Source organism: Mustela erminea, chromosome 16 (assembly GCF_009829155.1).
Source record: "Mustela erminea isolate mMusErm1 chromosome 16, mMusErm1.Pri, whole genome shotgun sequence".
Taxonomy (NCBI): domain Eukaryota; kingdom Metazoa; phylum Chordata; class Mammalia; order Carnivora; family Mustelidae; genus Mustela; species Mustela erminea.
In genome coordinates, this window is record NC_045629.1 from 44,835,889 (window position 1) to 44,907,977 (window position 72,089).

Genomic DNA, 72,089 nt, shown 5'->3' on the forward strand with positions numbered 1-72,089 from the left:
CCCCACACATCACACATGTGTGTACATGTACACTGTGGAAAGGACACTGTCATCATGGCCCCAGCTTGCACTCTTTTTCTGGAACCTCAAAATGCTCTGTTCATGTCAGGTTTGCAGTCAACTAAACCCTATTCTCTTTATGGGAATGGATGTTAATCCAGCAACCCTCCCCCTCCCACTTTCCTTAACCCTTTTATTGAATCCAAAGTATTAATCCTGGACTTTAAATACATCTTGTTAGTTTGCCTTGATTATCTAGGCTGTCAGAGTCTTCTGGAATCTTTATTTTGCTCTTTCAAATATTATGTCTCCCTTTTAGCTCTGTCAGCTAAAAGTATGATAACAAGTCCTATTCATCTTCAAGCCATTGATAAAATATTGAAAAGAACTGGTCAGAATTTTGGAACACAGAGACTTGCTGTTGGGGTTCTGCTTCATGTCAGTGTGGCTCCATTGATCAACTACCTTTGTATTGACTATTTAGCCACCTTACCAAGCTAAGGTTCACAATTCCTGAAATGAAATATTAAATGAAATTAAATTTAAAACTCTCTCTTCAACAAAATACTAGCATATCGTATCTAATAGTACATGAAAAAGATTATACACCATGACTAAGTGAGATTTATTCCAGGAAAGCAATGACGGTTCAACATTAAAAAAAAAAAAAACCCATGTAGTAACATTACATTAGTAGAACAAAGGAAAAAAACTCACATGGTCTTCTCAATTGATGCAGAAAAGCATTTTAAAAATTCAGTACATTCCCATGATAATAACTGTCAGAAAACTCAAAATAGAAGAAAACATCCTTAAAAAAAATCAAAAAACAAAAACAAAACAAAACAAAACAAAAAACAAACACAGGAAACATCCTAAACATTATACAGGGAATTTATGAAAAATCCACAACTAACATCATATTGAATAGTGACAGACTGAAAGCTTTTTAAGATCAGGATGCCTGCTTTTACCACTATTATTTGACATTGTACTGGAAGTTCTAGCCAGAGCCAGAAGAGATAAAGGCATCTAAATTGGATAGAAAGAAGTAAAATGATGTCTATTTGTAGACTAAATGATTATATATATATAAACTTTGAAGAATCCATAAGAAAGCTATTAGAGCTAATAAATGAATTCACAAAGTTTCAGGGTACAAGATCAACACATAAAAAAATTGTGTTTTGGTACATCAAAAATGAATAATCTGAAAAGAACATTAAGAAAATAATTCCATTATGATAGCACTGAAAATAATAAAATATTGGGGAATAAATTTAGCCGAGGTGATAAAGGACTTAACACTGAAAGTTGTAAAATATCAATGAAAGAAGACCCAAATAAATGCAAAGACATGCCATCTTCATGAACAGAAAGACTTAATATCATTAATATTAAGTTTGGAATATTATCCAAAATGCTCTTTAGATTCAATGCAATCTTTATCAGAATTCCCAGAGGTTTTGTTGTTGTTATCACAGAAATTGAAAAGCTGATATTCAGCTTCCTATGGAATTGCAAGAGGCTCCAAATAACCAAAACAATCTTTGGAAAGAAGAAAAAGATGGAAAATTCATATTTCTCAATTTCAAAACCTAGGACAAGGTTATAGTAAAACAGAACAAAACAAACAAAAAAAAGAAACCAGTGTGATACTGGCATAAGGATGATATTTAGACCAATGGAATGGAATTTGAAATCCAGAAATAAACCCATCTACAGCCAGTTGGGTTTTGACAAGAGTACCAAATACTCATTGCCACTCAGTAGTGAAAGAATAGTCTCTTTAACAGGTGGTGCTGGGACAGTAAGATTTCTACATGCAAAAGAATGAAGTGGGACCCTACTTTGCAATATATACAAAAATTAACTCAAACTGGGATCAATAATAAAAATATAATATCTGAAACCATAGAACTCTTAAAAGAAAAAACATAAGGGTAAATATTCATAATCATGACCTTAGATTTGGCAATAGATACTTAGATATTACATAAAAATCATGAGCAACAAGAAAAAAATAGATACGTTGGACTTCATCAGAATTTTAAAATTTTGTGCATCAGAGGGTATGATGAAGAATGGGAATAGACAGCATACAGAATGGATGAAAATATTTTTAAATCACATATATGACAATCAGATACTCTAGTATCCAGAATATATAAAGAATTCTTACAACTCAACAACAAAAGACAACTCAATTTTAAAAATAATGAATACTGTTATGCTGAAAATAAATTAAAAAAAAAATTTTAAATGGGCAAAAAATGCAAATAGACATTTCCTAAAAGAAGATATGTAAATGGCCAATAAGCATTAGTCATTAGGAAAATAAAGACCACAATGAGATTCCACTTTATACCTGCTAAGATGCCAATAGCAATCACAACAAAGTAACTAGTATTGGTGAGGAGGTAGAGAAATAAGAACCCTCATACGTTTGCTGTCAAGAAATAAATAATGGTTCAGTCATTGTGGAAAAGATTGACAGGTCTGCAAAAATATAGAATTCCATAAAAACACAGAGTTAATTTAAAAAGCTAGACTTGAAATTACCATATGGTTCAGCAATTCTACTCCTAGATATTTACCCCAGGAGTTGAAAAGAGGTGTTTGAAAAATACTTGTACAAAGATATTCATAACAGCATTATTTATGCTAGCCAAAATGTGGAAAACCCAAATGTCCATCAATGGGTTTGCCCATAAACAAAATGTAATATGTACATAATGAAGTTCTGACACAGGCTACAACATGGAAGAACATTGCAAACATTATGCTAAGTGAAGTTAGACAAACAGATACTAAAGGACATTTGTATGGTCTCAGAGTGTGTGACTCTTGATCTCAGTGTCATGAGTTTGAGCCCCATATTTGGTATAGAGATTACTTAAATAAATGATTAAATAAAAACTTTTAAAAACCTATGGAAAATTTTTTTTTAATTTGCAGCTGATTTATTTGGGAACAAAATATGATGTGAAATGACATGTGGTTATGAATAGTTTTTTTTAAAGTTATTAATAGTAAAGAATATTTTTTTCCCAGAAATATTAACACATTTGATTCAGGATGTCAATCTAGACCCTGCTGGGGAGTGTTATACAATATATATGTCTATTTTTTTTTTTTTCATTTGAAGAATTCTGATTTCTCAAAACATCTAACCCCATGGCTTTCAAATAAAGGATTAGGGATTTATTCCAGCTATCATACATATCTTGATGTCTACAAGGATGAAAGGAAAATCCTTGGGCAAATGCTTATCGGAGACCTCGAGGAAGCTATAGAGCACCATAACAATTAGAGTTATAATTCCATTCCAAGGTCTTACTCAGAGGAATGAAAACATATGTCCACAAAAATATTCATACAAGAAAGTTCAGATCAGCTTTATTCATAATAACCCCAAACTAGAACCAACCCAAACGTTCATCAACAAGAGCTCGGTAACTAATTGTGGTATATCCATATAATGACCTACTGTTCAGTAATAAAAGGAAAGAACTCCTGATACAAGTAACAACCTGGAAGAATCTCAAAGGCGAGTGAAAGGAGCCAGACAAGAAACTGTACATACTGTATAATTCCATATTTTTGAAGGTCAAGAGTAGGCAAAAGTAAGCAACAGCATAAGAAATCAAAAGAATTATTGTTTTTGGAGGGGGAAGAGGATAGGCTGGTGAGAACAGGAAGGAGCTTCCTAAAGTGTTGGCAATGCTCTTTTTTTTTTTTTTTTTTTAATTTCATGGGTGTGTCCTCTTATCCAGATTCAGTGACCTATGTACTCAAGATTGGTACATTTGAATGTATGCAGTAATGTCTCAAAATATACAAGATATACATGGATGAGATACAAAAGAAAAAAAAGGACCCATTTCAGAGGGCTGTTGAAAATAATGGGAAAAATATATATATAAAGGTCTTAACAAGTGTCTGTCTAGCACACATAAAGTACTCAAAAACTGTTGATTTTAATATTAGGCTGAGGATCTCCCCCTAATTTGTAGTTCGGTTATCCAGGCACAGGGTTTTTTAGATACTCACTTGTAAATGTGCACATTTTGTTTTGACTCCATTTTTTTCTCCATTTTAATTTCTCACACATTAATGTGTCAATTTTAATATTCCAAAGCAGAGGCCTAGGAAGGGCACCAGTGACTGGCAGACATAAGGACCACACATAATTGGCAGGGGGGAAAAAAGAGATTTTCTTTAGGCTCGTTTAAGAGATCTTAATGCTAAAAGGAGAAAGAGAACAACATTTTGGGGGGCTCAGTAAAATTCACATCTCCTACAATTGTAAGAAAAGTTGCAAAGATTTATAGATCCCTGTATGTTTTACAGAACTAAAAGGAAGCTAACTCTCAGAGAAGTTAAGTGGTTTGCCTAATACCACACAGCAAGAAGAGGGGGAGAAATTTGACCTCAAGTCCACGTTGTTTTCATTATCTTGTGAACATTTAACCAGGGCTCCATTAACCCCAGGTGAACTCCCTGAAATTTGGATTTCTGGGTGGAGGGAGGTCCATAGCTTTCAGCATATTTTCAGATGTCTCCATAACTTAAAAAAACAAAAAAAACAAAAAACACGCCTTTGTAAAATAGGATCATTGAAATCTAAATATGCAGAACCTTTAATTACCAGGAATTTTTGGTCTTCAATTTTAGAAGAAAGGGCAAATACCAGGCAAATAAACTCATAGTGGGTTTTTATTCCAAAAAGTGACACACTCAACTCTGCCCCCCGCACCTTGTATGCCAACATCAACAGCAGGGACTGTAACAAAACATACTCCATCATCAGCTGGAGCATCCTGGATTCCCTCAAGTGTTTCAGGTAATTGAGGTTTTACTATCTAATATTTAAGAAAATTATACTTCTTTTTTAAAAGAATAAGTGAAGCCAATATGAATACTGGTTGCTAAGTCTCCTCTGCAAGAAGTAATTGGATACTTATCAATTTCATACTTCTGGGAGTCGTGGGGGATAGGAGCTGAAGAAAGCTACACTCAAAGGAATGTAGACCTTCATTTTCAAGGGAAAATAGGATTTACACAGCTTTTGGCTCTACACATCTCCATTTCAATGTATTTGAATATGGAATATTCCCAAGTTTCTCATGCTGATGAAATAAATGTACTAGAAGCCTGTTGTATCTTCATTGCTTGTCATGAGCTGTTGAGTCTCTGGATCTACTAGATACCTGTGTAGTGAAAGAAATACTCAGGGGGTCCCCACAGATTAGTCCCAAGCTCTGTAATGCTATGCTTTTCAAAAAGCCCTCTTGAGCATAGCTGAGTACATAAAATAGCTTTTTCTGTCCTATTGACTATAATCAGGAGGCTATGGGAATTTTGCATAGCAGTTAGTTATAGCTTATACAAGGCCAAAATAGGAACAAAACCTCAAGTTCAATTTTAATGTCACGCATGATAACAATGAAAACATCTCATGACCCTCTTGCTCCCAAGAAAAAGTAGTCAAACTAAATGTGGCATACTTATTGGAGTGTTACTGGCATTGAAAGAAGTAGGACTGTTACAGATCTGGTTCTCCATAGAGTCTTGTCTAAACTTTATTAAGAAATAACTATGATTATGAGATTGTCCAGTGAATTTTAAGGAATTTTTTTTTTTACTCTTGTAAAGTGCTTTTAATTTTGCTCATCTGTGACCTTTTGTATGACCTAATTATAAGAGGTCAGAAAACAAAAAAGGTCATTTTTCTTCATAAGCCAAAGATGCAGGCTTTAGTTTTCAGGGTGAAATGTTAGTAAATGAAAAGTCTTCCTTGGAATCATAGGCTTGGTTTCTATCAGTGGCCATCAACAGTGCTTTCTTGCCTCTTGTAGGTGCCTCAATACCTCATCAACAGGCAGCACTGCTGGGCTTTGATTAGCCAATAATAATTTAGTAGCTAAAGTAGGCAGACTTATTAGGGATTGTCAGAAACTAGAATAATGGCCACACACAAATCCAAACCATCTGGCCTATTATAGAGTATGTCCTTCTATAGGTTATATCTTGCTTTTGCAGTAATAAATTATTCTATCACATTCCCAATAAGAAGCTGGAGAGGGGAGGTCAGGTGACCCTGAAATATCTGATTTAATTCGAGATTCAGTCTCTGCAGCTCCATATTCTATCACTATCTCCAAAGCAGAGGGGTATTCTTTTCTTTTTCCTGCTGCCCTGACAACCAGGAATGTTACCAGCTGAGTTATAGGGACAGTGGAAGCATTAGTTAAGCCCTGTTCATATGAACAGGTGGCAGGAAAAACAAGAAGTGTAGAAAATCTATGAGAGTGGTTCCAAAACCCATTAGAATCACCTGAAGAACTTTTTTAAATCACAGGCTTCTGCGGTTCTGAGTGTGGATTTCAGTGGGCTTGGAGTGGATCCTAGTATACTGGTCAGTTTTCACAAAGGTAACAAATCACCTCAGCATCTCAGTAGCTCACAAGAACATTTGTGCTCACGTTTAATGAGAGCTATGGGTCTGCTCTCTTGGGCATGCCTGGGCTTGACCTAGAAGCCTGTGTATTCTCATCCCGGAACCCAGACTGAAGTAGTATCCACTAACTAAGGCATGCCGTTCTCATAACTGAGGCTGGCACTCAAAGGGGCTCCAAACCAAATCATGCCAACACATCTAAGGTTTCTACATTGGCGTGGCATGTATCACACCCACTTATAACTCATTGACTAAGGCAAATCTATGGCCATGCCCAATATTCACGGGGTGAGGATTAAACATCACCTACAGGAAAGCATGGCATATGGGGTAGGCTGAGTGAGGTTGGCAAAGGAGATATGATTGTGAACAAGCAATACAGCTTACCATACCTAAGAATATACAATTTTTAAAAGTCCCTCAAGCAATATTAATGAGCCCCCAATCACTGGTATTTCATGGGAAAGGCATCACCCTTTAAATGCCTGCTATGACTACTGAGCATCCATTAGTAGCTTCTTCAGGAGAGTGCTTGAACTATGTAACATGTTACCAACCACTCATTTCATCAATAGAGAGGTGTACCTGACATATAATGAGATGCTTATTTAAGCCTTAGCAGCTTTTACAAAGTACATTTCTATTATTCTTTTCATGTAATCTTCATACCTCTTTCCTTAGGTGACTACTGTTACTACCATTTTGCCAGCATCAAAAACCTCACTGGGGGAGATTATATGCGTGATAGCACACATCTAGAAAAGAATGAACCTGGACATACCCCATGCCTAAGTCCAGTTCTCTTTCTTCTACAATGGATGTCCTGAGTGCCAAGCCCTGTCATTGCTATCACTTCCTCTTCAAGATATGATTGTACAGGTATTGGGATCCAGGATGTACATTTTAATTGTCGTTCCTTTGAAATATTTATTAAGAAGTTAACACAATTCAGGAACCATTCTAGGCATTGAGGAAACAACATGAACAAAATGGACAAAAAAAAAATCCTGCTTACAGCTTAGCTAGGACGGACCGGTGTTAAACAATTAAGCACATAAACTTATGTCACGTGATGACAGTTGGAACATAGGTCAGGTAAGGACAAATGCCAGGAGGAAAAGTAACAGGTGTTTGGCATGGTCAAAGTCAGTCATAGTGAGATATAATAGGAAGTTAAGTTATTTTTAAGAAATTAAGAAAGATTATTAAACAGTTTTGATCCTCAGATTTCATCAGAAGGCAAAATATTTCCAGAACTTCCTCAAATCACTTTTGTGCTTCAAATACAAACAATAAACTCACATTGATTTTTATGGCATAACCTTGTTTCTTTTGACAGGTCCATTACTGAAATTTGGTTCTCATTAAAATGATCCACTTGACCATTCCAAAACTTTTAGTGAGGAGGAATAGTAAAAGTAAATAAAAATGAGAACATTTTTTTATTACAAACTTCTTACAAGCTGAAAGGACATCAAAATTATTGCCCTGCATCTATACTCAGAATAAAGAATATCTATTATAATGATAAGACAGGTACCTTGAAGCATCTTTTGTTTTAATAAATTGAATTCCCCTAGATGGCATATTCACTACCTGCTTATTTCTATTAGGACCTCTGTTTCCTTGAGAAAAATGAAGGAAAGACATCACCTTTAGATTCTCCTTTCATTCATTCATTCAACAGATATAAATTGAGCACCTGCTATATGCCAGATATCTACATGCTGGACATAGACAAAACAGACCAAGTGCCTTGCCCTTTGGAGCTAATATTCCAACTAAATGGAGACAGACAATTAATAAAATTGTTTGCTTGTTTGATGGAGGCACATGGGGTCTTAGGAAGAAAAGTCCAGACGTGCAATTGCTCTAAAGCCCTGAGGTCATTCGCAGGCAGGAAGCCGCTGAGTGTTTCAGCACTTAGGCTTTCTTACCACTGACACAGTTGTTAGGTGTGGGCCCCATGCATGTCCCACACTGGCAAGTGGGTTGGGAGATGTTGAGCTTTAAGCCTTCTGGCCCCAGTGTGGATCATCTGTCAGGCAGTATTTCTGTCTAACTCTCAAATATGGTTATGGGCCATCTAAAGGGAGCAGGACATGATCAATTTGTTTGAAGAGACATCATGGGGCCACAGCTGGAAATGAACACATTAAGAGTGACAGAATCTTGGCAGTCACAGAGGCTGAGACTTGGAGTTTTGCTTTTCAACCAAACCAAGTGGGATGGCTGGGCATTCATTAGGAAGAAACAGCCTTCCTCACACTGTGGCTCTCACATTGCGTCACCTCCCATCCCCACAAGGACTGAAGAGGGCAACTCCAAGTTTCCAGTTTATCAATGTATCAAAAGTGGGGTTAGTCAGCTTTCACTATAGAAATGGAACTTGAGAGTCTGAAAAATGTATCATACAATCATTAATAATACTAATTTGTTTATTTTTTATAAGATTTTTACTTTTAAGTAATCTCTATACCCAACTTGAACTTACAACCCAGAGATCAAGAGTCCCATACTCTACTGACTGAACCAGCCAGGTGCCCCTAGTGTGTTTACTTTATTATGAGTAGCTTTAATCATTCAGTAAGGAACACATAAACAGAAGAAAATTCTGTAGACCACTTATGTTAAAAATTAACAGATTTTAACCAAGAACTCATTTTGTAAAGTGTATGCTTAAAGTCTAGCCATTAACTCAGTGAGAAAAAATAATGTTGGGGAATTGTCTCTGCAGCTGGTAATTTACATGGCAGGCAGAAGGATCCTAATAGCTGGAACATCTGTAATATTCAATTGGATGCTGTTATTAAATACCTGCTTTGTGCCATGCACCTTACTAAGAAATTTACATACAACACATTTAAGCTTCTCCGAGCTTTATGAATTAGTGCTTTCATCGCCTGTTTAACACCTAGGAAGGTGAGATTCAGAGAATTTAAATCATTTGCCCAAGATCAAAGCTGAGATTCAGCCCAGGTCTGTCTGGCTCCCAAACTGATGTGTTCTTTTCACTATTTCAAACTGAATAAAGTCCTATTTTATCTTGCAGTGGCAGAGACCACTCTAGCCAGCTCGACCTCTCTAGCCAGCTCTTTATTAAAGACCAAGGGCTAATGGCAATCTTCTGAGGGTAGGATTTCAAGGCAGTTTCACTTTGTTTCTTTCCTGTATTATATTTGTAATCAGAAGAATGTAAGTTGTACTTTCGAAGTTATACAACAAAATTCAATGCCCTGAAATCTTTCCTGTCCTTTGTCCCCTTTCCCATGCTATTGGATCTGGGTCCAGGAAAACCAATGTACTGTTGACCAGAGGACTCATGGTTTAATCACTAAGTAGCCAGGGACCTAAAGAAAGCTTGGATTGCGAATCTTCAGGAGACTGTTGCTGAAATGGGCCATACTGTTGCTGAAATGAGAGGTTATAAGGCTTCTCTCCCCAATGGCTTTGGAGGAAAGGAGAAACAACTATCCTGGTAACTCAGGAATTCTTGCAAGGGCAGGACTGAATGCTCCCTTATCTGTAAAATGGAGATAACATCTTGCCCTAAAATTGTGGTGGGGCTAAATGGAGTAAGATATACAGAATAATTACCATAGCTCCATACATGTATTAGGAGCTCAGCTAATGCCACTTTTGTTCTGTCACTGACCAACGGATTAGTCATTTCTAAGGAGAGAGATCTATTTCCTGCAAAGCTCTCCATCCTCATACCCTGTCATGGCTCAAAATTGCTTCATACTGAACTTGATTTTAACGTTAACTTTTATGAGTGAAAAGTTTGCACAAATGAATAAAAGGCCAAGGAAATAACAGATCAAGGGCATTTAATTATCTCCTTGTCACTGTCCTGCAGATGGGCCCTGAAACTGTTTGGCCTCAATCCCCTTTTTATTTTCTAAGACTTTGTCACTTTACTAAACATTCAGATGCTTCACTGGAGCAGGTTTATTTTGTGACTGAAAACCCTCAAAGCAAACACAGTTCATATTACTGTATAGAGACCCCACTATTAGTCAAAACAACACTCTGGATCATTCCAATTAGTTATTTACTTAAAGTTCCCCATCTTCTTTCTATGACTATAGATAGTCTCTGGGGAGCATGACTTGTTTTTTCCTTATGGCCGTTATTATATTAAGTTTCTCAAGTTAACGTACTGCATCAGGAATGTTCCACTTGCTAAACTTTTTGAGGGTTTCTTCAATTCACTAACATATTCATCAGCTAAATGCGAACTACTCTAAAGAGCTTTTATTGTTCCCTTGCATACTTCTCCCTGGACTCCGAAGTGAAAATACATGCTCAATTAATAATACCATTGTAAGGTTCTTCAGAGGGATCTATAACTGTCAGAAAGGTGCTTCCTGAAGGCTTGGAGAGTTCAGCTTGATTTCTTCTAAATGTCCAGAAAGCACACAAAGGCACTATTCTGATTCAGTTTGCCCATCTGTGTGCTTTTCTCTTCAGAGAGGAAAAGTAAAGGTCACGAGATGAAAGAAAAAGAGGAAGAGGGGAAGAATTAAGAGAGAATAGAGAGGGCTCGGAGGCAATGAGGGAAGAGACAGAAACAGGACAGACCCAGCCACGGGTGCATCCCTAGCCCCTGGAAATGCTTCTGGCATGATGTTGAATGGAATCCGTTTCCGTGTACCTGGCAAACCATGTCCTTCCTGAGCTCCGTGACTAAGCTGCTAAGGATCAAAATTGCCTGTGAATAACAGAGTCCCCAAATTACCCACATGGCACTTCAGATATGGGAAGAAAATTCGCTGCTTTATTTCTTCATACCTGGTTTGACTTTTTTCTTGAGCCCTTCACCAGCTTGAGTAGCAAGAAAACAACTTTGTTTAGTCTAATGTAGTTGTAAAGTTAGTTCCATCCAATCATTTATAAAGAATCTTTAGATCCACTAGTTTTTCTGCTCAGTTCTTTGGAGCTCTTGTTTCCCTGTCTCTTGTTCCCCTCTCTGAGTCCCATGGCCCATGGCAGTGGGGGAAGGGAGTTCTTGGATTTACACTTGTGCTTGGGTGTGAGGTGCCTGTGTCTGCTGAGGAATGCTTGGCACCGCCCTATGCCTGGCGTTCACAGCTGGCACCCGCAGCTGACATCTGCGGCTGATGTTCTTGTGGTCTATTTCTGCTTGACTTGCTCAGAGTCCAGGGCCCCTCCCTGAAGACTTACCCCCACTCCCTATCCCGCTACTGTTGACGAAGAACCCCCTTTGAGTCTCTGCCTTATCTTCAACCTCTGGCCCGAGCTGTCAACCTTGGTACTAACGTTTCAGGCTTATCTCAGCCTCCAGCCCAGCAACCTGTGGCAGGTCTGTGGCTTCACAAATGAGCCTCCATGCCATATGAAAACAGGGGAAGTTCAGGCCTACACACCAGTCCCTTTTCCAACCTGAACATCCCACTCCACACTCTAAATTATGTAGGGCCCCCTCATACAGTTTCAGGCTCTGTGCTCCCAACCTATTCACTGCTGCTGCTCACCCAATGGGGTTCTGAAGACCTAAAGAAGAGACATTAAAGTAGCTATATTCTTCTTTACCTCCCTTCTCTCATTGTCCTATCATCCTCTCTGCGCAATCCCTTAGGCCTAGGGGGGCAAACTTTTCTTTGAGATCTCCTTCTTCTCTCCATAACTTAAAATTATATAATGTGTTTCACCAGGACTAGCCTCGATAATGTTAAGTGAGCACTAGAATAATTTAGAAAATTCTGGGTCCACAATGCCGGATTTCAACACTATATTTTCTTTCTGTAAAATTGTGTTTTGAACATCAAAAACCCAATAATAAATTTCCCTTTATTTTAACTTCATGACAATCTCACTTTTTGTTGACAAGGAAGGTGGAAATAAGTACATAAAAAAGAGAGAGAAAGAATATTAATACCATTTAAATATCATACTCACAAATGTATTTTGAGGAAGAGCCTGAACACAGGGAGTGGGACCACTTGAAGAGTAGAGAGGTCCTTCCAGGGCTCCTTCCTCCATGGATTGTGCCTCAGAAGCCAAGGCTTCTGGTTACTGTTGGGGTTTTCAGGGTAACAGTCCCCACTGTATCCCCAAGAAATTGTCCGTCACTGACTATCACTCTCTATCTGGGCTCTAGACTGTGGGGCTTCCTTCCCTGGGGACAACACCATAATCCTGCAGCTGAAAATAAAATCTCTTAGATCTTCCATTCATTCATCAAACATTTCTTAAACTTCCATTATTTTGATATATACTGGATCAAATGCTATAAGACACAGAAACAAGAAAATGGAATAAACCAAATCTGTCAGAAGAATATTGTAGCTAAGAGTTTAAGCCTCCCTCCCAGTACCCTCTATCCAAAGCAGCTCAAAAGTGGTGAAATTACTTGATTTCAGTTTTTTCTACCTGGCTTTCTGAAGATCAGGAAGTTTTTAAACCTCATTCATTTATTTCATTTGTTCATCCTTTTAAGAAACCCTTAGCTGATTTTCTTTTATAAGCCAGGTACTTTTTAGGTTTTGGGGGAGGCTAAGATGATTAAGATACAGTGTCTTCCTCTAAGTGTTCTAATTCTAGGAATTCTATGTTCTAGAAATATAAGCATTTCAGTGGCAAAAATAATGCAGTGCTAACAGGTATTCCCAGTACTTCCTGTTGTGAACTCTATGCAGGGTTCCTTAAACCATCTGCAGTGAGTGTCAGGAAAGGCATGGCCAGGCTGATTTTTGGTTGAGGGAGAAGGTGACCAAGGAGGAGACATGAAGAATGTGATGGCCTAACCAGAACTTCAGATCTTCAGTTAGTTTATTTTCTTATAAGTAAGGAGAGGTCTCTGGGCAGAGGGAGTTTCAAGACCAGAGGCCTGAAGGTGATCAGCAGCATGAAGTGTCCAGGGAGCTATAAGCAGATAGAATGAATATGGAAGGAACCTATGGAACAAAAAGATGTACAGGCTGCCTCCTTATGCACCTGCCAACCAGTGGGAAGTGGATCTATTTCTGGGTGGAATCTTTACTGGTTCTTTTTACATCATACCTCATAGACATACCATAAGCTTCTAAAGTCAGCCACAATAAATGCTTCAGAGGAAGGCCACATGCAAGGGCTACAGGTCAGGAAGAGCTGGTACTTCCATAGTGGATAATTAGGCCTCAGACAGTCTCAACAAATTTGACTGTGGCACCAGTTTCTTTGGTCATGCCACTTATTCTATATCCCCAGCCCCTGGAAACTTCAACAAAACCATTTCCCTAGAGTGAAAGACAAAAATTTGCAGTACTATGAAAATCCCCTCAATCACTTATTATCAATTGAATCATAGTGACTTTTATGCTACATACACAGTTTTTGCTTTCCACTTTAAATCTGTTTTATATTTGGTCCTCATAAGCTGCTAGTGCCTACACATAGAGGTCCTCCCTAAATGCCTTCTTCTTTCACAACTAGACAAGATAGATGCAGAAAATATGAAGTTTTCTGTTTTTATAGATATGACATGAGCAAGCAGAGGCAAAGACTAGTTAAGGAAGAGTAATAGCTAGTTATTATATATGCTGATAATATTCTCTAACATCATGCAAATTAACTCTTCAAATCCTCACAACAGCTTTTCCAGGTAGGTACTGAAGAAGCCTATTTTAAAGGTGAGGAAACTGAGTTATAGTGAGTTTAAGTGACTCTTCCAAGGTAACCCAGCCATTCGGTGACAGAGTAGACAATTGAATATTGGCAGCCTCCTATAGATTCTAGACTCTTTTTTTTTTTTTTTTAGATTTTAAAAAATTTATTTGAGAGATAGTGGCAGAGATAACGCAAGTGGGAGGAGAGGGAGTAGCAGACTACCCACTGAGCAGGGAGCTCAACATGGGGCTCCATCCCAGGACCTTGAAATCATGACCTGAGCTGAAGGCAGATGCTTAACCGACTGAGCCACCCAGGTGCCCCCAGAATCTAAACTCTTATTGACCACTCCCTCTTAGACAAATGAGATGTCCATAAGTAAGAGCTGGTAGTGACAGAGCAGAAAAACCCTAGATTAACTTATATATTAGGTCTGGGACAAAATAACTCATCAAAAATATTATGAACAAAGAGGGAATTTGAATTAACATTTGTTAAGTGCCTTCCTGGAAATGAGGACTGTTCTAGGTGTCTTAGAGAAGCTTCTACACTGAATGCTCTTAGCATCCTGAATTGTCATGAGAAGGAGAGGTCACTAGGCAAGGTCATATATGCCCACCTCAGGAAGACTGCCCCACTCCCACCACTGCCTGTGGAATTCAGGGAAATGCAACAATTCTGCAGAGTCCCTATCAGATTTTACGGAAACAGGGGAGAAAAGAATGAAAAAAGGAAGATTCCCTCTGAAATAATTTTGGTTTATAATGGATGGGATCCAACCAGATGCCAAGTCCCAGCTCTGTATTTCTTTATTTTTGTGGGGTTGAATAAGCCCTAGGCAGGCTGCCAGGTCCCTGTCCTCTTCAAGCTCAACTTGCTTCAGAGGAAATACCACACATGGAAGAAAGGTTTGAGGAGTGCTGGGGAATGACAATTTGGTTACGTATGCCTGGGGGACAATATAAAGTAACCACTGAAAGATGTGGTGCTCTGTGATTTGGGTAAGCCAACCCTCTCACCCTGCCTCACTTTCACTGGGACTGTCCTGAAGAATTGAGAAAGGCAGAAGCTGTTTTTGCAGCTAATTTTTACAGAGTCCAGACATACGTAAATGTCTATTTCTGTCACTTGAACGTGACCTGCATCTGTATAAAGCAAGTGGGAACAATTTGATCCCCAGCCTCTTTTCCTCATTATTCAAAATAGGCATGAGTAGTGGGATATCAGCAACAAAGAGAATCAAGGCCTAAAAGTCTCTGACCTTAGGCATATTACCTACATGTGCCCAAGAGTCTCCACCTCTGTATGCAGGAGGTAAATGAGATCAATCCCAGAGTGCTTTGAGAAATGACTCTGGGTCAGTAAGAGGGAACAAAAGACAATGAGGAAATTGGACCTATTTGAATCTCAGCATTACACTTACAAATCACTTATAACCCATAAGTCTCAGAGTCCTCATCTACAGTATCCACTTCATAGGGCTGTTGTCAAGTTCAAGTGAGCTGCCATATAAAAAAGCCTGAGCCCAGTTCCATGCTAGAATTAAGAGATCCAGTAATATTCACTGTTTTCAGTTAAATAAACCATCTTTAGTCTTCATATCAGCAAATAATTTTTGTTTAGGAAACAGGACAAAGGAAAATATACAGGTCAGATTAACAGGATACTTGGAATTAATAACACACACATACACACACACACACACACATCTGAAAACAAAGCCAAATGCTTTTATAGGCTTTTGAAATGGTCATCATATTAAAAAAAATTCCCAAACTAGGTGATTCCCCCAAAGGATCTCTATAATGAAGTTTAAGGGACAATGGAACAAACAACAATGGTTTTGGTGTGTAGTTAAGGAATGCTGCTCAGGGGCAGAGAGTGAAGGGAGGTCTATTGAGAGTAGAAAGGATTGGGACCCACAGGATGTTGAAGGTACATCAGCTACTTGAAAGCCTTTGATTAGGGTTTGGTTTACCAGCCAGCCCTGAACTTTAACCAAGTGCCTTCTGTTTTCAAGTCAAAAAATATTTACTGAAAATCGTTCTGTGCCCCTCCCCCTTCAAAAAACAATCTCAAGAATTCATATGAAATTGATACACAACTAACTCAACCATAAAGGATGCTATGAAAACTCCTTTGCAAAGAGGTAGACAGATATCCTGGAGTACAATAGAGAGAGTGGAGTTGGGGACTGACAGGGACGGAGAGGACAACAGATAAGTTTCTGGCCTCCAGGTGTTTACATCTGGCTAGAGAAACAAGACAAAAGGGTTAGAAAAAGTCTGACAGCTTAAAGACAAGTTCTAACTAAAAAAGTCCAAACTATCTCAAAGTACAAATTTAACTCCTTCTTCAGTTACTCTCTAATTTGTTTGCCGGCATGTTTGTGCATACGATTTTGCATTGATTAAAAAAGCTATCTCATACATGAGTTACTGGATCAGAAGAAAATATTTTGCTTATCCAATGCAATAGAGAACTCATATTTCCCGGACTTGGAGAAATCATTTTTTTCAGTTAGCGAATATTTGAGAACCCACTTTGAGTGTCATACCTTGCTATTTTAGATCTATTTTTAAAAAGTCGGATCAGGACAAAGCTTACCTACATATAGAGGTGCTAGGTCTCTACACAACTACTTTATGCTGGTTATAGCATGGGCTCTGGAGTGAAGCTTGCTGTGGGTAGACATGATGCTCCTACTGAGTCTGTAACTCTGAGCAAGTCACTTATCCCACACATAGCAATGGAACTTGCTTTATAAAATTGTTATGAGGATTAAATTAGGCAGTGCACTTAAAGCTTTTATTGATGGCTAGCACATAGCAAGTGTTTGATAAAAGCACAAATATGATTATAGCACAATACTACATCGCTTATATTCTGTCTCTCTTTTATATACCCACATAAAACCTAGACAATTTTTATACTACTGTAGAACCAATGGAACCATGGCTGCTTGGAATATTCTGCTTGCCCTCCACTTAACGTGACGATCTCTGATTGGTCCTTTAGGAGTCTTCCTAGACCCCCTCAAAACCAATTTGAGTGGCTTTCTATGTGTCCCTATGGTACTATGTACTTAATCTTACGATAGCAATGTGGGTTTTGGAATGTGTTATGGAATGTGATATTTTTTGTCCATGTGTCTGTCTCTCTTCCTCACTACCACCACTCCTTCATCAAGAGGGGCAATTCCTTGAAGGAAAGGACTGCATCTTGTTTTTCATTATATCTCCAGGACCTAACATGATGCCTGACATAATATTGAATACATATGTACTAAAATAGAAGGAAAGAGGGACTGAAGGAAGCGAGAAAGGAGAGAGGGAGGGAGGGAAGGAGGAGGAAGGAAAGGGAAAAGAAGGCAGAAAGGGTGGGTAGAGGTGCTCTGGTCCTGGCAGTGTGACATTTGTCTGAATCTGCACACCCTCTTCCCTCTCCCTCCCCCTGTCCCTGGTGCCCTATAAAGTGGAGGGAAGTTTGAGCAAGGAGAATGTTTTACTTACCCCAAATCACCACTGGAGAAATCCATTGCATTACTGAGCACTGGTAATGGGTTGGCCCTGTTTCAGAATATAGGGTTTTGCTGCCCCTGCCAAGCAGGCTTATCCATGTGGAGCTTAGATGGTGCCTTTGCCCACACCTGTCTGGCTCAGAGAGCTTGCTGCGCTGTCAAAGGGAGTGCTGGGCATTGAGAAAGTCTGATGGGCTTTGAGGAAAAAGAGAACCGGGCACACAGGTCTCATTTATAATCCATTCCAGCTGCTCCTCTGCTGGGGGAAACTGGCATTCTGTTTTGTTGGCCCCTTTTCCATCAGGACAGCTGTGAAACCCTACTCAGTGAAGTAATCGCAATAACAACCACCACTTTGCATGTTGATGCCTTTCTTCCAAGGAACTCAAAGTTCTTTGGAGACATAACCTCATTAATCCATCCTGCATGAAGTGGTGGCTGATGGGGAGGGGGTAGGAATTCTCCCTCATATTTCCAGGGCTGGGGGATTTAGAAGAGGAGAGTAAAAAAGGAAGAGAAAGAGGTTTCAGAGCTAGGAAAGATAAGGGACGATATCTTTTTCCCTCTGAATCCCACAAGATAACATTTTGTAGGACAATACTCAGTTAAATGTGTAAGTAAAAGACATACACTGAAGTCTCACCATCCCCCCAAAAGGAAGAGGATTCCAGATAGGGAGTTAGGAAATCTGTTTTCTAGCCCTGATATTGTCACTAAATAGCTGTGTGACCGTGAGTCATCCCCATCCTTGGAGGAGTAGTTCCATATTGGAGCATGCGATCTCATGCTGTGTTAACAGAGCACAAACCCAAGAATTAGGAGACTGATGCCTGCCTGTACAACAGCACGGTTTTAGGTAGCCTTCTTTATCTCCCAAGTACCAGCGTTCTCATCTGTGAAATAAGGAAATCAGACTGGGTTATCTCTACAGTTTTTTTTTAAATTCCAATGAAAACAATGATTCTAGAATAGGTGGGCTGGGAAATGTCAGATCTGATTGGGACTTGGGCTTCAGGAAAACCAATAACTATCCATGTCAGTTTTCCATTACTGCTACCCCAAAACTTGGTAGATCCTATGAAATACTAAGTTATGATTTCTCACTATTTTATGACTTGTTTGGGCAGTTCTGTGACTTTGTCTGACTTCACTTATGTGACTGAATTCAGCTTGAGGGTTGGCTGGGCTCAGCTGGGACAATGTGATATCTGGGCTTCCCTTGCCCTGTGGTCCTTTCCTCCTCAAGAAGGCTACACTGGGCTTCCTCCCAGAGTTGTGGCAGTACTCCAAAAAGGCCAACCTCAGTGTTCAAGGGTTCTTCACACCTCTTCTGTGTCAAGTTTTTTCCTATCATGCGGCCTGAACCAAGTCTATGTGGTCCAGAATCGATGAGGGAGGGGACTACACAAGAACATCTTTATGAGCTGAATTGTATCCCACAAAAAGATAAGTTGGAATCATAACAACGAGTACTACAGAATGTGCCCTTATTTGGAAACAGAGTCTTCACAGATATAATCAAATTAAAATGAGGTTGTATTGGAGTAGGGTGGGCTCCTAAACCAATATGACCATTGTTCGTCTAAGAAGAGGATGAGTCATACAGACTTGGAGGAAGACAGCCATGTGAAGACTGAGCTTGAGTGGAGTGGTGCTGTCATAAGGCAAGGCACAGCTTGGGCTACCAGAAGCTGGAAGAGGAAAGGAAGAATTCTCCCTAGAGCCTTCAGAAGGAGCATGGCTCTCCCAACACCTATATTTCAGACTTCTGGTCTTCAGACCTGTGAGAGAATAAATTTTTGTCTTAAGCCACCTAATTGGTGATAGTACTTTATCACAGCAGTCCTAGAAAATTAATGCAGTCATGAGCACTAAGAGACATGGGGACCATTAGTGTAACAGTCTACTACACCATGCATTTTTATGGACATAACTGCACCAATGTTCTATGATTATTGTCCAAAATATGAGAAAATATAGGTGTGGTAGATTGAAGTAATCTCAATTCTTTATCCTTTCCTAAATCCATGCCCTTTGACATTTGACCTTACCTGACCCCCCCAACTCAAGAAATTGGATTTGTCTCCCTACTTCTTCCCTTCTTTATGGCTATGTGACTTGCCTTAATTAATAGAAAAGGAAGGAAATACCATTATGCCAGTTTCTTAAGAGGCCTTGATATTCCTGCAACCTCCATTGCCTGTTGTCAGGGTTCCTTGCAGCCAAACTGCCCTGCCTGGGATGCTGTCTCCTGGTGCTCCTGGACCTGGCCCACCTTAGGTGTGAACATAGCAACTCCACTCCCATCACATTCGGACTTTCAGAGCCAGGCTTTATTTTGGATCAAAACTAGAGAGAATGGCCCTATCGCTATAGGGATCAAACCTATACATAGGCTGGCCTACGCCTTCTCTCCTGTTTTTTCTTCTTCGCTCCTGGGCAGAAGTGTCCCCAGCACTACTGTTTGGTTCCCTCTTCTCCCATGCTAATCATGCATACATGGAATTGGGATCCAGCTTTTCTACTCTAGTTACATAAATGCAAATGTCTTCATTACTAATATGGGATCACATTACATCAGTTACTCTGCAGCCGGCCATTTTTACTTAAAATTATATCATCAGTGTTCTTTCAGTACTGTAAATACAGATTTGTCTTCACTTTTAATAGCTGTATATATTTCCATATGCATATGGAATTTGATTTAACCCTTATTATCAAACATTCTATTTCTATTTTTGTTGATAGATAATGTTGTGATAAACATGTTTATGTTAATTTTCATATACTTGTTCAGTTATTTTCAACAGATAAATTCATAGAAATAGAACTGCATACACAAAATGTTTTTCAAGGCTTTTGATACGTATTTCCAAATTACTTTCTGAAAACACTCTATTGATTTACACCCACTAATGTATAAAAATGCTAATTTTTAAAAATTCTTATTTAACTTCCATGATTCTCTACAACATTTACCAAGTGATAGAAGAAAAAGTTTGTGTTTTGTAGTGTATTCTTCAGTCCCTTTTAAGGCAATTGTATAAGTCAAAAATGTGTTTCTAAAATTCAGTAGAACAGATAAAGCAAGAATAAAGGATACTGATGAAGTTAGAAGTGAGCTCACAGAAAGAAACTGAGAACAAGGAAGAAATGAAGTGCAATATTGGGACACTGTTGGTAGTAGTAGTGCTTCAAGGATCTTTATTTGGTGCATTAATTTAAAATGGCTCAAATGTGAGTAAATTCAAACTGTTCTGTGGGCACAATCAAAGAGGTTGGAAATGCCAAAAAAGAGCAGATCTGAGGAAAAGTAAAATCATATATTAGGGAAGAAAATCATCCCAGCAAAATGCTATTAGGGCTGTATTGCATGGAGCACTGGGTGTGGTACATAAACATTGAATCTTGGAACACTGAAAAAATAAAATAGATAGATAGATTGATAGATAGATAGATAGATAGGAGGGAAATGCAGTACTCAAAAAACTGTACTCAGTGTGACTAAGTTGGATATAGGCTTACATAGTGAAGAGGAGTAAGAGTGGCCAAGGTTGATGATTTATACATGGTGCTGTTTCTGCCCTGTTGGTCTAAAATGAGACTTGGTGCTATAAACTAAGTCCATCTAGTTTAACACCACCATATTTTTTACAGTGGATGGTGGTTCTAAGAAAGGAAAGGGATTACTCTATCCAGGATGTCAGCATCAATTAAAAGAATAACATTTATCTGTCACATCCATTCAGTGCTGGTAGGAGTAAGCTGGTTCAGTCTCCCTAGAGGGTATATCATATATTTATATATGTTATATATTTTTATATAATATAAATATAGTACAAATTTATATATGGCATATATAGTTCATATCATAGGTCTTAAACGTGTATGCCATGTGACCCACAATCTCACTTCTAGGAATTCATCCTAATGAAATAATTTAGATAATCAATAATTTAAATAATTTGCCCAAAGATTTTGCTACAAGGATGTTCATCCTTGTAGTTGTGGTTCATCCTGAGCCACTGTTTATAAATAAATTATAGTAAAATCCAAATATTGAAATCATCTAAGGTTATGGTATTATAGACCATATATATTTATGTATGAATCTATATAAGTTATATTTATAGTTCTATGCTATATATAATGTATATGCTACTAGTCTTATCATACTATATATATATATATATACACACACACATATATATATAGTATATATATGATTTAGAGTGTGTGTGTGTGTGTGTGTGTGTGTGTGTGTGTGTGTGTCAACATTTATGGATGTTCCATTATAGACAACCCATGCTAATGCCTGAGTTTTACTAGCTCCTTAATTCTCTTTTTATACTCAGTTAAAGGACTCCTACTACAAAGTTATTTGGAACCCTGGATTTTAAGCTTTTACTTTTGTTTTCTCAGTGTCTTCTCTAGCATGCTCTAACCTGAGGCATTGAGGAGTGGGAGGGATGGGGATTGAAATTATAGCTATTCTGAATCCAGAATTGTAACTTTCTCCTTCAATCCCCATTTCTGAGTTTGGTCCAACTAACTTGACACTTAAGATGAATCCATTTTCAGGGAGCTCTAGATCTTCTTTAATATTTGGCTTCTGTTGGGGGAACAGAACCCCAAGCACACATACATAGTTTGCCAGACATAACAATACATCTGGAACCCAAGTTGAACATGTATTGAATTTCATTCTCATAAAGCTCCCCATCTCCATGTGAATCATGTAGAAGAAAAAAGAGACTTGGGAAGAGCAGGAGGTGAGTAGGGTGACACCTCATAGCATATACTGAACATATCTGAATCTTAACTTTGGCTTACTCAGGATATCTTATCACATGTTTTTGTGTATATAACTGTGCAATATATCAATATAAAGTCCTAAAGGATATGCAACAAAAACATCAAAAGCTCAATGATGGGATTACAGTTGATTCTTACTGTCTTCTTTTACCTTAATATATGTATTCTATTTTTTTTTTACAATGATCACGTTTCTTGTGATCCATTAAAAAATGGAATTTTTTTTAAAGGTACTCTTAAAAAATAGTACCTTTTTAAATAACCACTCATAAGTGTCTATTAGTCAACTCCAGTCCCATTTTATGGTATCTATCATATTGACATTTGATTCCATGGCCATCAACTCAAGTAATTTTACATTGTATTGTAATTTTTAGTCATTCTTTTCTGATCCAATCCCTTATTTCACAGTAAATCTTCAGATGGCCTGGGTTTTGGGGGGATTGATAATTTTGATGAGTAATGTGAAGAGAATAGGTAAGGTATCTAGGTTTGAAAATACAAGAGAAAGCTTTCCAGAGAAGCTTCACAAAGCAATTGGACATTATTGTAGGATTGTAAAAGAGTTGCTTTATGAGCTGGAAGGTCTGTAATGTGATGAAAGTGGACAGATTCATGGTCAAGACATTGGCTTAAAGTCTGGGAGATAGAATGTAATATGTCTGCAGAACAGTACAAACTCCAGGAAAAACCGGGAGGTGGGGTAAAAGAGATAAGGGCAGATTTCAAATTTCCTGTAGAAAAAGAGGAGAAACTTGGCACCAACCATGGATTGACTCCTACAGTTTCTGTTCAATTTTTCCCCAACTTTACTGCCCCTCCCACTTTCTGTGGTGCCCCATGAGCTGCCCCACCCTTCACATCCACCCAGCCTTGATATGGGAGCTACCTCCATGTTCATGAAGGCATTCTGCCACCATTTGGTCCAGTCTCAACCCCACCAGTCTCCTCAGAGACGAGGCATGCCAAAGTTCTTTTGCAAGTATGTAGTGAGATTTTGAGTCACACTCTTGCTTAAGAGGATATTCTATGCATTTTCAGACATATGACTAACTGGGCAAAAGTTTAAAAAATATAATTCAGAGTAACGCAGTGTTCAGCAGGAGAGTTGTTCTTTGCTTTTCATGTTATTTGGGGGGGTGGGAGAGGAGGTATGGGATTGGCCTGAAATATGGAATATCATAAAGAGACAGATAGACAGAGAATCAAAGTCCCTGAATAGCATTTAATTCCATGTTGCTGTTTTTCCTGGTCTGGTTTCAGAAATCCTCTGACAGTTGGACTATTTGCTCTTTAGTCATTCTACTGTAATCATTTTACTGACAATCAAGAGGCATTGCCTAATTTCACACTCAAATTAATAAAAAAGACCAAAGACTACAATGTCAAGTCTACATTTAATTTGATGGGATTTTTGAACATTTCCAAAATAACACATAAGCAGTAAGAGCAGCAAATACACAAGATTGGAAGATATTTAAATACGTTCCAGTTTTAGCCAAAACAACTTGCAATAAGTAGATTTAAAAAAAAAAAAAAACTAATTGGAGGCTTTCACATTAGGTCCTGAAACACATTTTTTTGTCCCCTTGTGCCTTGTTTCCAAGATGGTACCACCTGGAAAAACATGCAGCTTGATTTTCGTAATAGATATGAGCTCAGATAGTAAGGACTGCATTACACCAGTTCCTTTGAAACGGGTGGCAGTTATTGCTGGAGTCCAAGTGGCTGAATCGCATGCTTGGAAATAGGAGTATGTTCATCTGTTTGTGAAAATCACCAGGCATAGACCGTTTCCACCCAACACACCGTAGAAACTCGCAAACCTCCTGTTACCAGCAAGAACTGAAGCCAAAACACAGTGAGAGCAGTGCCAGATGATTGCTGCTGTTTTCCTTACGCCTTTATTTTGAATGCTGGACTTTGTGTTACTATACATTCTTTCCTAAGTGAGAACCTTCTACCAGACGACAATAGTGTCGTCCGTGAGGCAGTGGCTATTTCCACCAAATCTCTGACTAAAAAGAAGTGTCCAGTGTGTGTTCACTTTTCATCACGATGTGATTAATAACCCCAGGAAACTTCATTTCATTCTGCTTGCTAAAATGAGAGTAATTAGAGCAGCCTTTGACCCTTTCTTCTCTACCCCTCTTAGTTTACAGTGAGTTGTGAAATGCGATGTTAATTCTTAAATATATACCTTTATGCCAAGAACAAGTATCTCCTATTTGACTTGCTTTTCCCCCACAGGAACTTGGTATTGTTTATTTAAGAATTTGACATCTAACATTTTTGTCAGGTGAAACTGAGAAGTGTCCTCCAGATGACACAACTGCCCTGTCAACTGAGAGTTTAGAACTTGTCCCTTAGCTTAGCATCTGTGGTAATAACTGAACCCTTAGCTCCTTGTGGACGGTACAATTTTCATTCCTACTTTGAACTAAAAGTGAAACGGGGCTAGAAACATGGTCAGGGGCCATTACAATTAAATATACAAGCACCCAAAGGATTCCATTTGGAAGCCAAGTACCAAATTTTTCAGGTGTTTTGAAACATAACCTTTGATACATTTGGGGGAGCCTTGTGCGCTAAGTGAAAATCATCTTGAATTAACCCCAAGGAGTTTTTATTATCTATTATAGGGGCAGTTTTTAGGTATTGTAGAAAGTCTGGGACACAAAATGTATAAAGAAAAAAATTAAAATTATTTTAATCCTATTTACAGGGATAACCACCTCCAAAATTCCAGTATATTTCTCTCCCTTCTATTTTTTATACAATTATATAAATACATTTCACCAAAAAAACCTAAGTCTTATGCTATAAACAGTTTTTAATTTTTTTCCACTTGGCTTATCATGAGTCTTTTCCCCTGTCATTAAATATGTGTCAAAGATATAAATTTTCAGTACATCTGGGTGGTGGCTCACTCAGTTAAGCTTTTGCCTTTGGCTCAAGTCCTGATTCCAGGTCCTGGGATGGAGCCCCATATTGGGCTCCTTGCTCAACGGGTAGTCTGCTTCTCCCTCTCCATTTGCCTGCCGTTCCCCCTGCTTATGCTCCCTTTCTCTCTCTCACTCTTTCTCTGTCAAATAAATAAGTAAAATCTTTACAAATGTATATAAATTTTCATGGCTGCAAAGATTTCATAACACAGGAACTCCTTCCTACAGCATTTTGGGGTTGCCTGCATTCTTGTTGAAATGCGGTGATCAATTAGCATCATGTGATTGCCAGGAACCTTCCTTGTAAGAGGTAATAATACAGATAAGTGTGAATTCATTGACTCCCATAACAAGTGCTCTCTTTGGGTACTCTGGCCTCTCCTGGGTTTCACTTGTGGCCCTGAGGTCTCAATACCTCTCTTGCTCTCTCTTTCACCATTCCATGCTGGCTATTCTCACTTAATCTCTCCTTCCTTCCTCTGCCTTTTCTTCCCTCCCCCTCCCTCTTCTTCCACCCCTTTTTCCCTCTCCCTCCCTCCTTCCTCTTTTCAACTCTACTTATCTCTGTTTGGCTTCTACCTGAGCAAGCAAGCAAGCAAGCAAGATCTCTTTGTGGAAGCAAGATACTTCTCACACCTTCAAGTTTACACCTACTCACAGACTGAGAGCAGAAAGAGAAAATACCTTTCTTATGGTCCCACAAGGACTATGGAGATCTCTAAATGACCTGACAACAGGTCACATAACACCTCTCTGAACCAAACTGCAGTCTGGAGGATGGAGTATTCTGATTGGCCAAGTCTAGACTACATCAGGTTCTCTTGCAAAGGGTCAGCTCCAGGGAATAGGGCCCTTGGCAGGAGTATAGACAGAAGAGCCTAGATCCTCTCTCTACTGCTTTTCTTTCCTATTTTTTAAAATTACGAAGTGTCCTTACTAAGTATCAGCATCACTTCAGCTCTGCAATTCAAGACTTGCCTTTCATGTGCTATCATTAGATGAATGTACTTGATACCTTTGTGAACAGTGCACGAAAACCACAAAACTGTTTTCCCTGAACTCAGAAGAAAAAAAAAATTCCAGAGTCTTTTCATGAAAAAAACATCTATCTTTGCATTTTCAAATCTTGAGACTGTCATTAAGATTATCAGCCGGTCTGGTATGTATCAAGTGAGTCTTGATTCTAGGATGTTAAATGGAAGGTAATGATACAATGACTTTGAGGGCAAGTCAACACCCAGAATTACAGGTGCAGTTCATTTAAAGTTGATTCACTACAGCGCTATTTTTCTTAGAGAAGTTAATACAGACTTTTCCCTTGGCTTTCAGACAGAACAAGAGAGTGCACATTTCAGGCTCTTGGTTTTTCAGAGTTTGTGTGATACAGTGCTTTCCTCAGGCTTAATGCTGTTGAGTAATTATTTTCTTACTCCTTTGTGGACAGTTATTTCTGCTGTGTTTTGACCAAGAATGGCTGACAAAAGGCATGCATGGGATAGTTTTGGAGATACTAGATGAAATCTGATTGCAAGTTAAAATGCAAATTGTACAACAGGTTAAAGTACCTTCAGGGAAATGCTCATGAATACTGGGACTCCGGTTCAGCAGGGTTTGAGGGAAGCACTTTGACCTTATAAAGTTCCTCTTCATAATGCAGCCCAAGAATACTGGCCAACAGTTGTAAGACTGCCAGCTGGAGGACAGCACTGTTGGTAGCATGTCATGCCTTCAAGGGCTTCAAAGACAACAGAAGAGGAATTACCAGTGTCTCATGCTGGGAACACTTCCTTACAGAGACTGACCTTGCTACACTAACCCCCAGATAACTCCAATCCATTTAGCACTTCTATTTTCAGGAGTGAATGCTCAGGATGAAAATTTATAAATCTCAGATGTCTGAGAAGCTAGTTATTAACCAGTGAGCATAAAAGAACTCGTGGCCAGTTCATTCCTCTCTAGATCAATTTTGAGAAGTATTCTGGGCAACTATGTCTTTTGGGGCCACCCTAATAGAATACATTTATGGTCATCTGGACAGGAGGAAGTAACCTCAATTGTTTTAGCCTTTAATGAGGTCTGGAATGTGCAGCAATCATAGCACTTACTACCCTCTGCTGGAATTGTCTATCTTCTTCTCTGTCTTCCTCACTGGACTGTGAGTCATTCCAAGGGCTGGGGTGGAGTCTTATCAATCTTTGGATTCCTGTGATCTAGAGGAATGCTCTGTAGGTAGTAAATGTTTAATAAATATTTCTTGGATGAGTGAATAAATGCTCAGCATGGAAATCTGGGAGTTATTCTTGGATTCCTCTTTCCTCCTCATCCTTATCAACCCACCACCACATTCACTGGAAGGAAAAATAGCTCTTTAGTCTACCCACTTTTCTCCCTCCCAAGACTACTGGGACTACCTCAGAAATTCTTCCCTGCTTCCCCTTGTTGCAGAGCACAAATTAATTTTTCATAAAAACCATAGAGAATTTTCAAATATATGAAATATCTCTATTGGCTTTTCATCTTACCCAGAGTAAAATCCAGAAGCCAGCTGCGCACCTCTCCAGGTATATCTCTTTCTTCTTCCTCACTTCTTTCTTCTGCTGAGGTATGTTGGGCTTCTTTCCATTTCTGTAGCTCACTAGGATCTACTCTGCCTCCATTTTGTGTGAGGGCTGTTTCTCTGATGCCCTTCCCCCACCTCTCTCCTGCTATCTCTTGCCCATTCTGCAGGTGTCAGCCTAAACATCACTCCCCCAGAGAAGCCTCCCTCACCATCCCTGTTGAAGGTAGACTGGCCTGCTAGTCTCTGTCCTGGCACGATTTTTTTCCTGTATAGTGCTTATCAAAATTAGTAGTTATGTAGCTACATATTAATTATCTTATTATGCATTTCTCTTACTAAACTGTCAGCTTTTTCTTGAGTGCAAGGATCATATCCATTTGCCACACTCCATCAGATATCTTGCTCATCACCTCACCACTTCTCAGCCTCAGCTCATGGCTGTGGCAGAGTTCCAAAAGATTTCGAACTGCTCTCCATTGACAGTACACATCTCAAGCCTGCACCAAACGCCTCTGCTTCATGCCTAAGGGCTTCCCTTACTCCCCTGGGTGAGGTGCAGCAGGAGCTCACTTGACATTCACATATGTACAGCCCAGAAGTGTGCAAGTGTTCATGCTCCATGGGGTGACTCCCAACCAAAGCAGTCTAGGGGCCAAGGATAAATGCTTCTTCCTCTGATTCCTCTATACTCTCCTCAGAAGGTGCCAGCAAGACTGGGCACCAGCCTCCTGCACTGATGGCCAGTTCTGTAATGTAGCCTTATATTGGCTTTCCTCTTCCCTGTGTCCCTCTTCCTAGTCCCTCATTTCTGCTCTGTAACATCACTTCCCAAATAAACCATCCACATGCAAGCCTTAGTCTCAGTCTCAGTTGTAGGGGAAGCCAAGCTAAGACAACCATTGCATACTCTGTGGCACCATACTTGGTGAGATGTTACTCAATAAAAAATTTGAAGCCAACAGATAAGCCAAGTATAAGTAAACGAAAATTATTGAAAAACTAAAAGGTAAGAGAAGCAGGAAATAAAGAAGCCGTTAATACAATTTAGTACAAGAAAATTCAGCACTGCTTAAACTGACCAACTTACCAACCAACAGAGACCCTCAGCACACATATGCTTTATAATTAATAAAAAGAAAATAATTTTTTTTTAAATATTTATTTATTTATTTATTTGACAGAGACAGATCACAAGTAGGCAGAGAGGCAGGCAGAGAGAGAGAGGAGGAAGCAGGCTCCCCGCTGAGCAGAGAGCCCGATGCGGGACTCGATCCCAGGACCCTGAGATCATGACCCGAGCCGAAGGCAGAGGCTTTAACCCACTGAGCCACCCAGGTGCCCCAAGAAAATAATTTTTTAAAGATTTATTTTTTTATTTGAGGGGGGAAAGAGAGAGAGAGAGAGAAAGAGAGAGTGAGTATGGGGGGAAGGACAGATGGAGAGGGAGAAGGAGAGACTCTCAAGCAGACCCCCCCACAGAGCATGGAGCCCTATGTAGGGCTCTTCCCGATGCCAATGCTGAGATCATGACCTGAGCGAAAATCAAGAGTCAGAATCTTAACTGACTGAGTCACCCCGGTGCCCCTCCGGTGTTTCTTTTTAAGCAGATGAATTTTTGCGAAGTCTATCTACTTAATCCTTCATCTTCCAGCCTGACATAACTTGGTTTGTGGAATGAGAGTGAGGTTTGGAATTAGACCTAACTGGCTTTGAATCTCCACATCTTTCTACTGCCGTGATCGTACCAAGTTCTTCAAGGTCCAGTTTGCCTATCTGTAAAGTAGGAACACAAACATTGTTTAGAATATTGTTACAAAGATTGGCAAAATAGGTCCTCACAAATACTGATTTTTCTTTACCCAAATATCAACCCTCTTTTTCCTTCCATCTCCAATGAAACATACACATTATTTGGGAATTTTTTTCTAAACTTGTGCCCATTAAATTAAATTTTTTTCTAAACTTGTGCTCAGAGCTGAAAGCATGGTACAAGAATCTTCTGGCTAAATCTATCTTCACAGTTCCTACACTTAAAATATATCATACCATCATTTGAAAGAAAATCTTCCTCAGGTAAAGGCCCTTATAATTACAAAAAAAAGTGTTTCAAAGGCATCATGGCCCTAGGGACTCCCCACCTAGGGACATCACAGTGTGTCATAGGCCCTGATGAGTGGTGGATGTGTGGACACGGGTGTTCTGTGAGCCTGCAGCTCTCCACCCATCTCCGGCCATTTGTGCCTTTTGTCTGCTTGTGCTCTCAAAGGTCAGATCCTTATGAAAAATACTTGCTCTATTAATCATCTTGGAATACTGCTCCAGACACATTTTCAGAAGGGATGCAGTAAGTTTTGTCTGCATAGTGCACCCTGGGAAAAGAGTTTCCCTTCTGAAAAGCAATCTTGCCTTTAGCCAAGTCTGCTCTGTTTTTTTTTTTTCTTATTTTTTTAAAGTGTACAATTCAATGCTTTTTTTTTTTTCTAGTTCTTTTTTTTAAGCACTGGAATTTTTGCATGTTCTGAAGGTGTTGGGAGGCACAGCCACCCCTTTGGCATAGGCATGTTTGTATTCTCAGGAGACATGTGCCCAATTAGTGAGTTTCACATGACTGCTGGTGTTGGCAAATGATCTATACCCAGCTGGTGCTCAGTATTTGGGGGAACAGTGGAAGATTTAACCGTTATTTGACAAGGACTCATTCAGTCAGAGACAGAATGGTATAATGGAGACCTGAATGACCAGAACTAATAAAAAATGACCCAGTGATTCGACTAGCTCACAGTCGGAGTAATAATTTTAATACTCACTATTAGACCACAGAACTAAACATAATGGGACTGATTCCCCCACTGCATGTCTGTTGGGGAGGGGAAGTATATCTGATACTCTTCTCCCACTTCCTCATCTGGACTTCATAGCTCTTAGATCTTCTAGCATGATGGGGCACTTTCACTCACCAGGTATATGTAAGCCAATCTCACCTGCTGTCTGGCCACTCAGTAGGGAATCACCTCCTGTGTACAATGATGAAGCAAGCATAGAAGGTAGACATTCCAAAGTTTGCTTCTGTCTCAAGTAGAATTTTTATCTTTTGCCTTTTCCACTTGAGTCTTCCTAGTCCCCACATGATCTAATATCCCATTCCCCTAGCCAACTCTTGACAACGACAAGAAAAAAACCTTAACCAATGTGTCACTCATTCATTAGGATTCCCATCTGGTGAGAGTAAGGCCTTTTTTTTTTTTTTTTTTCAAAATCATGATAATATCTGTTACATTTCATTTATAATTTTAACAAATCTGTGTACTGAATGAAAGCAGGATTTATTTCTATAGCAATTCTCACTTGGGATGAGAAATAAATGATAAACAACATCCCACTGGGAGAGACTCCTGCAGAAACACCATGCCTAAAGAGGTAGACTGGTATGTTTAGTAAAAATATTTAAGAACCTGGACTGTTTCCCAGTGGGATCAGACCAGACAAGAACAATATAGTCTGCTTAGGAGACTGTCTGGGGATCTTTGTGAATGGCATCTGCAAGAGATAGATATTTCTTCCCCCCTCAGATTCCTGCTCCTGTGTATGTGCAGGACTTACAACTGAGTCATATTTTTCAAGAATGAATGTGGGTGTCACAGCCAGTGTTCTGTGGTCTATAACTTCATAATTAGCTTGTTCTAAAAGTACTCTAGGCACAGCTGAGCTCGGATGATTTTTTGAATGGCTTATCTCCAAGACTACTTCAATATGCCTTTTTTTATTGTCCACACTCCCTTCTACCACCACTGTCTTGCATAATTCTCACAATCAGCTAAAAGAGCTTTCAATGAAGAATCATCTTTGAACAAAAAAACACAGGGGCTGGGGAGTGGTAACCAATTTGTAACTGAGGTATTCTGAAAATAGTCCTAACACAGCGTTTCCCAGGCCTAACCACAGACGTCATTTGGTAATCATCAACTCTCAGGCAATAGACAGTGAGCATCTTCTAAGGACCAAGTACTGTATTGGGTTCCAGGCAACAGAAAAGCAAAAGAGAACAAATCTTCATCCTGTCTGGGAGGAGATCTCAGAGACAGAAATGTCAACAGTCTTTTTCGGTACAATGACATTTGAGCAACTATGAATGGCTCTGATGGACAAAAACATGAAAATGTGAAAAACCGTGGCATGTACAGAGGACTGGTATGACTGGAGAGTGAGTCATGAGTGGGCCAGGACACAAAATGAATTTCTTTGTCAGGCAGCTGCAAAACCTGATACTTTCTGAACCAGATAAATCAAGGGAGATTTACTATAAGGAGGTAGGGATATTTCACAAAACTCTACGAGAAGAGGTCTAAGTAGGCTTAGGAACAGGAGCGCTAGTAGGAGCTACTGCTACAACACCATCTCTACCTCTTTTTTTCTCTTTCTGGGCTGTTCAACAGGAATGGATGTGCTTATCCTCTGTGCTCAGTGTACTCCAATATAGTGGGACATTGGCCAGGGCTGGCTTCATAGGCACAGATCCATGTAATCAAATGGTCCCACATTTGGTTTTTTGCACTGGTGCGGCAATTCTGAGTATTTCCACTGAACTTAAGTTTTGTAAGTGAAGTCCACTTGGATGATGGAACATTCACATGCATAAAGGAGATATTCATAGCTTTTTGTCTTCCCATTCACATATAGTATTTGGGCTGCCCCCTGAACACAGAATTTCCATGGCTGCTATAATGCGGGACCATCCTGGGAGACTCAAAGCAAGTACAAAGAAAGCATATGACTGCTGCTACTGAGTAAGGTGGGAAAGAGGGAGGTGTTGACATCCTAGAGGCCGTGCTCTTTGTTCTAACCAGAACAAGGACCAAGGAACCCTTTCAGTTTTGTATTAAAGTGTGCAATATAATGATGCAACATTTCTCAGTGCTTATTACTCCATACTCTTAATCCCCTTTCTCTGTTTCACCCGTTACCCACCCCACCCTACCCACCCACCACCCCTTCCCTGCCCACTGGCAACCACCAGTTTCTTCTCTATATTTGAGACTCTGTTTTTTTAGTTTGTTTATTTTTTCTTAAATTCCACATATGAGTTAAATCATAAGGTATTTGTCTTTCTCTGACTTATTTTGCTTAGCTTTGTACCCTCTACATCTACCATGTGTTGCAAATAGCAATATCTCATTCTTTCTTATGGCTGAGCAGTATTCCATTGGATGTATGTGCCACATCGTCCTAACCATTCATCTACTGATGGTCATATGCTTTCTTATACAGGTTATTTCTCTGCTTCAGTGAACCATTTAATGCTGAAATGATGGCACAGAAGGAAAGGGAAATACAGGCAATGCATAGTTCCTCTCCTTTTCAGTCTTACTTATTAGTAAGCTGAAGGTACAGAGTGTCTGTATAATGTATCAAAAAATTAAATAAGGACTGTTGAGTTGGTTTTGTGTAGCATTTCTACTATTATGGTAAGAATGAAATATATATGCATGTATAAGCCAAGAAATATGAATTGTGTAATTTTTGTGATACCAAGTATGAGTTAAATACATTTAAAACTGGCATTGCACAATATAAAGATGAATGGTAAATCCATACTAATAATTTACAATTTTGATTTTTTCTCAACTTAGAATGTCATTAAATAGCAAATAAAAAGCAAAATGCTAAGCTGAAAGAGAGACTACCCAAGAAAGAAAAAGTTTGAAACCTTTGTACGTTTAATAGCACTTCTCTCCTGCTTTTTGAACAAAGCACTCTATGTATTTATTTTGCTCTGGGCCCTACATATTATGTAGCCAGCCCTATTCTGGAGGCATTTGCATTGACAAAATGGAAGGGGTACCTGTTGTCATGGAGCTCATTTTCTCCTCAGGAGAACAATAAAAGAAACAGAGGCAGGGACAGGGAGATGGGGAGAGGGAGAGAAAGAGAAAGAGAGAGGAAAAGAGGAAGGCAGGCAGGAAGGAAAGCAGGCAGACAGGCAGGAAGGAAGGAATGGAAGGAACGGAAGGAAGGAAGAGAAAGAAAAGAAAACCTCACTATCTCATAACTGTTTTGAGGAAGTAAGCAGGGTGATAATTCCCATGGTTATCAAGGGAAGGTGATCTACTATAGTGTGTACGGGTAGCAGAGAAAGCCTCGCTGAGGAAGTGTTTTTCAGCTGAGACCTAAAGTAGGAGCAGTTAATGACTTTGTGGAAGTGAAAATCTTATTCTTCTTACCTAGACTCTGTTCCACACTTCGAAATCAGCCAGAATAAGCCCACTTCCTTCACACAGTTTTATAGATGACAGCCAAGTTTTCCCCAGGCTTCACTTCTCTTCACTATGCCTCTGCTCCTGGGTGACCCTCCTCTGGACTTCCTTTTGAAGGACCTTCAGAGACTTTTCTCATTGAAGCTACCCATAGACCAGGACAGGTTGAGGAGAATAATATGAGATGCCTGTCTTTCTGCCCAAGAGCCTCAAGGAAGCCGGAAACCTAGTACCGGGAGGAAGAATTCCCTTTTTCCAGTAAGTCTTGGGAAAAGACACCTGACCAAACCTCCTGCCTTTGTTAGTCATGCAAAGAAAATCACCTCAGAAGAAAGGGCGATTTGAATGAGCCCAGATGTTTCAGTTAAAACCACAACCAGGCATAGCATTTAAGCAATTTTTTTTGCAGTCATTTCTTTTTATGTCATGCAAATGCTCAAAAATGGTCTAGGGAGACAGCGTGTCTTAAAAGATGACAATTGCAAATGGCAGCAAATAGCAAACACGAGAATAACTTGTCATGTTTAACACAAAGTTACAGCAAAGGCAAGCTGCTTAGCAGTAAGCAGATGTGGACTAAAAGGCAGATTGCAGACAGCCCAATGAAGGCAGGTCACAAAGCATTTTGGTAAAGCATTATAAAAGTACTACCTATGGTAGAACATACACAGTAAATATAATATTTCAAGAAGGATTTAGAAACATGCATGATTTACTATGTGAGAGTTTAGAAAAAGAGAAATTGATGTCTCAATCAAAGGAGCTAAGAGTTTTGCCAAGTGAAGCAGAATATGATTATTTAGAGGATTTTAAACTAGGATTTATTTTTTTTCCAAAAAGAATGCTGCGCTTGGCAGCCATCTCCATTCCAGTGCACAGAAGTTAGTAAATTGATGAAATAGCAGGGGATTCTTCTAGAGAGGCTAATTGCTACACCAATTTCTGCCAAGACCATTTGAAAATAAACCCCTCTGTCCTATTGTACTGTCACCTCAAAGAGATTAGGGTTGACAAGTAAAAGCTCAACAAGTAGAAGGTGAATTTAGGCATTTAAACATAGTTAGTCATGTTTGTGTTGAATGAATAAGAGGATAGAGTCTAGAAGTTGCGGTTGCAGGACAATCTCCTTGACGAGGCTCTGGGAACTCTAAATGTTTTACAATGGCACGAGTATAGATTCTTACACAGCATGTCCACAGACTTGACATACATGAAGCTGTTCAGTTTTAACTATATGCACATCATGAATCTGAGAGGTTTGGTCTACACATGGAAAAGATGAGCTTACTTGCCAATGGGGCACCTGCAGTGAATGGGGGAAGAGCATCCTGACACTTGATCACAATCGGTAGCACAGACTGCTGTGCCAGACTGCCATTGCCTCATCCTGCAAAGGCTGGGACCATGACCTCTTGTGGGCAAGTCCATTGTGTGATGTGATGCAGCAAGTGATTCCAGTTGTGACTCTTCTCCAAGCCAGTCCCTACAGACATCGCCAGTTTATGAGATATTTGGAAGCAGCAAAAGCAGCATGGGCAGTTGCAGTTTATTTTTAGGCTGTCAGATGGGGAAACTTGACAATGAGATTTATGGAGGTGCTTCCTCAGATCAGGGACTTTTAGGAATTGCAAGACCAAGAAGCCCAACTTGTTGGAGTGCTTGCTATTCATACAATGATGCTTTCTTACAGTTGTGACAAAACATGGAAATACATTGAACTTGAAATTCAAGGGGAAAAAAAAGCAAGGAACATGACTATATCTTCAGAAGTGCAATTACTTATTTTAAAACTGGACAGATAACTTTTGAAGAATGCAATCATCATACAATTAAGTAAATACAAAGTAAATATAAAATTGGAAGGATTATGGAACTATTTTTTTACTATATTAGTACATACAGTACATCATTAGTTTTTGATGTAGTACTCCAAGATTCATTGTTTGCATACCATTTAACACCCAGAGCTCCATGCAATCTCTGCCCTTCTCAATACCCATCACCAGACTAATCCGTTCCCTCACCTCACTCCCCTCTAAAACCCTCAGTTTGTTTCTTGGAGTCCATAGTCTCTCATGGTTCTTCTCCCCCTCCGATTTCCACTCCTTCATTTTTCTTTTCCTTCTCCTGATGTCCTCCATGCTATTCTTTATGTGCCACAAATAGGTAAAATCATATGATAATTAACTTTCTCTGCTTGACTTATTTCACTCAGCATAATCTCCAGTCCCATCCATGTTGATGCAAAAGATGGGTATTCCTCCTTTCTGATGGCTGAGTGATATTCCATTGTATATATGGACCACATATTCTTTATCCATTCGTCTGTGAAAGGGCATCTCTGCTCTTTCCACAGTTTCACTATTGTGGATACTGCTTCTAAGAACATTGGGGTGCATATGGCCCTTCTTTTTACTACATCTGTATCTTTGGTGTAAATATCCAGTAGTGCAACTTCTTGGTCATAGGGTAGCTCTATTTTTAACTTTTTGAGGAACCTCCACACTGTTTTCTAAAGTGACTACACCAACTTGCATTCCCACCAAGAGTACAAGAGGGTTCCCCTTTCTCCACAGCCTCTCCAACACCTGTTGTTTCTTGCCTTGTCAATTTTTGCCATTCTAGCTGGTGTAAGGTGTAAGGTGGTATCTCAATCTGATTTTGATTTGGGTTTCCCTTTGCCTAATAGCTAATGATGATGAACATTTTTTCATATGTCTTTTAGCCAATTGTATGCCTTCTTTGGAGAAGTGTCCATGTCTTCTGCCCATTTTTTGAGCTGATTATTTGTTTTATGGGTGCTGAGTTTGAGAAGTTCTTTATAGATCTTGGGTATCAGCCCTTTGTCTGCAGTGTTGCAAATATTTTCTCCCATTCCGTGGCTTGCCTCTTTGTTTTGCTGATTGTTTCCTTTGCTTTTCAGAAGATGTTTATCTTGATGAAGTTCCATAAGATCATTTTCACTTTTGTTTCCTTTGCCTTTGGAGATGTGTCTTGAAAGAAGTTGCTGTGGCTAATGTCAAAGAAGTTACTGCCTGTGTTTTCATCTAGGATTTTGATGGATTCCTGTCTCAAATTGTGTGAGACAGGATTATGGAATTATTGATGAAAACAGAGTTGCAACCTCAGAAGCAGATTGTCATCTTTATTGGATTACAGTCACAATTTTAAAAAATGAATAATGAGCAAAAACCAGTCAGGTCCCAACAAAATTTTGTTAATATATTAACCCAAGAACTGGTATTCCTACTGCATGTTAAACTCTGGCAAACATTTGGATTCCTATGTGTCTGCTAAAATACCCTGTTTCTTCATACATCTGAAAACCCAAGCAGAGGGTCACTATCAATGCCACAAACCTGGAGTCTGAATTAGGGTGTGTCCCAACTGAGAATTGGAAGTGATTCATTATGTCAGATGTCAAATATCAGCATTCTTATCAATATGTTCAAAGTGGACCAAAGATATAATAGGGCATATACTGTGTGCATGCAGGAAATAAATGGATTAAACTTTTGTCATTTGGAGGGACTTGAAAAACTTAGCATTACTGTTTTAAATCTCCCATACTTTTGAATAACTAATGAGTTTATCATTATTGTTCTTACCTTTGCCCCTTGGGATTTCTAATGCTGTAGCTTACCACCAAAGAAAAAAGTGGGTTTTCTAGCTCTAGGTTATAACAGTTGCTGAAAGTGAGCCTTGCCTTAGAATTCACTCCATCCCCTCTGAGCCCTCTTTGTGCTCCCTTAGGTGGAGTCAGATCCATCTGTTTAACTTTAGGCTTGCTTTCACTGGCAGACTGGCTTACATACTGGCAAAGAGATGTACATCACTTTGAATTTCATGGAGAACTTTACCCCAGTCTCATGAGTTCCATGACCTTTGTGACTCAGACATGTATGGCCTATTCTCTTCCATGCTTTCTGGATCCAGGATACTGGGGAATGACATAAATGGCCAGTCACTGGCTGGTTCTGAGAAAACTTCCAAATTATTCCAAAAATAACTGCCACAAAACTTTGAACAGAACTATGAGTTTTAGTGATCACAGCTTTGTAGTAAAGCTTGAAATCAGGCAATGTGAAGCCCCAGTTTTGTTTTTCTTCTTCAACATTTGCTTACCAGATCGGGGTCTCTTTTGGTTCCATACAAATTTTGGGATTGTTTTTTCCAGCTCTTTGAAAAATGCCAGTGAAATTTTGATCATGATGGAATTGAAAGTATAGATGGTTCTAGGCATTATAGACATTTTAACAATGTTAATTCTTCTGATTCATGAGCATGGAGTGCTCTTCCATCTTTTTGTGTCTTCTTCAATTTCTTTCATGAATGTTCTGTAGGTTCTTGAGTACAGATCATTTACCTTTTTGGTTAAGTTTATTCCCAGTTATTTTATGGTTCTTCGTGCTATGGTAAATGGAATTGACTCTCTAATTTCCCTTTCTGTATTTTCATTGTTAGTGTATAAGAAAGCAACTGACTTCTGTACATTGATTTTTTATCCTGCCACATTACTGAATTGCTGTATGAGTTCTCCTAGTTTTAGGTTGGAGTCTTTTGGGTTTTCCTTATAAAGTATCATGCCATCTGTGAAGAGAGAGAGTTTGACTTCTTCTTTGCCAATTTGAATACCTTTTATTTCTTTTTGTTGTCTGATTGCTATTGCTAGGACTTCTAGTATTATGTTGAACAAAAGTGGTGAGAGTGGACATCCTTGTCATGTTCCTGATCTCAAAAGGAAGGCTGTCAGCTTTTCCCCATTAAGGATGAAATTCGCTGGGGTTTTTCATAGATAGATTTTATGAAGTTGAGGAATGTGGCCTCTATCCCTATACTTTGAAGCATATTATTCAGGAACGGATTCTGTATCTTGTCAATGCTTTTTCTGCATCAATTGAGAGGACCATGTGGTTCTTTTCTCTTATTCATTTTTTCTATCACATTGATTGATTTGTCAATGTGTTGACCCACCCTTGCATCCCATGGATAAATCCCACATGGTCATAGTGGATAATCATTTTAATATGCTGTTGGATCCTATTAGCTAGGATCTTGTTGAGAATCTTGGCATCCATATTCATCAGGGATATTGGTCTGAAATTCTCCTTTTTGGTGGGGCTTTTGCCAGGTTTGGGGGTCAGGGTAATGCTGGCTTCATAAAGAGTCTGGAAGTTTTCCTTATGTTTCTATTTTTTTAAAAGAGCTTCAGGAAAATAGGCACAAAAACAGACACACACACCAGTGGAACAGAGTAGAGAGCCCAAATATGGACCCTCAACTCTATGGGCAAATAATCTTCAACAAAGCAGGAAAAAATATACAGTGGAAAAAAGACAGTCTCTTCAATAAATAGTGCTGGGAAAATTGGACAGCTACATATAGAAGAATGAAACTTGACCAATCTCTTACACCATACACAAAGATAAACTTGAAATGGATAAAAGACCTCAATGTGAGGCAGGAATCTATCAAAATTCTAGAGGAGAACATAGGCAGTAACCTCTTTGACATCGGTCAGAGCAACTTCTTCCAAGATATGTGTCCAAAGGCAAAGGAAACAAAAGTGAAAGGGAACTTTTGGGACTTTATCAAGATGAAAAGCTTCTGCACAGCAAAGGAAACAGTCAACAAAACAAAGAGGCAACCCACAGAATGGAAGAAGATATTTGCAAATGACACTACAGACAAAGGGCTGATATTCAAGATCTACAAAGAACTCCTCAAACTCAACACACACAAAACAGATAATCATGTCAAAAAATGCGCAGAAGACATGAACAGACACTTCTCCAAAGAAGACATAGAAATGGCTAACAGACACATGAAAAAATGTTCATCATCATTAGCCATCAGGGAGATTCAAATTAAAACCACATTGAGATACCACCTTACACCAGTTTGAATCGGCAAAATTAACAAGTGACCAACAAGTGTTGAAGGGGATGTGGAGAAAGGGGAACCCTCTTATACTCTTAGTGGGAATGCAGGTTGGTACAGCCACTTTGGAAAACAGTGTGAAGATTCCTTAAGAAGTTAAAAATAGAGCTACCCTACGACCCTGCAATTGCACCACTGGGTATTTACCCCAAAGATACAGATGTAGTGAAAAGAAGGGCCATCTGTACCCCAAAGTTCATAGCAGCAATGGCCACAGTTGCCAAACTACGGAAAGAACCAAGATGACCTTCAACAGATGAATGGATAAAGAAGATATGGTCCATATATGCAATGGAGTATTATGCCTCCATCAGAAAGGATGAATACCCAACATTTGTATCAACATGGAAGGGATTGGAAGAGATTATGCTGAGTGAAATCAGTCAAGCAGAGAGAGTCAATTATCATATGGTTTCACTTATTTGTGGAGTATAATAAATAACACAGAGGACATTGGGAGATGGAGAGGAGAAGTGAATTGGAGAAATCAGAGGGGGAGACAAACCATGAGAGACTGTGGACTCAGAAACAAACTAAGGGTTTTGGAGAGGAGGGGTTTGGGGGGTTGGGTGAGCCTGCTGGTGGGTATTAAGGAGGGCAGGTATTGCATAGAGCACTGGATGTGGTGTATAAACAATGAATTTTGGAACACTGAAAAAAAACTTAAAAATAAAAATTAAAAATATATGGGTTTTAAATATATAGAATGTTGTCTGTCAACCAAGGTCTAGAATGGAGACTACAAAGGGGTGGCCAAATCATCCCAACAGGCGTATTTGCTTGGCAAGGCTACTGTTGGCCTGCAGACTATTTAAGAAATATTTAATTAGTTCCCAACATTTAAAAATCAGGAGATTTCACATAAAAATCCAGATTTCTGGCATCACTTGATTTGGTAGCACAAAGACTGCATTCCCACCTGGCAATAATGGGCTATAGCTCAATAGCAGTCACCCCATCTAGGTGGTGCAAGCCACTCCACTTCACTGTAATTCCTACCACTCCCTATAAGACCTACTTCACTTGACTTCATAACTTGCCTGGCTCTAGTAGACTTTGAAGATTGGGATCTTCACTTTAGAATAACAATGTGGCTAGCACTTATACTAAGAACAGTGGGGGGAAGCTGGGACAGATTAACAGTTCCTGGGTTATCATCTGGTTAGAGAAGACAATAATAACAACAATAATAAAGCTAACTTGTAGATCAATGAAGGTGCTAATTGTGAGGTATCAAGCACAGAAGTGATCCCCGGCCTATACATACTCCTAATATGTGGCTATCCATTGAAGTGATGGTCATGAAGATCAGCCCTGTATGAGACCAGTTGAAGAGTCCAACAGTTTGTCCAGTTAGATTATGAATGTGTCTCTAGGATGGAGTTCAGAAACTTACCCATGCATCCACTCATTTTTTCAACAAGTTATCTATGAACTGGTTGGGGAGGCTAGAAAAGTTCATTACCCAGACTCTCTGCAAGTGAATCTTCATGGGAAGCCTCATGGACAACAGCCCCAGATGCTGTTCCTTTGGATCCACTGTGGAACCAGCTTCACCAGGGTCACTTTCAGCCACTGAGCAAGCAAGATGGGGGTTTTGGAACCAGACCATTCCTGCCCAACATGGGACTTCTCTAAGAGACAACCTTTATACACCACCCTCCCCATCAGCCTAGAGAGGACTTTCTCAGAACTGCCCTGTGATTTGAGGCTTTTCTTACCCAGTCTTCCTTCCTTCCCTTTCTCCATTCACAGGTGTCCAACATGTGTCACCATCAGAGCTTCCCAGCCTACTCTTGCTCCCCCCCCCCATCTTCTTCTAGGTATTTCCACTCATAAACTTCTTGTATGCCTAATCCTTTCTTGGCTTCTGTCCTCAGAGGACTCAGACTGACACAACTGCCTATTATGTGTCAGGTACTATGCTACGTGCTTGGGACATAGAGTGTATAAAACAGACAGGATTCAATTCTTTCATAGAGCTTGCATTAAAATGAGGGTAGATTCACCATAAGCAAGAGAATAATTAAATAAAAACTATAGAGAGGCTAAAGAATGACTTGTTATAGATTGATTGAGAGCTCAGGCAAGGTCTTCCTGAGGAGATGATGCTTAAGCTGACATCTGGAATGACATTCCAGGCAGATGGAAGAACAAGTACAAAGGGTTGAGCCAGAATTGTCTTTGGCATATTTGAAAAAAGAAAAAAAATGTACAATGTGGCTGAATAATAATCAAAGAGGGAAAGAATGTTGAACAAGAGTGGTGAGAGTGGGCATCCTTGTCGTGTTCCTGATCTCAACGGGAAGGCTGCAAGCTTTTTCCCATTGAGGATGATATTTGCTGTGGATCCTTCATAGATAGATTTGATGAAGTTCAGGAATGTTCCCTCTATCCCTATACTTTGAAGCATTTTAATCAGGAATGGATGCTGGACTTTGTCAAATGCTTTTTGTGCATCAATGAGAGGACCATGTGGTTCATCTCTCTTCTCTTATTGATTTGTTCTATCACACTGATTGATTTGCAAATGTTGAACCATCCTTGTAGCCCAGGAATGAATCTCACCTGGTCATGGTGGATAATCTTTTTAATGTGCTGTTTGCTGGGATCCTGTTTGCTAGGATCTTATTGAGAATCTTAGCATCCATATTCATCAGTGATATTGGTCTGAAATACTCCTTTTTAGTAGGGTCTTTGCCTGGTTTGGGGATCAAGGTAATGCTGGCTTCATGGAAAGAGTCTGGAAATTTTCCTTCTGCTTCAATTTTTTGAAACAGCTGCAGGAGAATAGGTGTTATTTCTTCTGTGAAAGTTTGGTAGAATTCCCCAGAGAATCCATCAGGTCCTGGGCTCTTGTTTTTTGGGAAGTTTTTGGTCACTGTTTCAATCTCGTTACTAGATATCGGTCTATTCAGGTCATCAATTTCTTCCTGGTTCAATTTTGGGAGTTTATAGTTTTCCAGGAATGCATCCATTTCATCTAGGTTGCTTAGCTTATTGGCATATAACTGTTGATAATAACTTCTGATGATTGTTTATACTTCCTTGGTGTTAGCTGTGATCTCTCCCTTTTCATTCATAATTTTATGAATTTGGGCTTTCTCTCTTTTCCAATGGTTTATCAATCTTATTGATTCTTTCAAAAAACCAGCTTCTAGTTTCATTAATATGTTCTACTGTATCTCTGGTTTCTACCTCATTGATCTCAGCTCTAATCTTGATTATTTCCCTTCTGGGGGCATCATGTTACCTGATTTCAAGCTTTACTACAAAGCTGTGATCACCAAGACAGCATGATACTGGCATAAAAACAGACACATAGACCAGTGGAACAGAGTAGAGAGCCCAAATATGGACCGTCAACTCTATGGGCAAATAATCTTCGACAAAACAGGAAAAAATATACAGTGGAAAAAAGACAGTCTCTTCAATAAATGGTGCTGAGAAAACTGGACAGCTATATGTAGAAGAATGAAACTCGACCATTCTCTTACACCGTACACAAAGATAAATTCAAAATGGATAAAAAGATCTCAACGTGAGACAGGAATCCATCAGAATCCTAGAGGAGAACATAGGCAGTAATCTCTTTGATATCAGCCACAGCAACTTCTTTCAAGATATGTCTCCAAAGGCAAAGGAAACAAAAGCGAAAATGAACTTTTGGGACTTCATCAAAATCAAAAGCTTCTGCACAGTAAAGGAAACAGTCAACAAAACAAAGAGGCAACCCAAAGAATGGGAGAAGATATTTGCAAATGGCAGTACAGACAAAAGATTGATATCCAGGATCTATAAAGAACTCCTCAAACTCAACACACACAAAACAGACAATCATATAAAAAAAGGGGGCAGAAGATATGAACAGACACTTCTCCAATGAAGACATACAAATGGCTATCAGACACATGAAAAAATGTTCATCATCACTAGCCATCAGGGAGATTCAAATTAAAACCACATTGAGACACCACCTTACACCACTTAGAATGACCAAAATTAGCAAGACAGGAAACAACATGTGTTGGAGAGGATGTGGAGAAAGGGGAACCCTCTTACACTGTTGGTAGGAATGCAAGTTGGTGCAGCCACTTTGGAAAACAGTGTGGAGATTCCTCAAGAAATTAAAAATAGAGCTTCCCTATGACCCTGCAGTTGCACTACCCCAAAGATACAGATGTAGTGAAAAGAAGGGCCATCTATACCCCAATGTTTATAGCAGCAATGGCCACAGTCGCCAAACTGTGGAAAGAACCAAGATGCCCTTCAATGGACGAATGGATAAGGAGGATGTGGTCCATATACACTATGGAATATTATGCTTCCATCAGAAAGGATGAATACCCAACTTTTGTAGCAACATGGATGGGACTAGAAGAGATTATGCTGAGTGAAATAAATCAAGCAGAGAGTCAATCATCATATGGTTTCACTTATTTGTGGAACATAACAAATAGCATGGAGGACAAGGGGAGATGGAGAGGAGAAGGGAGTTGAGGGAAATTGGAAGGGGAGATGAACCATGAGAGACTATGGACTCTGAAAAACAATTTGAGGGTTTTGAAAGGGTGGGGGGTGGGAGGTTGGGGGAACCAGGTGGTGGGTATTGGAGAGGGCACAGATTGCATAGAGCACTGGGTGTGGTGCAAAAACAATGAATACTGTTACGCTGAAAATAAATTTTAAAAAATAATATAAATAGTGAGTTGCCAAAAAAAAAAAAAAAGAGAGGGAAAGAATGGAATGAGCAGGGATGTTAAAGAGCTAGCAGGGGGCCTATTTTGGGTTTATAGACCACAGTAAGTAATTTGGAGCTGGTCAGAGAGAAGACCATACTCCATCTTCAAGGACAGTTAGAATTAGGTCAAGATAGAACTCTGAAGGCTTGTGTCTGCGCTAAGTGTTGTTCTAAAAAGACATGTTTTCATTATATTACAAATATAAAACTTTTGGATGCACCTACATTGAGCAAGCTTCATGGACCATCTTGAGAAATTAAGTACCACACAAATATTACATCTGTACAAAATGCAGGGCTCTGAGCTGTAGATTTACTGTGTGTGTATGTTTGTGTGTATGTAAAAAGAAGCCAATTTATAAGCTGAGTACCATTCCTGTGTGTCTTCAGAGTTTAGAGAAAGAAGAGATGACTGAACTGGAACAAGTCCAGGAGAATTTATTGGAAGAATGAGAAGTTAGCTTATCAAAATCATTGCCTGCTAGGAAAAGGGTAAAAAGCTAGATAATTTCTTTTGCTAAAACTGGATGATTTGATTTCCATTCTAAGAAAATAAGGAGTCAACCAACACCCATTGCAAATACGCCACTCCACCTAACTCATTGGCCTTTATCAAGCCTACAGGAACTCCTGAACAAATGAGAAAATATGATGAAATTTGGAGAGGAACTCTTGTGCTTAGGTCTAAAGAGAAGATATGCAACTCATTTGGAGAACATTCTTTGTATAATACCTTCAAGAGTTGCCATTTCCGGCCAATAGCTACTGTTCTTGGTGTGGATGTTCCTGGGAAAATGTATCTTGACCAGAGGACCTGGCAGGCTATTGTTAACTTCTGCTCCTGCCACTGCCCACAGCACAATTTGAGTTTTAAGAGGTTTTGCCTTTTCATTTTGCCTCCCACCCCATCAGGGGCAGGGCAGTGAGAAACATCTATGATAGGTCACCAGGCCTTTCCTTTGGAGAGTCACTAGACAGCTCCACATCCTAGGAAGTTTTCCTCAAATAGAACTGCATTATCTGAGGACTGAAAAGTGTACTAGAAAATCTCATTTAGCTATAGGAAAACTGATGAAAGGCCTGGATGGTTTCCCATTGTCTGAGGAGCTCAAATTCTCTAAATGGGCCCCAAAATGTCCATCATTCAGTCCTTGCTAAAGCTGGGTCAACATGATGGCAAACAACAACCTGAGCATTGAAGAACACAATCAATTATCTCATGAGTGAGTTCTGCTATTTGAAATACAAGTTGGATTTTTATTTATTTTTTAATTTTTTTAAAGAGATTTTATTTATTTATTTGACAGAGAGAGACATAGCGAGAGGGGGAACACAAGAAAGGGGAGTGAGAGAGGGAGAAACAGGGTTCCCACCAAGCAGGGAGCCTGATGGAGGGCTCTATCCCAGGACTCTGGGATCATGATGTGAGCCAAAGGCAAATGCTTAAGGACTGAGCCACCCAGGTGCCCCACAAGTTGGATTTTTAAATTTCTATATGAATATTTTAAATTTTTGTTGACATGTAATAAACATACAAAAAATTACACATACTGTGACAAAATCAATAAAGTTTTAAAAAATGAATATAACTGTATAACCAGATGAAGAACTAGATATTTCCAGCACCCCAGAAGTCCCCCTGTTGCTCCCTTTCTGCAGAGGGTGGTCACTATCCTGTATTCTAAGCTAACTTTGCTTGTTTTGCATTTTATCTAAATGGAATACAGTGGGTGTTCCTGATCTCCGGGAAAAAAAATTTAGCATTTCACCATTTAATACAATATGTCATATGATTTACCTATCAAATTAAGGAAGTTCCCTTCTATTTTTACTTTGCTGTGTATTTTCATCATGAATAAGATGTTGCATTTTGTCAAATAATTTCTTTTATTCTATTGAGGTGATCTTTTTCTGCCTTTCTCTATTAATGTAGTGAATTACATTAACTGATTTTCCTGTTGTTAAGTAAACCTTCTAATAAAACTAGAATAAAATCTATTGGCCATTTTATATTATTCTTTTTATATATCGCTGGTTTTAATTTTCTGACATTTTATTAAAAGTTTTTGCATTTATGTTTCTGAGTTGTTTGTAATTTTAATAACAAATTTTAGTTGTTTTTTCTAAAGATTTTATTTATTTGACAGACAGAGATCACAAGTAGGCAGAGAGGCAGGCAGAGGCAGGGGGGAAGCAGGCTTCCTGCTGAGCAGAGGACCCCAGGATCATGACCTGAGCCAAAGGCAGGGGCTTTAACCCACTGAGCCATCCAGGTGCCCCATCTCCTAATATTTGTAATGCCCTCTTTGTCTGGCAAATGACTGAGCTTCAAAACTAGGACTTCAGATTTTTCGTAACTATTCATCTATACAACCACACCACAAATACTTGTTGAGCTTCTGTCATGTCACAAAACTGACCTTCCTGCTCTCAAGGACTTTCTAGTTTCTGTTAGAACAGTTAAACCCAAAAACAAGGACCGGTGGTTTGTGATTAATTTTTTACCTATACACAATGAAATGAAATAAAGATAACAATGTACATGTTGGCATAAAAGAATCCATTTTTCTTCTCTTTAGAAAAACTTTTTCCTGAGATTACACCCTCAATATTTTCAATGCTAAATATCTTTTCTTGCTTCTTCTCCCAGAAATCATTTATTAGCTTATGGCAGCTTCAATAATCAGAAAAAAATACATTTTTTAAATCATTTTTAAAGTCTCAGAGAGCTGTAGAAGCAATAAAGAGTAGATGAACTAAAATTCAGGAGAGTAGAGAACACTTCCTAGATGGCCCATTTATCATGCATATGAACTCACATTTGGTCTTCATTTGGGAGCAAGTCATGAAAACGTATGGAGCATTCAGATATTGTGAATATGTCTGTACACTTTTAGCCCAGGCTGAGTGTGGGAGAGCAATGGGAAATGAGGCTGGAAAAGAGATAGAAGTGGTAGGGGAAGTACAGATGCCAAATTCACTCATCTGCTATGAAATGTTTTCTGTGGCAAAGGAGAGCTATTGAGGAATTTTCAGTAGCTAAAGTGACCCCAATACCATTTGCAACTGTTTTGTCTGATGTTATTTAAATTTTCAATATACTATTTTCCCACTTACTGGGATATGCATCTCTTTCCTAATTTATTTTCAATTACTTCTGGTTGATAGTAGGAATATTTACACTGAGACCGGCATTCACTACAAATCGTGGCTTTTTTTTTTTTTCTTCTGGAGAGCAAGTGGTGAAATATTTACCTTCAGGCATCATAGTTGGGACCATAGAGGACTGGGGTATGTAGTTTGCTAGGGCTCATGATAAAATACAGAAAGGCCTATATACTCTGGAACCTATAATTGAGAGTCAGCAAATCTTCCATTGATCGCCAGTGTGGAGGGAGTTGCTTGGGACTGAATCCTTGTCCATCAATCTCATCCAATGAAGGATATAATGCATTGATATTTTTTTTCTTCTCTTTACTTCTTAATCTAATGTCAGAAGGATAATCATCCTAAAGAAGTGGTATAAATTTGAGAGAGGAGCCATTCCTCTGCATCACCAACTCTAAACAGTTATAGCTAAATATCTAACCTCAGTAGGGTCAGTGGGAGTGCTCTGATACCTGGCAATAGATGGATCTAGGTTTCAATGCCATAATTTTAAAAGCTTGAGTTTCCAGCTTTATCAACTGGAACAATAAAAAAGTTCTTCAGAGTAAGATGCTGATTGCTGGTAGTCATTGGGGAAAAAATAAGCAAAAGGATCTCATTTCCATGCCAGAGTAGTTGACATGTCCTGAAACTAAAGAGAAATAAGCTTTGTAATTTAGAACTCTAATCACCCAGAATTCAAAATTATCCAAGTTATCTAAGATCTTAAAATACAATATCAAAATTGCTAACAGTCTACCTGGTTTTTTGTTTGTTTGGTTTGGTTTTATTTACTTGCAGTGAAGATTCAATAATCTCTTTACTCCCCTCCCCAAAGTTTTTAAGAACATTAGATGTTTCTCTGTACAAGCAGATTGGGTTATTTGTCCAAGTGACTGGTATTTTTGAAAAAGGAAATCTAGCTTCTATCCACAGGAATCCCCATATCTGGTGGGCAAAAAATAAACATTATGAGTCTGATATTTGTATTTTGGTGCTATTTGAAGCAATCTTTCATAACTGTTTTTTTGAAATGCTTTATCTCACCATAAATATTCAACAGCCATTTTTAAAAAGAAGGACTTTTCAAAATACAACATTAATAATCTGATATGTATTTTGATAGATGGATATTTACCAAGAGGAAATTACACTACCCAAGGTGCTGAACTGATTTTCCCAAAGGATGTTCTCTCCCACACCTAGGTCTTTTTGTCCTATAATTATAACACCATAAATTGCTCCAAATGTTTATTTGTAATTTTTCTGGATTTTTAGTGTCTAAATGAAGAGAAAAAAGTAAAATCTATTTAATCTGCAAATATCTAGGACCGAGAGTCCAGTTTTGTGAATTCTTTCTATATCCGTTGTCTCCATACCTATACATATCTGCTGGTCAATATCAATTCCAAAGAGGAAACTTACTTTCTTTTTCTTTCTGTTGTAGCAATTTACTAGCTCTGATAAATGTTTGGTGGGAGAAAGAGTTCCAAAGTTGTGGTTAAATTGAGTTTTGAGAAGTTATCTACTGATTTTCTTTACCCAGGCTATCCTGCCTTATCAGGGATCACTCACAGTTGCAGGAAGTTAGTAGAGACACAATTACAAGGATTATGTATTTTGTAGAATCAATCAGCTAGTTATTTGTCATTTCATCAAATATTAACAAAGACCCTGTTGAGGTAGGTATTATTACCCCCATATTACATTTGAGGAAATTGAGGCTCAGAAAGGTAATGTGACTTGAACAAGGTCAGAGAGTCAATGGCAATCTGGTTTGATTTTAGGTGCCCCAGTTTCAAGTCCTTTGGTTTTCCTGCTATACCAGAGCCATCTTGATATTCTGCCTTGGTTTTATATTAATTGTGCTATTGGTCATGAGAAGAATATTAATGAATACAATTACCAGCGACTTAGTAAGGGAATAATTTTAAAAGCTTGAGTTTATTAGATATGGCCAATTTAGTTTTATAAGGGATAGGTCATACTGAAATAAGTGACTACTATTTTTCTAGGATACAGTTTCCATAGTGACCATGGAAAGACTGACATTATATACTTGGAATTCCAATATGGCTTTGGTAACATCTCGGAGATCATTAGCTCAGTTCTTGGGCTGAGGGTAAAGTACCTTGTTAGATAGAAACTAAACTCAAAAAAGCAACTTTTGAAAGGATAGATTTTTCTAGCTAGAAAGAAGGCAGAAGTAGAGCACCTATGGTCAGATTGGGTGTTCTATTTGTGATTTATAGGAATATTTAGAATTTTAAGTGTGATGTTCCTGGTGTGTTGACGATATATCAATTAGGAGAAAAGTCAACTAGCCAAAATTTTTAAATGTGTTCATTTTAGCAAACCACAAATAATTATTGTTATCAATTGGAATTATTTTGCAAGAGATAATGGGTCACTTGGCAAGATAAGTATCTGGATATAGAGACCAGCTCAGAGTAATCCCCAAAGAAAGAAAGTACATGAGCTCTCTCAAGTCAATTATTTTTTGTTTTGCTTTGTTAGTAAAAGAGGTATAAATGGTATAAATAGTAAATATATAAGGAATGAAAATAATATTGTCAAAGTTAATAGGAATATATGCAACTGGAAGTCAAAAGAAACACTTAAATTATCCCCTAGTTTTCAATCCATGGTTAACCATTCTCCACTGACTTTAAAACCTTTCGTTAACTAATGTACTCTATCTGAACCATTACCTATCATTCCCTTGCTGCACTCTCATTCTCTTTCTATCTCTCTCATCTCTTTTACCCCTTTTCCCACATAAGCTTTCAAGCTTATCTCTATGCTTTTTGTATAGCCATAAAATACCTCTTCTTTCTGCCATTTTCAGTCTCTTCCTATCCGATGCCCAAGCTCAAAGCTAATCCTATAAATAAATAAATGATTGAACAAATGAAAAATAAAAAAACAAAAAACCTCTCTCTTCCAGTCTTCAGAGTCAACCAGACCTTTATGAATGATCTTCTCATGTCCTGTGCCTTCAACAGCTCCCTGCCCCATTTTCATTGTTTTAATTTCTATTCATTTGTATGCTATTTTATGGTTATTCAACTATTTTATGAGTAATGCTGGACATTCCTGCAAAGTCCTAGAAAGCAAGGTTGATGCATCCCATTTCCTGTATACCCATGGGCCAAATTTAGCCCTCTACCTGTTTTTATTCTATTTATTTGTTACATATAGTCTTTATTTTGAGATTATTTTTCTTGTGATGTCTTTGTTGAACCTTGGTATCAGGATAATTCTGACTTCATGGCCTGAGTGAACATTATGTGAAAGTCCAATTTTAGTGTCCATAAAATTTTATTGGACCACAGCCATATTCATTAATTCATGTATTGTCTATGGCTTCTTTCACACTAAAACGGCAGAACCAAGTAGTTGCCACAAAACCCAAAGAACTAAAATGTATGGAGTTTCCACAAATGCCAAAGACCTTACAGGGAAATTTTCACATGGTACTATTTCTAATCCTAGCAAAAGATCTGCAAGATATTATGTCCACAGTTTTATGGTTTGATAAACAGATGCAGAGAGGCTGGTAACTTGCTCATGTGGCATAGGTGGTAAGCAGTGAACTTGGAATCTTACCAGTGCTGCCTCACCATCTCCCAAACGGCATTATCAAAGGACTCCACTTCTGCTCAAATCTCCTTTTTTCATCCTTAATACCTTGAAGATTATGAAAAAAATCTAAATACATACAGTAGTTGATAATTAAGGAAGATAGGTTAGTTGCCCAATGTTGGAATCAACACAGCATTAGTTTGATTCCAAGTAAGTATTCTACAGAGGGGTGATCTGCACCTTATAAAAACCCCTAAAAGTCCCAAGATCTTAAAGTATCTTCTTATTCCTAAAGATTAAAATATACTCAGCCTAATTACAGTGTCCTTTTTCTTAATTGTATGTAGTTTTAATGTCAATACATTTAGCATAAATGTCAGTTTAAAAAAACAGTATTTTTTTTATCAAAACACCTCATTCCTTATCTGGCCTATTTTGAGAAGAGTTAATGGGTCAGGATGTAAGACTGGGATCTAATTCTAGGTCTTGCTGTTAATATCATGTTCCACTAATCAGCTATACTGTGTATGAATAGTCAAGATAATGCATCAACAAAACATTGTAGTAGAGATAAGATCATCCGCTGGTAGAAATAAATATACGTCAAGTTCATCTTGGCTATGGTAGAAGTTGACTGTGGCCCAGTTTCTACCCACATGGCCAAGAAGAAAAAAATCTTTAGTCTTCCACTTCAGTTTGGTCATTGTGGACACTTCGGAGAGAGTGATTCCCAAATGTCTAGCAACCTAAACTGGGAAAAGAGTCTGACATTACAGTATGTTTCCATTTGAATATACCCTTGTATTAAGGAACTGCTAGAAAAAGTCATCATGACACTGGAAAGAATCACACTAGTATCGGCGGGGGTGGGGGGGAGGCTGGCACATTTTGTTAATACTAAGTCTCATTTAATTACTGATATTGTTCAGTTATTCATTTTTCATATGAATATTTTATCTTATACACCTAAGCTAAATTATATGTTAGCAATTTATTCTAATTGCTCACTCTGGTATATCCATTATATTAGATGAGAAAATATTCTAACTTAAATCTCTTTGATCTTAATCTTAATACATAAGAAAGTGAGCACTGTATTCATGAGGAGATTCTCATCCCAAATCTCTGACATTTTTCATGTGCACTTTGAGGATTTTATCAATCCAGCCAAACCAATTTAAAGCTCCCTACTCACAAAAACATGCCTTTTTAATAGAAAAAAAAATGAGAAATAAAGCATCTATTCTTGAGTCTTCTTTACATGCGTACTCATAAGTTTTTTTAATTAAATTTTTAAAATTTCTTTTCAGTGTTCCAGGATTCATTATTAATGCACCACACCCAGTGCTCCATGCAATACGTGCCCTCCATAATACCCACCACCAGGGTCACTCAACCCCCGGCCTCCCTTTCCTCCAAAACCCTCAGTTTGTTTCTCAGAGTCCACAGTCTCTCGTGGTTTGTCTCTCCCTCTGATTTCCCCAAATCACTTCTCTCCATCGCCCAATGTCCTCTGTGTTATTCCTTATGCTCCACAAATAAGTGAAACCATATGATAATTGACTCTCTTTGCTTAACTTATTTCACTCAGCATAATCTCTTCCAGTCTCGTCCATGTTGCTACAAAAGTTGGGTACTCATCCTTTCTGATGGAGGCATAATACTCCATAGTATATATGGACCATATATTCTTTATAAGTTTTGAACTGCTTTTCTTTAGTGTGAAAATAATAGATCCTGAAACCTTTTCCAATATTCTCTTCTTGGAAATAATTTTTCTCCAAAAATAAAAGGTAGGTAACTAACTAAATGTCCCATTTATATTGCTCAGGCTTAATTACTCTTCCTATGCTGTTTATTAAGCCAACAGGTAGTTTCATTCTCTGAAAAAAAAAATATTTGAGAAAGTTTGCCCTGATGGCTTTCAAGTACCATTATTGCCAATAAACAGCTGTGATCAAAATCTCCAAAATAAATGCCCATTTAATTTTTATCTCCCCTATTAGGTTTCTGAAACTATGTATTCAAAGATACTCCAGTAAAATTCACTTCAGATAGGAGCTTCATTCCAAAATCTCTCTCAGGCTTCCTACCATGTGAGATTCTCCAAGACCCCTCTTACTTCTTTAGCACCTGGCCTAGAGCAGAGGCAAAACAAAGAGGTCTATGCCAAGTTTCCTATTCTTGGGGTCCATGCTAACTTGGCCTAGACTTCCAAACTGAAAGTACCTTCTTGCTCTTTCTTGCCACAACTTCATCATGAAGTGAAAGAAAGAAGTGAGAGCACAGAGAGAAGAAAGGTGAAATAAATATACTGCCCGCATTTATTTATTTATTTTTTATTTAAAGTCCTTTTATTCTTCCTCTAAAATTCCATTCCTGACAATATATAGGAAGCACTAAGAACCCCATTCCTTCTTGAACTTCTTCCTCTTTCTGTTACCAAGCATGTGCCAGGCACTGTGCTAGGCATGGATATAATAATGGACAATGCAGCAGAGTTTGAGCCTCCACAAGCCTCTATACCTGCTCTAGGCTCCCACATTTATCCATATTCTCTTTAATAGTTTGAAAGTATGATTATTATGTCTCTAGCTCAAAGGGTAGCTGGATTAAGCTTTAAATTTAAAATAAACAGTAGCATCATAAGCTAGGTACAAAGCACATTTAAACATTTCTCTTTACTCAATACATTCTGATGAACACCTTCTATGCCCCCAAGAACTGTCACATGCACTGTGGACATGACAAAGGTCTGCATTGTGTCAAATAGCCCATACTCTGGTCAGAGGAGATAGATACTATGAAAGTACACAAGTAAATATATAACTAGGCTATATTCAGAGAAAGATACAGTCTGTGAAAGAAATTAAAGTGTATTGTGAGTCTGAAGGAGTAGGATGGAGTGTGCAGAAAGGAGTACATTAGCCAGAGTAGTAGAGGAAGGTCTTCCTGAGCAGAGGGTTCATGGACTAGAAGAGCTACCTGAGCAAAGATCTGGGGTAAGAATGTTCTGGACAGAGGGAACAGTCAAAATAAAAGCCTTGAGCCAGGACAATCTGGCATGTTCTAGGAATAGAAGCAACCAATGCCTGATGAGTAAGTGGGTGGACTGTGGGTGCAAAATGAGGTTGGAGGTAACAGGGGCTGGATCATGCAGGATACGGTAGGTTAAGACATGGACTTTGGCTTTGATTCTAGTGAGATGGGAACATCTTGGAAGGTTTTAGGTAGCAGGGTATGGTGATCTGACTGACATGTTTAAAACATCCTGCTGTCTGCTGTGTTACTTTGTGGGCAATGGACATTAGCGAGGCAAGAGCAGCATCAAGGAGATTGGCAGGTACAACACAACATATGATGCCTCTAAAGTTTAATATGGCGACTGTCTTCAGGCAGTGAAAAATAGCTGTGCCGAGTTTGCCATGGCCAAAACCAGGCCTAGAGGTAGAGGGTCTTAGCCTACTGTAGGGTGCCTGGGCACAGCCAAGCAGAACCCTTTTTCCTCCAAAAAACACTGTGTAAAGAGGAGAACAGCTGGCCTTCAAATGAGACTGGCTGTGTTGGAATCCCAGCTCTGTCTGGTCACCTCTCCAGCTTTAGTTTTTTCCTCTGTGAAGTGGAACTAATGGGCCCACCTCTCAGGCAAATTCACATCAGATGGGAGGCTGAGGTGAGGCAACAAAGGCAAAAGCACTTGGGAAATGTTAACTTCCCTTCTCCATGCACATTTCAGGGAGGTGGTGCAGGGAATAACTCTTATCCTCTGCATCCCAGACTAGAATGGCCCATGTTTAGAAAGGACCATATGCTTAGTGCTCTTCCATAAGACAAGTTCCAGTGATGTGACCAGGAGACTAGGTGGGACATTTCAACCTGCTTTATTCAGTCAATAAGAAACTCAAACTGAGAGTGGCGGGCAGGGCGGGGGGGTGGGGTGGGAAGAGTCAAAAGCAGTCACAGAGAAGGTTTGCCCAACTGCATGGCTAACTGAACTTCTATGTCACACCTTCTCTGTGACAAAGCCATGAGGACTAAGGTTTGCATAGTTGCACACTACTTCAAAAAGTGCATTCCCTTCTGGAGCATGCTATGGGAATGTGATTTGGATAATGAAATAGATTTGGAGAGTTTGGATCTCTGTGCAAAAAAGGGGGGGGTGCAAAATGCAGGTTGGAGCAATAACTTTCACCTGACAGCCAGTGGTGGGGTTTACTTGGGTAAATGGTTTTCTAATTGACAGTTTTAGGCCCTGGCAACTGCAATAGAAATAGAGTCCAAATCCTTTCGAGGGCCTATAACTCTAAAAGCTGTGTTAATGCGATAGATTAAATGTACCAAAGCTGAGGCAGCCCCAGTGGCAAACCCGGGCGCTGGGGATTGCCTTTTCCTGGCTTCACAACTGTTTGTTTTGATTGCTTTACGTGTTGCAAAGCCCCATTGCCTTCCTTTCCAATTTCTGGCCCACCTCTACCCGTACTGCTCGTTCATTTGAACTTCTTTTCAACTTTTGCTTCCTTAGAAAGCCTCTGCTGGTCAAAGATTTTGGGTGGTAGAGTTTGGCCACCCAGACAGCCATATTGTCCAGGATTCTCCTTTCTCCGTGCATTTCCAGAACTTGATCACACACATTGCATCTGTAGTAGTCAGGTTAGGCTGTCTAACAAACAGCCTCAAAATTCTCAGCACCTCATGGGTTGGTAGGTGGCGGACAATGCTTCCTCTAATTTAATCTGAGCTCAGCTGGTTGAGTGGCTGTGCTTTGGCATGTGAGTTTGCTGGGTTGACTCCAGTCTCAGGACTGGGTTCAGGAATGCCTGAATGTCCCTCTACATGTGTGAGAACAGCAACTACCTGGGGTCTGTCCTCGTGGCAAATGAAAGCAGATCAAGAGGAAAAACCAAGTACACATGTCAAGCCTCTTCCCACATCATTTTTTCTCATATCCCATGTGCCAAGGCAAGTCATATGACCAAACCCAAAGTCGAGGAGGAGGAAAATACACTCTTCCTCTAGTGGGAGGACATAGAGTCCCATAGCAATGGGCCTGGATGTATAAAAATTACATGGGGATGTTTGAAGAGCTGGAGATCAGTGAACCAATCTACTACAACCCTCTTATCCAAGTCCTGGTCCTGCTTCTTGTCTTGGATAGAACCAAGGATTCACAAGGCTCAAACATTCATATTCAGAATATGCATCTTTTTTAAAGATTTTATTAATGTGTTTGACAAAGAGAGAAAGAGAGCACAAGCAGGCAGAGGGATGGGAAGAGGAAGAGGGAGAAACGGGCTCTCTGCTGAGCAGGGAGCCCGATGTGGGGCTCGATCCCAGCACCTGGGTTCATGACCCAAGCCAAAGGCAGCTGCTTAACCAACTGAGCCACCCAGGTGCCCCTCAGAATATGCATTCTTAAAGGGAGAATTTCTAAAATGCTTTCTTTGGCCATAGAAGGAACCTGCTAAATGGTGCTAAGAGTTGGAGAGTCACTTAGGAGAAGTGTAGAGATTTCCTGTTGGATTTTACTTACTAGGTTTGTCCCAAACTGATTATTGGTCAGAATCATGAAGAGAAAGAAGGAAACACATAATTCTATTAGGGTCTACTGTTAGCCTCAAGCTGCACCAGGAACTGAGAATACAACATTAAACAAATAGATTCTCTGACAGCATGAAGCTCGCTGTCATCTCAAATGTCAGTTTGCCTGGGCTGGGTTCGCTTAACCACACATCAACTCCAGTTCCATTTTCCCCAAGTTGCTCAGAATGAATTCACTGCATTCATACATTTCTATAATCTATCATGTTATCCTGTGACCTGTTTGGGGTTCGATGATAAGTTTTTAATATTGCCCAAGCATCACCTGAGAAAAAGAGAGGATGAGCCATACCCACAAATGTTGGGGAGCCACACCCACAAACCATGTCCTGAAGGAGTTCATGGGCCCTCAGCTCTGATGTTAATAGCAGTTGTTCAGATTGATCAGAGAAGTGCAGAGCCTGCGATGTCTATCTACGTGGTTGGTGATTTCCCTTAAGAATGTAAAGAAATATTTAACAAGAGAAATGGAAAGGGTCCTCATAGCTGCCTTGAGAAATTCTGAAGATAAAACAAATCATCAGGGAAGAGAAGGAGGAGGGGATAGAAAAAATGATTAAAATACCAAAGGGAAATCAGTAGATTTGAAACCTCAGACCTGGAAACCATTAGAAGTCAGCTGGTGACTGTCAAAAATCAATATAAGGAATATATAGTTTTTAATGACTCAGAAATCAAGTATGCTGTTAGCATTCTAGGAACTATGGTAGGGGGTGAAAAGAAATGAGAATTGTGGTCTGTTAGCAATTTTTGAGGATGCCAGGGCCAGCTCAAAGGGGTCACTCTCACCTTCTCAGCACTCCACTCTGTTTCAGCCTCAATGCAGTGCATGCCAGCCTAGCATCCCCAGGGCACATCAGCATTTCTATTGCTCAGCTAGTTTAAGACACATTGTATCCAGGGTTCCTCGGTGTTATCAATCCACACATGGCTGTCATTGCCATCAAATAAATTAAGGCTACAAGAAGCTTTTTATGAAAGTGCCATTCATTTTTAAATAAATAAATGTTTACCTTCCATTATTTATATACAAAATTTATGTTTTAAATATTGAAAGCTTCCAAGGGCAACTCAAAAGTAACTTAAGCAAGGATTCTCCTAACTGGTAGGTTTTTGTAGAACTCACCAAAAAGAATGTGCAGCCAAATTGGAAAACATCTTTTCTAAGGAATTGAAGAAGAGTACACCTTGAAGATCACTTCAGAGATGGACATTCCTCCAAAGGAAGAAAGAATGAAACTGTCTCCAAGACCATGACACACAAGCAGAGAAGAGGATCTGCGGAAAGATTAGATGAGCATTTCCAAAATGTGCTGCGTGAAATATTAATTCTGAATATGGACATTAGTTTAATAGGCATTTTATTAAACAAAAACAGTAACAAGCAAACAAAATGGGTCCCAGTATCAAGAAGTTTGCAAAATGCTGAGTTATACAAAGCTAAACAGATTCTCTCTTGCAGGACTTTTCAGATCCTGTATGGGATCTGAATAGGATTGTGACTTTTGGAATTTATGAATGGGATGGGACTTTATTTTGTATTGTTGAGAAGCTATTTTGCCATGGACCATTTTCTTATTGATCATCTGCCAAATTTGAGTATGAGTTGGCTTTTTTTATCCAACTCAGCTGGTGTCAATATCTTAAATGCATTGAAATTAAAACAGATCATTACAAGGACAAAGATTACAGTGAATACCCCTGACACATTTTTCAAGTTTCAATTCTACTAATGAGTCTTCTTGGATAAAGGAGAACTCTAGTATTGCTCCTGAAGTCCTCTGATCTTCAAGACTGGGTCTGTTTCATTGTAGCCTCCAGTTAGTTTCATCCCATTCTAGATCCCAGTTGAGCATCAGGCCAGTCTTAATGCCAGTCTCCCTTTGTGGAGTATGATTGATTGTTCCTGCTTTGTCTCCCTGTAGTTGGAAGTTTTTAGAGATGAAAGGGGCCTTGGGGAAGAAGTGCCTTAAAACTACACAGCCATCTTTTCTAGCACCCAGCCCTTGCAAAGCCCATTCAGACCACTAAGCCATGCCCCCCGTCCCTGCACCTCTCAGGCAAAAAGAACCTCATGTTTCTTCCAACTCCACATACCACTTGACTCTTCAGGAGTATGAAGCAATTCGAATGAGCTTCCCTGTGCCCTGTCACAGACTGGAGCACATTAAGGGCAGGAAATTAGACAAGGGCATGTTTGTAGATCCGGTGCCGATTACTCTTCCACTCAGATTGTACATCCACCAATACGGAATGGATTTATCTCTAATTTATTAAAGGTCAGTCAGCATGGATTGATAAAGGAAAGGCCACGTCTGATAAATTCACCTAAATTGAATTCTTGGGCCACATTAGCAAATCAGCAGACATAATTTATCTGGATTTCAGGAAAGCATTTAGTGCTATACCATATAACAGATGCATTTACTAAGGCAAAGTATTGTGTGACGGTTAAGTGTCAGGTGGCAATTCTGGAAACAGGTTTAAAATGGCCCCGAACCCAACACTGGGTGCACCACCAGGAGACACTTAAGAGTACAGAGAGAGGGGTCAGTCTGGGGGTCATTATTTCAAAGTCCTCGACCCTAATTATAATTTAATTTCCACAATAGTCATATCTCTTGAGAACAAAATTGGGATGAAGGGGACAGTTTTAAAAGGAGCAGACTGAAAACAAGTTCTGAACTGCTTTTTTCAGTCAGACTGGCTCAGCAAGGGATGAATGAGTTATTCTTCCACCAAATGAACACAAATAAACAAAAGAACAAAGGAAGCCCAAGACTTCTGTCCAACAAAGAAATGCAATGAAGAACTCAGAGCAGGACAGTGATGGGAAGCAGTGGGTTTCATTAATACTCCAAATTCAGGGTGTGAGTTGATACCACAAGAGCAATACAAATGGAATTAAGGTTTCTTGAGATATAAATAGGGTCAAATAATTACATAACTATGAGTCATTAATATCCTTGCTATAGCCTCAAAAGGCACAACCTCACTCTGGTTTGAATTTACCTCTTCTTAAAGTCAAGATTTATGCATCAGCCTTACATCTTTATTCAGGCAATGTGGAATGGATTTTTCTCTAATTCATTAAAGGTCAGTCAGCATGGACTGATGAAGGGAAACCCATGTCTGATACATTTACTTAAATTGAATATTTCCTCTGGGCTACTGCTAAGGTGACCTGAGGTGACCGTCATCGAGTGCATTCAGGCAGACTTAAACTGAGATCTCTGCCTAACATCCTCATCAACCCCTTAGGAACCCAAGAGGAAAGCAGTAGCAAAATGCAGGTTTATTCTCTCACTCAGGAATAAGCTATGGTGTTTGGGGTTGGCCTCAGTAACTAGTTTCCAGGTCTGCACCAGAGTTGAAGCTGAGGGTGTCCATAAACACTGAGCCTCACAACAGCACTGAGCTTGTGCATACTTGCACACATTTGTCCTGTCTTCATGCCTTCCTCTCCCACTGCACCCTGGATACCTGCAAAAGCCAGCCAGGCACCAGAGCCATCTCTGACACTTGCATCTTGTTTTGCACTACATAGTGTGTGATGGCAAGTTGTATATGCCAACTTGGAGGGTGTATTTGGGTGGGATTAAGATTTTAGTGACAGATTGCCTTCCATAATGTGGGTGGGACTTATCCAATCAGTTGAAGGCCTTCATAGAACAAGTAGGCCAGCCTCCCCTAGCAAGAGAGAATTCTTTAGCAGAGCACATTTGGATTTCATCTGTACCCCCTCTGGTTCTCCTGGGTCTCCAGGCTGCTGACTCATACTTCAGATTTGGATTTGCCAGTCTCCAAAATCATATGAGCCAATTCCTTATAATAAATCTTTTACTATAATCACTTTTATATTTCCACACAAATCTAATTTACATATATATCTAAATACATGTTATTTAGATATATATAATAAATTTCCATTAATCTCTTTTCATATTGTTGGTTCTGTTTCTCTGGAGAACCCTAACTAATACACAGGAGTATTTAGTTTTACATCTCTCTAGATTTCTGGAGCATCCAACTTCAGGTAAGGTCTCAGCTTCCACTTTAATTCTTTGTTTCTAGGAAACTCCATGTATCTACCTGAAAAAAAAAAATATAGGCATGGAACAGTAGTGCCCCAGACTTGCAGTATCAAGAGCTACATTACAGAATTATTCCAAGAATTCAGGGAAACTCTGGGATCTTGGAGCAGGAGATTCCATGGAGTGTCATGAATAGAACACTACAATATCAGAAGGCTGTTTAGAAAAAGGATGCAGTAGAATTATGACACTGTTCTTGTATCTGTCATTGCAGACTCCTCTAGTCTATCATGTCTTTGATATCACAGAATCTGGCAGCCAAAATGATGCTTAAGAAAAAATTAAGGTAATTAACTCCAACACATTTTTTCTCCTTAATTTGAGCCCCCAGTAGAGTCTAGAATGGTACTGATGCACGTTTTCACAGCCTCTCAAGAAAAACCTCATTGTGTTCAAATGGCATTTTTAACTACAGGCTCACAGATATTATAGATGAGGTTTATTCATTTACTTATTCATTCTTTCAACTAGCATATATTAACTATCCAAAGCCTTAAATTGGGTGCTGGAGGGATCAAAAGAAATTCTTTACAGTAGATGTAAGACTTCTTACAACCTAGTTGATTATAAAGATAACTAACATATATGATAGTTTAAGAAGTTTTTTTCCCCAATTTAGAAAAATAATTTAAAGTCCAGAGAATGAGATAACGCCCACATGTGCATCAATAACCCATGACCCATCTAGGTGTATACAGTGTTGGCAGAGCCAGGCATGGCCTTCACTGAGCCCATGAACTATGAAATACAGTTGGGAGAAAGCAGGTGGGGCTGGCTTATAAAGTGGTGCTAGGACAGAGCTGGGCTGAACACATGGAGAAAAAAGTAACTGCGTTCATCAGTCTCCATGACAACCTTGGCACCAAATAGAGGATCAAACCCTTAGTACCTGCTCAATAAATAGATATAGAACGGACGAATGAATGAATGAATGAATTAATAGAATAATTGGGGTAAGGAGGAACAAGGTCATACAAAATATATCATAAGCTAAAGAGACATCGGGCACTGTCTTCAAAGGATGAAGCCAAGACGCATAGCATCCTGGCTGTGTATTACTCCTTTCGTCACACCCCAAAGACCATGGTATTGCTGAGGAGTCTAAGGCAAGAGTAATAAATAGAATCAAAATTATCAACTGTCATTAAATGTGAGTTTGAATGAAAGAGTAAAATACAAACTAACCGATCCCTATTACATATAGGAAATTAAATGAGATTAATTTAAGAAAATGTCCTTAAGTAGGTCGGTTTTGGACTGAAATCTTTTCTAATTGGAATTTTACAAAATAAATATTAAGGGTGATTCATGTACAGGGGCGTCTGTGTGGCTCAGTTGTTAAGCATCTGCCTTCAGCCGGGTCATGATCCCAGGGTCCTAGGACTGAGCCCTGCATCAGGCTCCCTGCATTATGGGAAGCCTGCTTCTCCCTCTCCCACTCTCCCTGCTTGCATTCCCCATCTTTTGCTGTGTCTCTCTCTGTCAAATAAATAAATAAAATCATTTATTTATTTATTTATTTATTTATTTTTATTTTCAGTGTTCCAGAATTCATTGTTTATGCACCATACCCAGTGCTCCATGCAATGCGTGCCCTCCATAATACCCACCACCAGGCTCACCCAACACCCCACCCCCCTCCCCTCCAAAACCCTCAGTTTGTTTCTCAGAGTCCACAGTCTCTTACGGTTCGTCCCCCGCTCCAGTTTCCCCCAACTCACTTCTCCTCTCCATCTCCCCATGTCCTCCATGTTATTTCTTATCCTCCACAAATAAAATCTTTTTTAAAAAGAGTGATTCATGTATGATATAACATAAATATATTATACAAACACACCTATACTATTCAGAATATATTCTCAGATGTCAGACCAAATAACTCTATTGTGGTGCGATGCTTATTTTCCTATCACTTAATTTTGGGTGATCAGAGTGGAGTAGGATTCTAATTCTGAATTCCAAAATACTTAGTCGTGCTCCCTTTCTGTGTGTCCTGGGTGGTTCACACTTTTCTGCTTCTTAGAAGCTGCCCATCCATATCTCTGCAGTTACTGCTCCCAGGATTGCTTCTTCTACTCTATGCAAGAGACTATGTCCTGTCACCTAGAGTCAGAGCCATTACTCTTTTAGTATGTAAGTGACAGAGGCTCTTTTCATTCTTTTCCTAGGAATTTTTTTTTTTAAATCAGCTTTTACTGGGAAAATGTGGAGTTTTCCAGAGAATGGCTAGAAAGATTTGAGTGGCAGTATCCTGAGTTTTCCTCTGAACAGTCTCCTTGGACCATCATCATGGCTTTCTCACCCCATCCCTATGGTTCAGAGGCCATTCACATCTCTTTTTTTTGGCCAAAGGACTTAATTGCATTGTCCCAGACTCTCTTACCATTTCCCCCATGGTATCTAGTGTCAAAGGTTGCCTCAAGGAGAAGGACCTAAACCCAAGGGCAGGACTGAATCAATCCAATTCCGGGTCATTCATTGAGAACCAAAAGGATGTCTGGCCCAGTGAAAAGGGGCAAGATACAATCTTTGAATGAGTTAGTACTAGTGTCAGTTACATTGCCAGTTCATTCCTGAAACAAGGCAAGGAAGAGAAGAAGAAGAAGTTAGCTAGGATAAAGACAAGAATGCCTTCCTTCTATATGACCTACCCAATGGTATAGAAATCCCAGGGACCCCAAAAGACCCAGGCAAAATCAGAGCAGGCAGGGCTAATATCCCATCTCAAGGACATGGAAAGTGGGGAATGGCTGCATCCTGACAACACTGGGGAAGTCATGGCCTGTTAAGTCAAGCCCTTAATTCTAAACCCCATGATCTCTGTGTTAAAGACTCTTACAAGGTATAGTTCTTTCATTGGTTGAGAAAAAAATGGACTGTCTCAGAAAAATGGTTGCTTTTTCTTGAAGCTAAATGGAGCTAGAGCAGAGCCAATTCACGAGCCTTTGTGAGAGTGGGATTTCTGGACACCTGAAGAGATCATCTCATAGTGGTGTTTCAGTGTATGTTTGGCAAAAACAAACAGAAAATTCAGTGAAGAGACTTTTTTCCAAGCCAGGTCTTCAAACTTATGAGTAGATATTCTTTCCCTTTTGGTTATTTTTGTTTGTTTGTTTTATAAATCTGTGAGTGGAAGATACATAGCTCTAAAAACAGATATAAGTCTAAAAGACTTTTCTTTTAGAAAATGAAAAAGCTCTCCAATGGCACTCCAAAATGTCTCTGAGCTCTGAGCAGAGTTTTGAGAATTGCTCCCCTGACCCCACACACATCCCATCAAGACTTGGATGAGGCAGATAGAGTTTTGTCCACAAACAAGATCTGGTCATTCCTCATTCCTTCTCCCATTCCAATGGCCTGCCTCCCTTTATTATTCCTAATGTGATGGACAGTGATGACATCCAATTACAGCATTTCCTTTCAAACACATTTGGAGAAGCAGTTTTCTTCAATTCTCTACTAGAGATGTTATAAAGAAAAGCAAGCTTGCCAGAATGTCTCTTGACAAAATACAGGACATAAAGGCTGGAAACCATCCTGTGCTCTGTTCATCTCCCTCACCATAATTACATAAATTATTTCCTGGGGCTGGAAACACCAATCCTTATTTCAAAAGGACAAGTTTTCCAAACCCACATGTGGACAGATGAAGAAAATATTGTCAGTGGGAAACTGGCCAGGAGAATCATCAACACATGTCTACAGGGCTATCCAGGGGCCTGTGGTCCATGTGAATATGCACAGCAAATCTCACTGCTACCTGGGCTACACTTACATATCCCACATAAATGGGTCATTGAATGTCATTGTGCCCACTGTACTGGCAGTGAAACTGAAGTCCATGAAGAGGAGTTCCTATATCCAAATTCAAATTCATACAAGCTCTTTAGAGATGGAGCTGAGGGAACTCAGTCTTGGGCTATATCCTCATTAGCCAAATAAACCACAGGTAATATGTCACCATTGAGAAATCCTGAACTTGATTTAGGAGAGAGCCCCCTAAACCCTATCTTCCATGCTGTCCCTCATGAAGCTATTCTACTCTGAAAAAAGAGCAAACATGGAGAGAAAGAAGGAAGAATTTTATGTCTACTGGTTTTCTGATCCTTCTTGATTCAGTCACAACTTTCAGGCTTTGCATGTGGTGCTTGTTTTGACCTGGTAGATGAATGATTTCTTAAGCTGTTAATGCAACTGTTATAATTATTATTATTTTAGTCTTACATGAGAGGCAAGAAAGAGAGGGTATTTACTGCAGGGATTCAGTGGAGATATATGGGTAAGACCACCATACCCATAAACTAGCTTCCCAGTACCATTTGAAATGCTGCCAATTCACTTATCACTAACATTTTCCTTGAGAACAGAGCTTCTCTTCTCTCCTCATGTCAGCTTGCCAAAAAGCATTATATTGCCACAGCCAGCTACAAGATGGGATGAGATAGAAGTATGCATTAATTGTATTCTGAAGCCTGTCATAAATTCAGTGCAATGAATCTGGATAGGGAGATTAAACAGCATTTAAGAACGTTTTCCAAAAAATAAATCAAGTATAAAATAATGGTTTGTGTAAGACAGAAATAAGATGGCAGAGGATGACTCTAATTTATGTGTGTTTCATATTGGTTCACCACTCCTCGAGGAAAGTAGTAGAGTGTTCATTCTGTACAACTCTCTACAGAAATTTGTTCAGTACCCTTCATATCTGCTGAATAACACCATTGCCTATTGGGCCATGTCATGAACTGGACTATTTTAGGGGTACTAAAGGAGCAGAGCAAATATCAGGGCTTAAAGAAAGAAGTGACAAGTACTTGACAAGGAGGAGCTGAGAATGCAAAAGAAAATTACAAATATTGGAGCCAAGAGTTAAACAAATTTAGGATGACCACACAATGTGTTGTCCAAACTGAGATACTTTTGGGAGACAAAGGGGCCACTGTGAACATCATGCCAGGACAGCAGGCACAAACTTGTTAACTCTCCTGGCAAATTAACATGTGTGGTTACCCTGAGCACTGCAATAATAATAATAATAATACTGCAAAGCAAGTGCATTGATTAATGACATGGATTAATGTACTATATTAGTTTTCTAGGGCTTCCACAATAAAATACCACAGACTGGGTGGCTTAAACAACGCAGATTTATTTTCTCTCAGTTCTGGATGCTAGAAGTCTGAAATCAAGGCGTTGGCAGGCTTGGTTTCTTCTGCATCCTCTGTCTTTGAATCGTAGATGGCCATCTTCTCCATGTGTCTCCCACGGTCTTTTCTCTGTACATGTCTGTGTCCAAATTTCCTCTTTAAGGAAGACCCCAGTCATATTTGAGAGGGCCCACCTTAATAACCTCATTTTAACCTAATTACCTCTTTAAAGACCCTAGCCACAAATATGTCACATTCGACATACTGGGTTAGGACACTGACATATAAATTTGGTGGGCTGGGGACCTAATTCAGCCTATAACAGGTGCTGATTCCTAAACAAAGACCAATGTTTTTTAAGAAAAGATCATGCATCTGAGAATGGTTGGGCTCTTAGAGCCTAACTGTTCTAAGATGCTGAGATTCTTAGACTCACCAGGTAGAGATCACAGGAGATGGGTCACATACTAGCATAGCAGTTGAAGCTAAGTTTCACAACTAAGAGTACAAGTGATGTTTAAAATATTTCACTGATAAATACGCTACAGACACTGACAAACCAATATGAATGTCTGCCATTGCCAAGCTAGGGCAGTGCCCTGAAAGCTTCCTGCTGTGTCAGAGACTAGCCTATAGCTGAAGGATTATGGGGGAATCTTGCTCATAGGGCTAGTTTTGAGGAAAAGGCTAGAGGAATTAGAATAGCAATGGAGGGGTGGGGGAACCATGGGCTCAAGGAAACAGCTGTTTACTAATTATAGACCTATTCTATATTTTAACAACCAGTGTAACTATACCCATGAGTACCAGCTACATATCAGCCACTGTTAAGAGAAGGGCCATGGCGTCTTACCACCTGTGAGCTATATTGTCTTGTCTGATAACCTCTCTTCAGGCTTTAGCTCAATGATCTCTGTGAAAGCTGCATGCCCACTAGACTCAGGTACATAGAGGTAAAAGAGATTGTCATTATCATGTTAGCAATTAGCAATTTTCCCAAGTGTACTGGCTCAGAGGGGCAGGATGGTTTCAACTTCCCTTCACTTTTTTTTCTTTTCCCCTCCCCTTGTTGCTCAGAAATTATCTGAGAGGGTAATGGAAGTCTCTCTACATAATCAGAACCACTACTTTCAGCCTGGCACTATGAAGTTAGTTTCTAAAAATGACCAGATGAGGCCTTGAAAATTGATTGGAGAATATAAACCCAGAAAAGTTTCCATGTACCAGGAAGGGCTTTCAATCTCATTCAAAACCCACTCACACGGATATTTAAATTCTCTTAACAGGCAACAAATTATGCACTAACAATTTTGCATGTATGTACATTGAACTATGTTCAATTCCCTGGGCTTCCTCCTTTTGTAATCTGGACATTGGATTTTCCAAGTTTAAAAAGAAAAAACAAATGATATGCAGGGTAAGGGGCATAGTATTGAAGGCTAGCTATGGGGGTCTGGGGGCCTCAGTCAGTTAAGCATCTGCCTTCAACTCAGGTCATAATCTTCAGGGTCCTGGGATGAAACCCCACATGGGGCTCTCTGCTGAGTGGGGAGCCTGCTTTTCCCTCTCCCTCTGACCTTCTCCCCTACCCTCCCCCAACTTATGCTCTCTCTCTCTCAAATAAATGAAATCTTAAAAAAAAAAAAAAAGGCTAGCTATAATTGGCAGGGTACAAAATGTTAGTAACTCCCACCCCCAGCTTGGAAGCAGCTTATCTAGAAAATATTTACATTACATCAAGTTATGTCTCTCAGAAAATGGTGATAGTCTATCTACCATTTCTACCACTATCCAAAATAACAAGAAATGGTCATGAGAAATTATTGTAAAGAAATATCCCTGAGGCACCAGGGTACATGAGTAAAATAGCAGAATTTTGCACTTTTACAATGTTTAAATCAAAGCAGAGTCTCCTCCCCAGAGGCAGGAGGATGACTCTTTAGACTTCCATGTAGTTTTTGGATATAAGGATTAAAATATATGAAGACAGTAAAAGCCAAGAATACTGTGTGAGGTTTTATGGACGAGGAGTAGGCATCAATCCTTAAAAAAACAAAACAAAACAAAAAGCCCTCTGATTTTCTTTCCTGGATTTATTGTAAAGCCATTTTCAGGGAATTTGGGGAAAACCTTAGATCAGGAGATGATTTTATGTAGTAAATAACCCCAGCCTAGGCTAGACATGTATCTCACCCAGCTTGACAGAGGGATTGGGAAACTCACCAAAGAGAAGATTATGCTGTAGTGCTGCTAAATCAGAAGAAAATACTGCTGGACGGATCTTTATATTTTGTCTCTAATATGGTGGATGGAAAGAGAGAAAGATAATGACCACCAACAGTGGATAGGAAAAGGTAACTAAATATGGCAGCTCCAAGAAGATAGATGGGATGTAGAATCCCAGAGCACTCAGATTCAATTTAGACTTTACAGGTGATGATTCCCTTTGATTCATGGCTGCAGTTCTTAAGGGCAAAAGAACTTAGTTAGCTAGAGATGGGATGCAAACAGAAAGAAAGTCTTCTCCAGCTGGGAAAACAAAAGATGTTGGGGATGATGTTGATGAAAGCTTTTTTAAAGTGAGAGGTACAGAGAGAGTGCAAAAGGAAGGCAGCTGGAGCTTGTCCAGGTCGGCTAACGATGCGTGGTGCTGCTGACACAGCAGTTCAGCCAGCCAGTGCAAGAGAGAGCTGCCTCGGGGACCTGCCCTTGTTCTTAGGGTTGGACCCTAAAAGTCCAGGTCGGGGGAGGCTTTACCACTTGGTTTGTAAAGCTTTTTCTTGTGCTTTAATTTAAATTCTTCCCACAGGGACATACTTAACTAAAACTTAGCTTAATTTTGCCCTTTCAGACTTCATCCCCCTTAGCAAGGATTTGGTTTCTAAGATCAGAAATCAACAGGGGAAAGGACATTAGACTGGGTTATAAAATGAAATGAAACGCCCCCCCTTGTTCATCCCCTCTTACTAAAATGCCTGGTGCTTTGTTCTCGAGGCGGAGAAAAATTCAACCTGGATATAAAATACTTACCCACTTAGTGATCATTTACCCATCATGGGACCCAGGGAACTGGGGTCTTGATAATTATGTCTACCAAGTTGTGAGGTTGGACCTATGTGATCTGAAATGTAAAATATTGTGCATGACAACATAATGCATTTTTTTTTTATTTCCAGCATAACAGTATTCATTATTTTTGCACCACACCCCGTGCTCCATGCAATCCGTGCCCTCTATAATACCCACCACCTGGTACCCCAACCTCCCACCCCCCGTCCCTTCAAAACCCTCAGATTGTTTTTCAGAGTCCATAGTCTCTCATGGTTCACCTCCCCTTCCAATTTCCCCCAACTCCCTTCTCCACTCTAAGTCCCCATGTCCTCCATGCTATTTGTTATGCTCCACAAATAAGTGAAACCATATGATAATTGACTATCATGCTTAGCGAAATAAGTCAAGCTGAGAAAGACAACTATCATATGATCTCCTTGATATGAGGAAGTGGTGATGCAACATGGGGGCTTAAGTGGGTAGGAGAAGAATAAGTGAACATAATGCATTTTAATTTGTCTTTTTTTCGTGTTGTTTCTCCAGCTGAGACAAGATGACATGTACCACAAAGTCAACATCTTTGAATGTCTTAGAATTTATAAATTCAAGTTATATATATCCCATATCACCTTCTCCCCATTATCACTAAGTGAGCTCGACATCTACATCTCTTTATATAATTCCACTATGGGGAACATACTGTCTCTGAAAGTAGTTCATTTTATCATCAAACTCTGGTATAAGATGGACTCTAAATTTGACAAAGGTTCTATCCCGGTGACAACAATAAGACTGATGCGTTAATAGGCAAAGGCTGCACTCATCGAAACCCACACTCCAGAAAGTGCTCTCCTATTTGGGATCTGTATATGTGACTAAACTCTTCCAATGCCATCAAGTTCTAAAGAAAAAAAATTCAGATGCACTAGTGTTTGGAGTTTGGTCTCATTTTGATGATAAAGCCTTATCTCTCACACAATGAATTGAGTTTAAACTTCAGAAAGAATTCCCTCATGTGAAGGTTTTTGCACATTAGAACTGTTACTATCAGACTGGAGAAAAGAGAATGTCCTACTCTAAATCTTTAAACATTTTACCAACTCTAATGCCTCTCTGTCACACCTGAGACAAACAAATGCACTATTTGCCCTCTACTCCACGTGGTCAGGTACTTCCCAAGCAGTGATTAGATGGTCCTAGAGATTAGCTCATGTCACAGGCCAGCAAACTCCAGCCCATGAACCAAATCTGTTCCTTTGCCTATTTCTGCTTATAAGCCCTATGAGCTAAGAATGATGTGTACATTGGGGTGCCTGGGTGGCTCAGTGGGTTAAGCCTCTGCCTTCGGCTCAGGTCACGATCTCAGGGTCCTGGGTGGAGCCCGGCATCAGGCTCTCTGCTCAGCAGGGAGCCTGCTTCTCCCCACTTCTCTCTCTGCCTGGCTCTCTGCCTGCTTGTGATCTCTGTGTGTGTGTGTCAAATAAATAAATAAAATCTTTTTTAAAAAATGGTGTGCACATTTATTAATGGTTGAGAAAAAAATCAAAACAAAGAGTAGTTTTTGTGACACACAGAAATTACATGAAATTCAAATTTCAGTGGCCATAAGTAAAGTTTTCTTAGAAAATAGCCATGCTTGTCATTTATGTGTTGTCTGTGACTGATTTCATGTTATAAGAGCAAGGTTGAGTGGTTGTGACAGAGACCAGATGGCCTATGAAGTCTAAAATTTTTCTATCTAGCCTTTAATGGAAGAATTTGCTGACCCCTGATATATGTCTTCTCCATGCCTTCCTGATCATAATGCCTTAAATTCAACAATCTGTTTACCTGGATCTGTATCCTCAGACCCCATTGTGTCTGTGTGTTTTTTTTAAGATTTTATTTATTTATTTGACAGACAGAGATTACAAGTAGGCAGAGAGGCAGGCAGAGAGAGAGAGGAAAAAGCAGGCTCCCTGCGGAGCAGAGAGCCCAATGTGGGGCTCAATCCCAGGATCCCGGGATCATGACCTGAGCCGAAGGTAGAGGCTTTAACCCACTGAGTCACCCAGACATCCTAACCCCATTGTTTACAAAGCTTTCTATACAGTGCCTGACATATATTAGATGCTCAATAATGCTTAATATATATATTACCTATACATATAGTATAAGTTTTAAATATATATGTAACCAATATTTAATTGGTTATTTTGAATATGTATTGGCTATATTCAACATAAGAAATAATTTCATTATAAAACAAATGGAATGGAATGACAGAAGCTTAGAAGATAAAAGGCCCATTGCACTTCTTGTTACAAACAGCACAGCACAGTTTTTCTTGATGAGTATGCAGTCTGATCTAAAATATCTGCTGTCCCCTCTATATGAGATCTAGTGGTCCTAGACTCTCTGGCTTCTAATTACAAAACAAAATCTTCTGATGCCAATAATAAGACCAGCCTTTATACCTTTTAAGTGCAATCTTCTTGATTATAAGCAGCCACTGACTAAAGACATCAATTAGAGAGGGAGATTTCTTAAACCCTGGGGCTAGAGTTTAGTTAAAAACAACTTGGAAAGTGGTTGAACTCCTTGAGGATCACCCACTCCCAGCACAAAGCATTCAAAGCAAC